The sequence below is a fragment of the Peromyscus maniculatus genome, chromosome 17 (genome assembly GCF_049852395.1).
Source record: "Peromyscus maniculatus bairdii isolate BWxNUB_F1_BW_parent chromosome 17, HU_Pman_BW_mat_3.1, whole genome shotgun sequence".
Taxonomy (NCBI): Eukaryota; Metazoa; Chordata; class Mammalia; order Rodentia; family Cricetidae; genus Peromyscus; species Peromyscus maniculatus.
The window spans coordinates 1,001,677-1,073,765 of NC_134868.1; the positions used below are offsets into that span (position 1 = coordinate 1,001,677).

The window sequence follows — 72,089 nt, forward strand, 5'->3', positions numbered from 1 at the left end:
AGTTTCTCTGGTCCCACCAGGACCCTGCAGTCCCATAGCCCGCTTATAAAATAATCACTCAGAAGCTTATATTAATCACTTAGAAGCTTATATTAATTATAACTACTCTGCCATTTGCTCAGGATTATTACTGACTAGCTCTTACACTCAAATTAACTCTTAATTCCTATCTATATTTAGCCACGTGGCTTGATACCTTTTCTCAGTTCTGCCTTCTCATCTTGCTTCCTCTGTGTCTGGCTGGCAAATCCTGACTCAACCTTCCCCCAGAATTCTCCTTGTCTGCTTATCCTGCCTATACTTCCTGCCTGGCTACTGGCCAATCAGCATTTTATTTATCAACCAATCAGAGTAACATACATTCACAGCATACAGAAAAATATCCCATAGCAGGAACCTCAGATTCTTCTAGCCTTTCTTTTACCAGTTGTCCACCAATGTGAGGATAAGTCAAAGCCTTTGTTTTATGTACTCTGGCTTCCTTTGAAGCCTTGAGGAAATCTTCCTCCACATTGATCCTCCTTTTTGTAGACCAGACAGTATTTCAAATTTATTGAGTGGGGTCAGTAGGGTCTCAATAGCCTCCATTAACAAGACAATAAGTGATCAATGGCCTTAGTCCCCAGGGACCTCATTGACCTTGTAGGGAAAGGGGAGAAATATTCTCCCTTTTAGTCCTTTTAACCATATTAGAACAGCCTCCAAAAATTATTATGAAATACCAGAAGATCAGTTTTATACCAGCTTGGTTCTTTTAATTACTGTATACTATTTCAGTAGCCACATATAACTCAATAAACTTTTAGCCAGTCCTTGGAATAGTTGATATCTGACCTTACCAACTTTAATACAATATATGATCTCTAAATCTCATCTTTTATGTACCTTAAACAAGTTATTCAGACCTTCATGACTTGGCAAAGCTTTCCAGTCTTTTTTATTCTGGAGCCACCCAGTCATTATCATCTTCATATATCCAAGTCCTTTCCTAAGGCCATTTCCATGTTTACATTCTTCTATCTTGTTCTTTTATGTACTGGTTCCTTTTTATAATACCAGGAGACATAGGAACATTAACAAATATATTTATGATCTGTTGTGAGAATTTTCTCCCCTGTGGAGGGGGACGAAGCAATGTCTATACCATCCCTATAAGCCCCAATGACAATACAAAATACAATTTCACAAAAGTCCACCCTTGGGGGAACCAATGAGTTTATTGAGCTTACTTACTGAACATGATTAAGGAGATACTTACAGGAGTTTGGATACTGTGGTGGTTTGAATCAAAATGGTCCCTAAAGTCCCATAGGGAGTGACACTCTTAGGAAGTGTGGCCTTGTTTGAGGAAAAGTGTCATAGTCACTTTCTGCTGCCTGTTGATCTGGATGTAGTACTCTGAATTCTTTCCTCAGCACTCATCTGCCTGCATACCATCATGCTTCCTGCCATGATGATAATGGACTAAACCCTTTGAAAATGTAAGCCAGCTCCAATGAAATGTTTTCCTTTATATGAGTTGCCATAGTCATGGTGTCTCTTCACAGAAATAGAAACTCTAATTAAGACAGATATCCAAAAGCAGCAACACATGAATGTCTTCATTCAGTATGTACAATAGCTTTCCTACACCTGTATATGTGGATCTCAACTTCTCCCTATTCTTCCAATGCCTATATACTCTACCATTACATTACATTTCTCATTGTACATAGATAACTTTCTGATAGATGCAAACACAGAATCCACCTCCTCCCAAGTCTGTCCCAGGCTATGTGCTGTAGCTCCTCCCCAAACCACAAGGTCACATGTCATTAGGGCTGAATTGCATACAGTTGCCTGGGAAAGAAGCTGTATATTCAGAAGGAGGGGATTGCTCCTTCCATGATGAACTATCAACAGTCAGCCAACCTGGGGGTGGTCATCCTTTGTAAGCAGACACAGCTGAACATCAGAAGGTGCAATTGTTTGTCTTAAGACATTGCTGAGCAACAAGAATTAAATAAAAGAAATCTGAATAGAAACTGCATATAAAATAATGTAATATTTTACACATTTCCTAGTACAATCTGTTAAACTAAACTTTAGAGAAAACACAAGACAGTCTTCATAGAATACATGCCTTTGGTTGTTAATGGGTGTATTTTGGCAATATAAGGAAACAGCAAATACATAACAAAACATTATCAACTTGATGTGTACAGCATCTAATACAAAACAACTAAGAAATCCCTCTTTAAACTATGATGCTCCCGCTTACTATAGCGAGATCTTTATACAGAGCATTCTCTCTATCCTCTCCATGGATGAGCATCCCATTACCTGCTTTTATTACAGACATGTGAACAATAACAATATACATAAAAGGTGAAAAAATTTACATTCTAGCATCCTTATCTCTAACAGGCCTAGTTAACACACTAGTTATCTTTGGGATATTTTAGAAGTAGCCATCCCTTAGCTAAATTCTACTTTGTGTAACTTGCTATCTCCTAAGCACTGGTAAGTCCTTTGTATCACCAGTTCTACTTTTCTACATCACAGCTAGTCGTGGAGTGTTACCCAGTACATGAGATGCCCTCCACAAAATTAACTCCAACTGAATCTCCTAAATGTCAAACTGGAAGTGCAGAGCTTCTAGAAGATACTTGAAACTAGGCCTTTATGAATTTGGCAACCTGTCTAGGCCTTGAGAGTTTTCTCTAAGGCCCTGATGTAAAGAGAACAGAGCTCTTTGTCTAAAACCAGGAATATGCTTCGGAGAGCTGGTCATGTTCTGGGGTCAGGGCTTTTGGGAAGGTTTGCTTCAGATCCTGAGAACTCAAGTCTTTCCCCACATGGGGCTGTGGTTATCAGTCCCAATGCCACTGTGGATTTTGTTTATCATGTTCTTGAGACACCCTGCTTTCTTTTTGAGCATCATTGATTAGCCTCCTGAATTTGTGTGTTTCCTTTTAAAACTGTACCCTTTGGTTTACATTAACAAGAGACTTGCTGTTGAATTTGGTGCAAATCTCCAGCCCATGTGAGATTGGTCTGTGCTGAGAGTGGAAGCCAGGGCTGGGAACCACTATGCCTTGTTCCTTCAGCTCACCCTATCCAGTCAGTCAGGCTTCACTAGCCAATCAGAGCCTCCAGCAGACCGATGGGCGGGTTCTTCCGATAGCAAGGCTTCTTGCTCCGCTCCTCTGCTGAGGAAGTAGGAAGTTGTCTCTAGTGTTGTACCTTGTGCTCCATTGTGGGGAGAGCGTGAGTGAGCTCGGCAGCTACACCATGGTGAGCAAGGGACTGTTGTGTCTTGACTGGGTGGAGCAGCCTGATACGGTGATAGGGGGGCCATTGTCCCCAGACTGGGTGGAGCAGCCAGCCATGGGGAGCGAGTGTCTACTTGCAGTCCCCAGGCCGGAGGAGTGGCCGGCCGTGGTGAATGAGGGGCTGCTGTCCCCAGACTGGGTGGAGTGGCTGGATGAGCCTCGGGAGCTGGTGTAATGGGTCCTCCCCCAGCTGGGTGGGAGCCAGTGGCCAGACGCGGAGTTTGGCGTGTTCCTGCCTGGTGCTGCGTGCCCTGCGTGATCATGCGTGGTCCTGCGTGGTCCTTGCAACTCCCTGGGCTGGTGGGGCAGCCTCTGAATAACTTCTCTCCATGGGCTAAGTATGCACAGAGCATTGGAACGGGACTGTGCTTAGAAATATCGTGTTGACATCACTGTAAAATGTTGGTGCCTGTAGTGCTTGTATTGTCTTTATGGAAGACAGATTTGCCAAACTCAGGGAGCCCTAGTCTCTCTAGTATCTTACTCTAGTATCTTATCATCCATGTTTAACATTTAACATTTATGCTAGGATCCATCTAGAGTTAATTTTGTGGACCTTGTAAATGGTATCTCCTTTGTAAAGTAGCACTCCACTGCTAAACTGTGATACAGAAGAGTAGAATTAATGGTAATAGAATTGATGGCATAAGAATTTACCAAATCATATGAGACATTAAGTCACATAAAGCAGAATTTAGCTAAGGAAAAGCTCCCTCCCAAATACCCCAAAGATAAGTAGTATGCTAACCATGCCTGTTAGAAATTAAGTAGCATGGTAAGATGTAAATGTTTGTTCACCAGGATTAATCAGCCATTAAACTCCATTCTCATAACAAAGGAGGTAACCCTGATTTACAACCAGGCAAAATGCCCAACTCTCATCAAAGAACAGGCCTCTAACTTGCTGCTCAAGGGTTTATTTATTTTTTTACAGGGTCACAACCAACATTAAGTCCTGGTGTGCCATAAAGGTATATTAATTCTAGAACAGCTGCATCTCCAGCCTTTTTCAAAAGTGGTTTTAAGTTAAGGTCTCCCATGTTGATTGAGGTGGACTTGAACCATGTCTGTAGCCTCACAGGGAATTGCCCTTGCTGTCCTCCTGACTAACCACCCTAAATCCTTGGATTACAGGTCTGTAGCACCACAGAACTCTAAGTTACCCATTCAAGTCACATAGTGGACTATCCTTTGCAGCAACAAGAAAAGGATTTGTATGTGGAGTATGGCTTCTCCCTTCAGATCAGAAGAGGAGGGACAGTGTACTGTGTACGCTGCAGGGGGAAACAGACTAGATAACAGCTAGATCACAGAATGAAGTTTAAGGCAGTGAGCTGCAGCGGTCTCCATCATAAAGAAGGACCTGGTGGGGCAGCATGAGTGATTGTGTAATTTCCCAGCATGTATTAATTCCTTCCATGTGAATGAAGGCAGACAGAATTTGGGGGTATAAAATTTAGGGAGCATAGCTTGAACTACTGAGTATTCAGTTTTCAGTTAGGAAACTCTCTTATGCAGTTTTGTGCAGCCCTGTATGACACAGATAAGCAGTTAAGTCAGCTCAAAGGTTTGAGACACAGGCAGTTGGCTGTAACTCTGTGTGTCAGCTCACAGCACTCAGTGACTAACATTTTACATGGGACAAAGTCATAAAGTCTCTTTTTAATGGCATTCTCTGTAGCAGGGAAGTGTCTACTCCATTTCAAAGTCAATATAGCTAAGTGTTCTTCCAATTATTTTTATTATTTTAAAAAGTTAATTATTGGTATCATTTTTAAATTTTCATTTTTTAAATTAATTACTGCTCTAATCTCTATTTGTTTCTATTTTCCAATGTTTCCTGGTCACTAGGAGTTTCATTCCATTATTTTCTTAAGTGCTATTTATTTAGTTATTTATTTATTAGTTTGTTTATTTAGATTAGTTTAGAGCAGTGGTTCTCAACCTGAGGTGGTGAAGGCATCCTTTTGGGGGATCAAATGACCCTGTCACAGAAGTCACCTAAGACCACTAGAAAACACAGATATTTATATTACAATTCAAAACAGTAGCAAAATTACAGTTATGAAGTAGCAGTGGAAATAATTTTAGAGTTGGGGTGGTCACCACTGTTATGGTATATTATGTGGGAGGAACCCCAAGGGTATCCCGCGTGTGCTGGCATGCAGGGCAGATGCAGCATTGGGCTGGTGGATGACCCCACTCCATGTGGGCATGGCAGCAGGATGGCAGGTGGACATTCACAACTCAGATGCTACATCTGCGTGTTAATGGTTTATTATAATAGGGATACAAAAAGAAGATAGGAAAGAGGAAGAGAAGAGAGAAAAGAGGGGGTTGAGGGGTGCATACCTCATGGGACTGGAGGGAGAGAGAAAGGGGTAGAGTTTTTCCTTAAGAAGAGGCTTCTACATCAGGACACAGGGTGGCACCAAGGGGCAGGTCAGACTATTAACAAGCACAACATGAGGAACTGTATTAAAGGTTCACACCATTAGGAAGGTTGAGAACCACTGGTTTAGATCAATGTCTCCTGTTACTCAGGCTTGCCTCACACTATGCAGTTGAGAATTGCTTGAATATTTAGTCCTGCCTCTGCTGCCCAGTGCTGGGAAGACAGTCCTGCTACTCATTCTAGGCTGGGCTTTGACTGGTTTGTAAGAAGGAAAAATGGACCAGTTAATGAGTGTCCTCCACCCTCTCTGGCTTTTATTGGGAACTTAAAAATGAAGAGAGACCTGTGTCAGAATTCCATTCACTGACCAACTGTAAAGCAGGTGTAGTCACAGCACAGAAAGGGATGGGCAGGAAGGAGGATTTCCTGCTACGACAGTAGTTGTCATTAGCAGTAAGTAGTGAGGCAATCAATCTCAGATGTTCCATAAATGTTCTGACTGGCCATTTCTCAGTTTCACAGACCAGACAATCAAGAATCTGGATAAAGAACTGAACTTTGGTGAAACCAAATTACTGTAGTTACACTACTTCAACCAAAATAAAAGAACTGGATAAAATGGTGTGGCTTTTCCTAACACATTATTATTTTCAAAGTTTAAGATGTTCGGCCTGAGAGAAATGGCATGAGTAGTACTTGGTGCTCTAATACAAACCCCTAGTCTCTGGATCACATGGCCATAAAGCCTGTTTCTACTTTTTAACATATTTTTTTGGGTTATATTTATATCATTCCCACTATCTCTTTCCTGCCTTCAAGCCCTCCCATAGACCCTTTTGTTTATGCCCAGATAAAGGGGACCCCCAAAAGACCACCATGGAGACCAAATCCCATATGTAAAATCGAAGAGCCTTTATTTCAATCTCAGATCTTGGACTCTCTGTCTGACACAGTGGTGAGAGCAGAGAGCCCTGAGCCCAGGCAGGGTGGAGTTTTTATCATTGCAGAGGTTGGGGTGAGGGAATTTCCAGGGTTCAGGACCCTGATTGGCTGACATGTGTTTAGGGGTCTAGGGAAGGTTTGGAACGTCATATTTCCCCTTAGAGGCAAGCCCTGCCTGCGTGGGGTCAGCTCATGGCTTCTCCTGGATCCTGGTATTGCCTGCCAGTAAGCCTGTCACAGAGGCTGTGTCTGGGCCTCTAAGCCTGTCATGGCAGTTGTGTGGTCAAGCTGTTTGGGGCTCCCCCACACCTTTATTGTCTTCTAATCCATGGCCTCTTTTGGCTTTAACAACAGTTACTGTTTGAATGTGACCTGTGTTTGGCTGCAGGATTGGCAACAGTGAAGCAAAGAGTTGGCTGCCCTGGACATTGAGTGTGTAATGGCATGTGCACACAAAGGAGAGGAACAGGAAGTGCTCTGAGAGAATGAAAGATTCTACTAAAGTACAAATTTCTTAGACTAGAGCCTTGTCTGACCCTAGAGTGGAAGGGCAGAGCTGGGAAGGCCTGTGTTTTCTGAGTCATTCAATCTTTCCTCACCCAGTAGGGTAACTGCTAAAGTCCTGAAGCCCAGCTGGGTGGTCCTAGCTAACGAGGGACTCTGGGAAGGCATTGGAATCAGGAGCACCAGTGGGAGGTAGCTTGCAGGTTCTTTCTAGGATTCTCCTCTAGTTCTGCTATAGGGAGCTCTAATGAAGACCATAAGCCATGCCATGGTGAGTTTGGGGCCACTGTCTCCGGATCAGGAAGAGCAAGTTGGCTGAGCTGTCAGAGGCCTAACTATTGGGACTGGGATGGACCATCAGTCAGACTGTGGTTCTGTTCGTCCATGTGATGACTTGAGCCTTGGCCCTTGACTTCTGAGCCTCCCTGAGGGTGGATTTCCTGGGGAGAGGGAGGTTCTGCCACCCTGGCATAGGAGGCTGTGGTGCCTGTAATATCACCGTCCAGTGTGCACACACAGGCATTGCTTTTGCTATGCAGTGGAAAGACAGATTGGAAAACTGAAGGTCTGGTTTCTAGAAGTTTTGAACATTGCCCTCCACATTCAGGTTTGTCTTATAAATGTTACAGATAGTTTAGAAACTGGTAGAAAGGAGGTGATGGGGATCATCCTTCAGCAATACATGATTAGAATACTTTTAACTTTCTGCTACTGCCAGCCACCATGGTGTGATTCAGGGAAGTTCAGTTCCAGGAGACAAAAGGAGTTTCTGAGTTCTGGAGGTGTCTCAGTTTTTCATGTTTTTGGGCGTGTAAACAGAGCAGATGCCACATCTTGTGCCATAGTCTGTGTGGCAAGAAGCAGACATTAAATTATTCTTCTACATTGTTTTGTGATTGAACATCATTGGGGCTGGTTTTGCCTGAAACCATAAGGGAGCCTGAGGCACTGTAGAGCCCTAGTAGGCTTTGGAGGAAATCACCTCCATTTGAAGAGAGAGCTCTAGAGCATGGAACCCCTCTGGAAGAAATATCAGTAGCTTATCTTTCTCTGGAAGAAAGATCAGAAAGTTAACAGTTTGAGGGTTAGTTTTAGTTAATTTTGTGGGAGTTGTAAAGTCTGTTTATTTAATTTCTATACACATAGAATCTTAGGTAGCTGGGTAACGTAGGTCAAGGTCACACACAGTTTTCCTGCCTGTTTCCTTTAATCTTTTTTTTTTAATGACACTGGTGTTTTGTCTGCCTGTATATCTGTGTGAGGGTGTCAGATCCCTGGAACTGTAGTTACAGACAGTTGTGAGCTGCCATGTGGGTGCTGGGAATTGAACCTGGGTCCTCTAGAAGAACAGCCAATGCTCTTAACCACTTTGCCATCTCTCCAGCCCCTCCTTTGATCTTTTAATTAAAAGTTGGCTATATTTTCATGATTTTGCTCTTGGATTTTTCTCTCCATCCCCTTTATTCTTTCGCAAACATTGTACATATTCTTGATTACTGTAACTTTTGTGGTAAATATATAAAAGTCACATTGTGTCCATGTGTGTACTGTTTTTTTCACATTCCCATTGAGCATTCTGAATGTTTCCACTTGGCATGTTTTTGTAATGAGCTTTGTTGTGATAAATTGTTGCCCATTGTCTTTGGATTGTATTCAGTTTATGGTGCAAATTGACCATATACAACATCTTAATATTGATACATCATGGTCCCAAGAATCTTTTATATACTTTATTCATTTAGGTTTCGTTGTTGTTAATCCGTGAAAAACTTTTAGATTATTGGATAAAAAGTTTTATGGGGCTTGGTAGGTCACTCAGCACAAATTCTTCTTGGGGATGACCTGAGTTCAAATCCCAGCACCCAAATTAGGAGCCTCATAACCACCTGCTTCTCCAGGTCCAGGCGATCTGATATCCTCTTTTCTGGTGTGTCACCTGTACACACATGGAAGATATTCTCTCAGATATACAAACATGTGCATCAAAATGAGGATTAATTTGTTTTCAAAAGTACTTGGACTTATAAAACAGAGCAAAACAAGTTGCTTTAGGTATATAATACAAGTCAAACAATGTTTCATTAAAAGTCTGTTATCTTGCATTTGGTTTGGAAAAGTTTTGCTTTCCTCGCTCTGATGCAGACTTACATCTAATCTTCCATCATAGGAAAGTGATCCTAACTTTTGTGAGCAAGAAGGTAGATATGCATAGTTAATATAACAAAAGTTATATTTTATTATGCTGATGGTCATCACACAAGGTTCACACTCTAAATTCCTAACTGTGCTCCTAAGCCTATTTCCCCAAGGCTGCACATATATATGATATATTTTATCTGAAGTTCAGGTTCAGTCTCTAACAGAAGTCTCTGATTCGAGGGTCAGGATGCTAAGGGAGATGTTCTAGCAGCAAGACTGATCAAGGTGATGTCTCTCCACATGTCAAGAGCAGAGCATCGCTCTTGGTCTCTGCTTATATACTGTCCAGTGGATGTCATGGGGTTCCAGGACTGTGTCTGGTTATCTGGAGTGAGTGATATCACAAGGTTCTGGTTATCAGGTACACTTGGGTGTAATCAGGTTCCCGACTAAGCTGTTTTTACATGTCTAAAAGACTTTTTTTAATTTTTACTATGCTCATTACACTCCATCCGTTGGTCCTTGAGGCATAAACAATGCCAATGCAGACCACATATAAGAATTATTAACAATTTCATAGCAATTTGCAAATTTGGGCCACAACAGAAAAAGGAAAAAGCATACAACATATACTCTAATTACTAATAGACAAACAAATGCAGGAAAATAAATCTCAGGGACTATAACATACAATTATTAAGCAAAATGGTTGAAACAATATAAATCACAGGATATTGTTGTGATCCCCCTGGCATATATATATTTTCCCAAATTTATATTTTCTCAGGTTTAATATACCCCAAGTTGAAAACACATTTAGAAATAAAAGAAAATGCAGTCACTTTCAAATAAAAATGTTGTAAAAGGGGCATAGTAAGGTTGGAGCTATAGGACTCTGAGCTAAGCCAATCATTGTAGAACATCACTAACCTGATCAGTGTCAAATAGGAGAATGTGGTTCATGGCCATAGGAGAAGTTTTCTTCTTTTATTGATGAAAAGAGCAACTAAGAATCCAGTACTCTTTATAATTAGCTTCCAGTGATATTTCTCAGTTGTTTGTATGTTAACATTATGAAGAACAAATGATGAATATAAAGCATTAGGAAGTCTGGTGAGTCTCCGGAGCCATCCATCTCTGGTCTATGACCAATGTATACAGACCCGGTCTTTTGGTAAAAATGGCAGTGACATGTGGGGCTGAACCAAAAATCTGGAATACAATATTCTTGGCCTGAGTATCATCATGGAGACAAATTTCCTGAAGAAGTTTCTTTAATTACGACTTGTACAAGTGTGTCTGTCAGAATCATATATAGGTGGTTTGTTCCTTCTGGTGTAATAGTTTCCGGAGCACGTTGTCATAGTTCCTTCTAAAATGAAGTTTATTAAACAAGGCCAAAATAATCATAAGGAATTGTATGCCAAAAGGGCAACATGATGTATACAAAAAGCCAAAAGCTCTCCTTTATCCAGTGGAGTAAGTTCTATGTGGGGAAGCAAGTATACTCAAATCTAAATATCCTACCATTCACATCAAATAAATAGCAATTTTTAAACTTGGTAACTTTATGGGTATAGGCAACAGTGTCTGCTTTGAGTAGAGCTGATAAACGTAGGACTCTGTCTGTCCCACTATCCCTAGTAATCTTATAACCATTGACTGTAATTGTGGCATGTTAAAGGAAGAACAGTGGAAATGCTGTTAATGGCTTCCTAGCCTTTCTTAGCAAGTCATCAGGTTCAGGTTCATTATTATATAGGGTACCTGAGTCAAAAACATGTCTCTGTTCCAGGGTTAGGCTGGAGATCTTAGACGTGCTTACCTGTCCTGAGAAAGGAGCTGTAACTTAGAACTTTTGACTGGACATGAGCCTAGTGGTGCTTTAATTGCTTACATTTTTTTTACTTTCATTCATAAGTGAACTCATAAGTACTTGTTGGCTGTTGTTTCCTTTTCATGTGCATCCTTGTTGATTAGTTCCATTTGCAAGCAGTTTGTTAGTCATTTTCCTCACTTAGTCATTTGCTAAATTATGCTTCACTTTGTAACTCACTTCCACCATGTATATGCCTTCTCCAGGAATAAAACAGATACCAAAATCCATTCTTTCATAGTCCTTTACAACAAGAATGAGACATACCATAAAATAATCTTTTTTTATTCAGAATTTGGTTTTTAGTATAGAACTTGCTAGAATGGCTCTTTATATTATAGACCAGGCTAGCCCAAACTCACTGAGACTCACCTGATTATTATAAAATCACTTTTTATTCTAGGACTCAGTATACTCAGTATATCTTTGAAGTTTAGTGTGCATGTGTATGAAATATATGCTTTTTTTTTTTTTGGTCTTTCTTTGTCTTTTTTTTTTTTTTTGTCTTTTTCTTTGTCTTTCTTTGAGACAGGCCCCACTGCCTCAGCCTCCTGAGTTATGAGATTAAAGGAATGATCCACAGTTTCTGAATCTGTTTTTGTTTTCATTGTGTTCAAAAACAAAACTAAGTCTTAAGAGGATCCTTACAATTTTAAAAACTTAAACAAGAAACTTAAGAATGGTACAAATAGTATAGGAGAGAAGGCTGTGGTGTCTTTGTAGGGATTCCATGAAACTGTTCACAGAACTTCAGTCTTAGAATATCCATTCCTATCCTCAGAATTAATGTGAAGAGGTATATTTAGATAATGTGGTAGAGGACATTTTTTTAATGTTGAGCAGTATCTCAATTGCATATTTACTAGTTCCTAAATTTGTGGTACTTTAGTAAATTACATATTTCTTTACTTCAAATTAGAAAATGTTTTTAGTAGATAGGAAAACTGCTTGTTTTAGAGAATAAGTATTGCTTCTAAGGATTTTTAAGTTTCTAGCTATATGATGTTTTTTATTCCATCAGTTCTGGAAATGTGTTCTCATGTTCTAATATATTCACTGGATATGTTGAGAATGCCTCATCAGAAAATCTGAAATCCTGTCAAAATGTTGAAAAGCCTTATGAATGGTACAAGCTTAGCTGGTCAAGTCTAAAGAGACACCCCAGCATCAAAGGTATTGGAAACTTTTTTGTAACACACTAACATTTTGGAGCATTACTCAGTATTGCTCACTGGAAATAATTTAAGTTTTCTAGATACAATTTAATAATGCTTGCATCATTTTATAATAGTATTCAGTGTGGCCTTATGCTCATTGGGATACATTTAAACAGGGTTTAGAAAACTGCTGAGATACACTTGACCCTAATGTTGACATTGAAAAGTAACATAAATAGTATCCCTATTATTACAAGTTTACAATGAAGGAAATAAAATGGGAGACTATTGATAGGTGAGTCTGGAATTTCTCTCTTTGCTGATAAGTTCTAAACTCAGAAATGAGACAAACTGAAAACTTATTTGGTAGTGTTTAATAATAATGGATAAATTAGTTTAAAACTCTTATAATACGTTCGTTAAACTTTCCTCAGCAGTTAGTTTTTACCTAACTAATTTGTAATGTCAAATTTAGGACTGTGAACATTATACTACAGTATACATGTATAGCTGCTGGCCAGGTTATTACTTGGTAGTGTTTTCTATTTAAACAGGTGTCTCAACTTTAAATCATACCAAAAGTTTCTCTGGGAAGAAGCCACCTTCCCTCTTCTTAGGATGAAGCTTCTTTATTATGTTTTTAATAATTGAGGTTGAAAATTTGGTACAGAATTTAATATATTAATATTTGTATTTCAATAATTTGATTAACTAATAAGTACTTTTGGTCTAGTGCAAAGAGAAATATTTTTCTTTCTTTAAAAATAACCTAGCTTTAAAACAACACCGACAGCAAATAGCCAAACTAGAAACACATGAACTATGAACCAATAGCTGAGGAGCCCCCAACTGGATCAGGCCCTCTGGATGAGTGAGACAGTCGATTGGCTTGAACTGTTTGGGAGGCACCCAGGCAGTGGAACCGGGACCTGTCCTTAGTGCAAGAGCTGGCTGTTTGGAACCTGGGGCCTATGCAGGGACACTTGGCTCAGCCTGGGAGGAGGGGACTGGATCTGCCTGGAATAAATCTACCAGGTTGAGCTGAATCCCCAGGGGAGTCCTTGCCCTGGAGGAGATGGGAATTGGGGGGTTGGCTGGGGGAAGAAGACGGGGTGGGGCGGGAGGAGAGAGGACAGGGGAATCCGTGGCTGATATGTAAAATTAAATCAAATTATAAAAGAAAAAAAAAAAAAACACCGGGCAGTGGTGGCTCACGCCTTTAATCCCAGCACTCGGGAGGCAGAGCCAGGCGGATCTCTGTGAGTTCGAGGCCAGCCTGGGCTACCAAGTGAGTCCCAGGAAAGGCGCAAAGCTACACAGAGAAACCCTGTCTCGAAAAATCAAAAAGAAAAAAAAACACTGACAGAATTACATTCGTTAAATCTTTTCAGGTGAGTTTAAAAAAAACACAGCAAATATTTTGTGATCAACAGAATGAGGTTTAAATATAAGGAGTCTGATTTTATTTTCAATTTTCGTTTTTGTTGACACAGGGTTTCATTGGAGTAGCCTTATCCAGTCTTGATCTTCCTGCCTCAGCATCCCTAGTTACTTTTTTAAAAATTGTATTCATATATTTGTGTATAGGGGACGTGTGGAGGTCAGAAGTTTTCTCTCTCCAATCATGTGGTGCTTGGAGATCAAACTCTGGTCTGGCTTGGTAGCAAGCCTCTCTACCCAGCTTTTTCACCAACTGCTCAGTAATGCTTTTATTTTTTTATCTTTTTGAAATAGTGCACCATGCTGTGGATTCCTGATCCTCCTGCCTACACTTTTGAAGTGCTGGAGTATATCCACAATCTGAATTTTTAATGTTTCAACTCTGGTACTTTTCCTTAATTTTAGAAAACACCTAGGCATGCACATGGTCTAAGCATGTGTGCTTATAAATTTTGATATTTGAACAATAATAACAAGACATTTGTCTTATAGCTTTTTGTCAAGCCATTATTTTTACATTTCTGGTTTTTTTGTTTTTGTTTTTGTTTTTGTTTTTCGTGAAATAGCTGTTGAGTATAATTTTATTGAATTTCTATTTTATAATACAAACATTTGGATGGTCCACTTTGACTGTTGGACCACTTCAGTCTCCTGTCCACATTTAAAGTCAGTCTTAAACTAATTTCTGTTTAGCTAGATTAAAAATAGTGTAATGTACTTAGGGCTTCTGCTCAATGAATTACAGAAATTCTGGTAATAGCTTTGCTGTTTAAGTCTCCCATCTGCCTAAGTGGCTAGACTTGCAGTTTCCTTTTCTATGATATTTTGTTTGTATTCTGACAAGTAAAGCTTACCTGGAGATCAGAGGGTGGAGCTAGCCACTAGTTAACCATAGAGGCCAGGCAGTAGTGGCACATACCTTTAATCCCAGCACTTGGAAGGAGGAATCAGGAAGATCAGGAATTCAAGGCCACCCTGAGCTACACAAGCTTGAACCAGTCTAAAAGAAATAGAGCCAGGGAGTTGTGGTACATACCTTTAATCCTAGCACATGGGAGGCTTATGCTTTTTATCCCAACATTTGGGAGTCTCACGATTTTTTGATCCCAGACTTAGGAGGCTCATGCCTTTAATCCCAATACTAGGGAGGTGGAGACAGGAATATAAGGCAGGTGGAGATAGGATGGCCTCCTATTCGGTCTGAGATTTCATAGAGGTAAGAAGTCTCTCTGGTGGCTGGCTCTCTGCTTCTCTGATCTTTCAGCTTTCACCCTCAATATCTAACTCTGGGTTTTTATTGTTAAGACCAATAAGGATCACACTTCAGTCTCCTGTCCATATTTAAATTGTTCAAAGTGTAACCTGGTGCATGAACCTAAAAGAAACTTAAGGATGACAGCATATGTGGAATGCAAAATCTGTCCTAGGCTAGCTCCATTGTGAGTAGCATTAGCTATTGATGGGTGCATGCTATCATTAAAGAGATTTTTCTTTATGAATCTCTTAACTGTGTGAGGTGATTTCTCCCTGGGAAGGCATATTAATTGTAGAACAGCTGCACCTCTAGCCTCTTAGAAAAATGCTTCTGAGACAAGCTCTCATGTTGATTCAGGTGGTATTAATTACAGTCAGTTGCTCTCCAGGGAAATAACTTTGTTGTCATCTATATTACACCCCCAAAATTCTTAAATACTGTACCACCTCAGAGTTTTAAGATTATGCATTTGAGTAATGTATCTATTACAATAGTAACTATCTATTTCAGTCACAGGAAAAGAATTTACATATGGAGCATTGCTTCTGCCTTCAGACCAGAATAGAAGGAATAGTTTAGTGTGTACACCACGGGGAAAACAGGGTAGACAATCAGCTGCTGGAGTCACCATTATGAAAAAGGACCTGATTGTGGCAGGGTCATTGATTTTGTAATATCCCGGCATGTATTACTTCATGTCATGTGAATGAATGCAGACCAGATTGGTGGATATTCAATATGAGAAGATAGCTTGAGCCAATGAATATTGAATTTCCAATAGCAGAACTTTCCTATGTATATATGTTCAATCATACTTGACAAAGTTAAGTTAGCTCAGTGGTTTGAGATACAGGCCATTGATTGTAACTCTGTGTGTCAGGCTATGGATCTCAGAAGCCAACATGCACATATGGGCAATATCATATCAGTCTCTTATTAATGATATTCTCTCTACTATGGAATTTTTCAAATTCAATATAGCTAAGTTTTTTAATCTTAAAAATGAATTATTTTTAAAGTGAATTATTTTTAAAAGTGAATTATTGGTTATAATTTTTAAATTTTAAAATTCATTTTCCTTGAACACATTACTTCTCTAATCTCTGTTTCTGTTCTCCAATGTTTTTTGGTCATTAAGGATTTCATTCCTTGTTTTCTCAAGTGCTATTGATTTATTCATTTCTGTTTAGAGCATTGCCTCTTCTAGGCCAAGCTTGTCTTAAACAATGTAATTGAGAATTGCTTTGAACACCTAAACCTGCCTCTGCTGTCCAGTGCTAGGAAGACAGTCCTGCAACTCCTTCAAAGTTGGGCATTGACTGATCATTGAGAAGGAAAAATTGACCCGTTAATGAGTGTCTTCCAATACATCTGGCTTTTATTATGGATTTCCAAATGAAGAGGGACCTGTGCATGAATTAAGTTTATTGACCAACTTTGAAGCTGGTATTGTTACAGTGCAGGAAGGGAGGAGCAGGAAAGAGGGTGAGAGGTTTTCTACTTTGACAATAGTTGCAATCTGCAATGGGGAATTGAGTAATCAATTTTAGATGCTCCATAATTCTCCTGACTGGCCATTTCTTGGGATCCATAGACCAGAGCAATCAAGAATCAGAATAAAGAACTGAACTTATCTTAAAACCAAATTACTATAGTTACTCTAGTTCAACCAAAATAGAAGATATGGGTAAAATGCTGTGACCCTGCTTAACAAGACTGTTATTTTCCTGGTTTAAGATGTAGAGCCTGAGAGAAAGATATAAGTAATCCTTTGTGTGCTCTCATTATATATTCCTAGTGATGAGCATGTGGCCATAAAGCCTGTTTCAACTTTTAAAAATTATTTTTTCAAATATAACGACGTGGTATCCACAGTCTCTTTGCTACCTCCAAGCCTTACTGTGACCCCTCATTCTTTTCTAATTCATGGCCTGTTTTTGCTTTAACAACAGTTGCATGGTAACAGCAGTTATTGCTTGAGTGTGACCTATGTTTGGCTGCTGGGCTTAACCAGCTATGAAACCAAGGGCTGGCTGAACTGCACCTTTAGTGCAATAGAAGGGGCATACGAGGGCCTCTGCGTCTCGGAAGAGTAACAGGAAGTGCTTTGAGAGACTGGCAGAATTTCTACTAAAATACAAATTTCCTAGACCAGGGCCCTTTCTACCCCTAGGGCAGAAGGGAAGACCTGAGAGATCACTGCTCACTCAGTAGGGGAGCTGCTAATGTCCTGAGGCCCAGCTGGGTTGCCCTAGCTAATGAGGCATTCTAGAAAGATTTAGCAATCAGGAATACCAGTGGGAGTTAGCTTTCAGGTTCTTCCCAGGAATCTCTGCTTCTGCTATAGGTAGCTGTGAGGGAGACCACAAGCCATGTCATGGTGAGTGTGGGGCCACTGTCCCCGGACAAGGAAAAACAAGTCTGCTAAACTGTCAGAGGTGCTGGGGCTGGGATGAACCACGAGCCATCATGTGGTTCTGTTGATTGATACATGCAGTGACCAACCGGTGCAGTGGCCCTTGGCCTCTGAACTTCCCTGTTGTATAGATTCCCTTGTGAGGAAGAGGTTCTGCTGGCTATACATATAGAATCTTAGGTAGTTGGGTAACATTGGTTAAGATCACACTTTTCCTGGCTGAATTTCTTTGGTCTTATGATTAAAAGTTGACTGTAGCTGGGTGGTGATGGCGCATGCCTTTAATCCCAGCACTCAGGAGGCAGAGCCAGGCAGATCTCTGTGAGTTCGAAGCCAGCCTGGTCTACAGAGCGAGATCCAGGACAGGCACCAAAACTACACAGAGAAACACTGTCTCAAAAAAAAAAAAAAAAGATTGACTGTATTTTACTGCTTTTTTTCTTGGCTTTTTCTCTCCATCCCTTTATTCTTTCACAAATATTATGCACATTGTTGATTGTTGTAGCTTTGTGGTAAGTATAGAAGTCACATTGTATTCATATGTGAACTGTTTTTTCACAACCCCATTGAGCATTCTGAGTGTTTCTACTTTGTAGCTTTGTAATCAGCTTTCCTGTTATAAATTGTTGGAAATTTCCTTTGATTGTATTTAATTCATGCTGCAAGTTTAACCATTCACAACATCTTAATATTCTTGCATCATGTTCCCAAGGACCACTTATTTACTTCTTTATTTAGGTTATGTTGTTGTTGTTAATCTGCAAAAGACATTTAGTTTATTGGATATAAATATTATGGTACTGAGCATGCTGCTCAGTGCAAATTCTTCTTGGGGATGATCTGAGTTCAGATTCCTACACCCAAATTAGGGGGCTTATAACCACCTGCTTCTCCAAATCAAGAGGATCCGACAACCTCTTCTCTGGTGTGTCACCTGCACAAAGGGAAGAATTTTTCTCTCACACACAAACATACACAAAACAATGGGGATAAGCTTGTTTTCAAAATTTCTTGTGATTTATAAAACAATAAGAACAAAACAAGTTGCTTTAGGTATATACTAGAAACTATACACTGTTTCTTTAAAAATCTGTCACCTTCCTTTTGATTTTGAAAGTTTTCATTTCCTCACTCTAATACAGACTTACATCCAATCATTAATCATAGTAAACAAAATGGTTTTCAAGTGATACTAACAAACATCCTTTTCTTTATTATGAGAAAATGAGATCCTTTTGTAGTCAAATCTATTTTCTATAATGTTAAATAGAAACAGAAAGCTTCAAGGGAAACGCTCCATTTGAACAGCCCTCCCTGAACAACCAATTTTCCATTATTAGCAAAGGAGATAGCTAGAATGCACAGGGTGAGTGTTGGCCAGTGATTTCTTGGATTTGGATTTTAAGTAGAATCTTGTAGTTCTTGTTTAAAGGACCTTGATATATTTGTAGGTATGTCTTTGTGTTTCATTTTGTCAGTGGTTGTAGAGAAAATGGACCAGCTAAAGAAACCCACCCTGACCCTGGAACTCAGAACCAGTAAAAGAAACACAGCCTAAATCTGGGACACCAGCCAGTGAAAGAACACTTTATCCCAAAACCCAAAACCCAAGAAACATGCCTTGACTCTGAAACTAGTGCCAAAGAAACACACTTCTTCCCTAGAATCAGAACCAGTGAAAGAAATATGTTCTGACCTTAGAAAAGCTAAGAAAGGCCAGTGCAAGAAACAGTTTGGCTCTGAAATCAGGGCCATCTTTGCCCCTGACCAATGAAACTAACCAATCCCTGAACAGAAAATCTCCCTGGAGAAACTCTGCCCATAAGAAACCCTGTGTAACCACCCTGCCTGTTCAGTTGTTGGCTGTTCTTCTCCACCCTGGTAGAGGCAGCCACTGTCCTAGACTCCTCCTTCCCAAATAAATATCTTAAAAGAGTCTTAGGTATGAAGATCTTCATTCGATGGCACAGGGAAGAAGAACCTTGCTAAGATGTCCCTTAGGGGACTGAGCAGAAAAAAAACCATGCAGAGAAGTTCCCTTAGGGACTTCTGCAAGGCAGAGCTGAACAAAAGAACCTTATTTCTTAGGGGACTGGGCAAGGGGGAGCAGAAAAAGTAACAACTTTTCAATGGAGGAGATTGCTGCTTTTCTGCAGGGGTTTCCCCTTTACCAGAGTGAAGCCAAAGAAGCAATATCTTGCTTGGTCCAGAGAAGGAGCAGAGCTCTGCTGGGAAGCCCCCTTAAGTGGGGTCTGAGCAAAACTCGGCTGTAGTGGCTCTCCAGGAGAGGAGCAGGATTGCTATATCCTGTGGGGAGACCATCCCCCACTGTACCACAACTCAGATTACAGCCTGACTCCCCAGACAGTAAGGATACCTTTTCCTCCAGAGCTGAGCTGTCCCATTGCAGCTCCAGCCACCACAGCTGTCCTAGCAGTTCAAGATACAGCCTGACTCCCCAGGCAGTCAGGATACCTTACTGCCACCCCGCCCCCAGAGTTGTAATACTCTCTTACAGTGGTGCCACTTGATAGGTTTTTCACCCCATAAGCCTTTCCACCGATGCAGCAATCCAAATCAGACCAAATTAGGAAAAGCCCCAGTTTAATGGGTAAAGCATTCCCAGGTGATTCTCTGGCCCCACAGAGACCACAAAACTGCGTGTCTGTTTTCTGGGCTGCAGCTTATATACCCTCTGGGAGTGGTCTTGAGCCTCTCTGTGGGAGGAGCTGTGTTTGGCAGGCTTTAAAGGGGCAGGTTTGGGGAGAGAGATGGGGGAGGGGAGTGGAAGTGGATCTTCCACCAGAACATTCCAGACTCTTTGGGTATATGGATGCCAGTGTGCCAAGAGTTGAGGTGGAGCTCCCACCCAAACACCACTTATTTTGTTGATTTTACTAATTATCGTCTAATAATTTTGTTGTTTCTGTAGATAATGGTAGACCTTCACCATTTTTTGTATTCAGAAAATTTACTATATTTTGCTATGATTCCTTGAGTTTTTGTTGGTTTGGAAACTTTCTATGGAGATAGCTTTATTTTCTTGATCTTAGAACCTTGCCTCTCCTCGTTTCTTGGCATATCTTTGTTTTCTAGTTGTTGTTATCTTAATGTTTGGCTTGTTGCTGCTTAAATGATTGATATAGTTAATACTTTGGTTTGGGATTTTTTAAACCTTCTCATATATTATTGTCTGTTTGTATTAATTGGCTCCACCAGTCAACAAGATGCAGCCTAGAATCATCTGAGCTAACATCAGTTGAATGCATGCCCCCATCAGAATGGCTGGTTGCTGTCTGTTAGAAATTGTGTTGATTGATGATTGACATGGGAAGGTTATTCCATTGAGGTTTCCATACCCTAAGCAAGTAGGTCTGAGATGGATAAGAGAGCTAGCTGAGAATGAAACAAGTGACCAAACAAGAGAGAAAGCCAGTAAACAATGTTTCCCTATGGTTTTTGCCTTCAGCCATGACCTTGAGTTCCTATCCTAAAGTGGGTTGTGATCTGTCACTATCAGCCAAATAAACCTGTTCATTACCTGAAATGCTTTTGATTAGAGAATTTAATCACAATCAGAAACAAGCAAGTTAGAACAAAAAGTGGTACACCAAAAGTGATTTTTCTTGCTGCAAAGTATCTGGGAATGTTGATTTTTGGAGGAATGTTAAAGATATCAGGACTCTAGATGGCAAAAAAATCATAGAAAGCTTCACACAGAACTTAATTAGCTGTGTGGTGACATATTGTGCACCCCAATAAAGCTTATCTGGGAAACAGAGGACAGAGCCAGCCACTAGATTAGACATAGAAGCCAGACAGTGGTGCACACACCCTTAATCCTATCGCTCCACACAGAGACAAAGATCCATCTGGACTCCGTGAGTTCAAGGCCACACTGGGAACAGAGCCAGGCATGGTGGCACACACCTTTAATCCCAACACTTGAGATCTCATGCCTTTGCTTGGGAAGCACACACACCTTTAATCCCAGGAAGTAAGATGACAGAGCAGAAAAAGGTATATAAGGTGTGAGAAAACAGGAACTTACTCTCTTTTTTTGGTTTTGCGAGAAAAGATTTCTTCGTGTAGTTTTGGTGCCTGTCCTGGATCTCACTCTGTAGACCAGGCTGGCCTTGAATTTACAGAGATCCACCTGCCTCTGCTCCCCCATCCCCCCCAGTGCTGGGATTAAAGGCGTGCACCACCACTGTCTGGCCAAACTCACTCTCTTTAGACTGAGGGTTTCATAGAGGTAAGAACTACTGGCTGGCTTGTTCTGTTTCTCTGATCTTTCAGCTTTCACCCTAATATCTGTCTCTGGGTTTTTTTGTTTGTTTGTTTTTTATTGTTAATAAGACCATTAAGACCATTTAGCAATTTGTGTTACTTAATCAGCTATTCTTGTAGGACTTGGAATATGGGAGTGTGTAGGTAGAGTTTTCTGTCCCACCAGCCTGTTCCCAAATAACCACACTGAGCCTTATTATTAATTATAAATGTTCAGCTGATAGCTTAGGTTTGTTACTAACTAGCTCTTACAACTTAACCCATATTTCTCATCTATGCTCTACCATGTGGTAGTACACCCTTCTCCCCCACCCCAACAGCATGTTCATTGCCTGCTTCCTCTGTGTCTGGCTGGTAACTCAGCCCTCTGTCTTCCTTTCACTCTTGTTTGTCTGCAAGTCCTGCCTAACTTTTATCTGGCTATTGGACATTAAGCCCTTTATTAAACTGATGAGAGTGACAAATCTTCACAGTGTACAAAAGGATTATTCCATGGCATTTTCCTCTTTTTGTCTAATTAAAAAGGAAGGTTTAACTTTAACAGAGTAAAACTATATATAACAAAACAGTTATCAAGTAAGAATTGCAGTTACAATATCCAGTCCATTTGTATTTGGCAAATTTAGAGAAAATACTCTATTATCTATCTTATCTTTGTGAGTTTAAAATTGTATACTTAATTTACTTTTTATCATAGCTAAGGAAAATTATAAGTTTAGCTATTTAGTCTTTAACTCCATCAAAGACCCCAGAAGGATGTAATATTACCTAATGACAGGAATATCTGGCTGCCTAGACAGTCACCCGAAGTTCCTCTTCAACATTGGGGCATCTGTCTTTGGCCTATAGGCCTACTATATCTGACAGACATTTCTGAGAAGCAGGTAATTTTGAAGGACTGTCCTACCTTGTCTTGGCAAAGTTTGGCAGCTGCTTTCTTTTGAGTCCTCCTAGTCCAGTTTGGACAGTATACTGCCAGCAATTGAGGCAAAGACAGTTTTTTGCTCAGTGACTAGCTTTCGCCATAAAGAAAGCAAATTCCATATGGAGTTTCCTCAATACTAGTCTTCTTTGAAGTGCTGCCAGAAGCGGATATGTCTCACTGTCAAGAAAAGCCCTATGTTATTAAAACATTTTAAATGCCGTATTCTTTGAAGTGTTTGAAGACCATATCTATCTAATTATATCTGTTTAACCTTGAAAATATACATGGCTACAAGTTTGATTATTATAGATGACTAACTACTAACCTGTATTTCTTAATTACACATTACATCTGTAAATGAGTTGCATAAAGCACAATACCTCAAACAAGAGTAGAAACATACATACACTATAACAAAGATAACTTTAAATTTGTATCAATAAACTAAAATCCATACCAATGAAAGACATTTTGAGATTAATGGTTGTTTTTTTGGATTAAAGTAGATAAGTAGATTCAACAATCTAACTTTTTCTATCATTCTTATATCCCCTCCCTTTTTTTTTTTTTTTTTTTTTTTTTTTTTTTTTTTTTGGAAAGAGATCTTTGAATCTAACTCTTTTGTTTAACTTTTTTCTTGACCATGACCAATAGCAACTTGTAACTACCACCACCACCACCCCAATGGGGGGTGCTGACATCTTTGGGGAACCTTGAAAAAAATCTGGATAATGGTTAAGTCTTGGCTGGAGTAGTCTGTGAGGCTGGATGATCTCAACCAGCAGCCTTGAATCTGTTCTGGATGCAGAACTTTGAGAAAATTGCAACAGAGGTGTTTTCAGTTGTTGGATCACCTGGTCCACCCCCCTTTTATTGGTGTCTGGTCCCCTTGCTCTGGAAATACATAAACTTGTAAAGCTAACATACATATCTGCATTAATACAAGTATAGACTGTGCATTGTATACAAGTCAGCTAAAGATTTTTTTGTTTTATGTTTGAGCAGGTAAAATATACATCATGTGGCTTGTAGTTTTTGTAGGTTTATTTTTTATGTTTGTAGCCAGGATTTTCAGGGGATCTTCCTCAATCAGATCTGAACATCTCCAACCTTGAATGAATCTACAACCTTTCGTTTTCTATGGGAAAAAAAAGCATAACCTCTTCCTCAAAACAGCACATCTTTTGACTTCCATTTTGAAGTCAAGACATTTTTAAGCCAGGTAGTGGTGGTGCATGCCTTTAATCCCAGCACTCGGGAGGCAGAGGCAGGCGCATTTCTGTGAGTTCGAGGCCAGCCTGGACTACAGAATAAGTTCCAGGAAAGGTGCAAAGCTACACAGAGAAACCCTGTCTCAGAAGACCAAAAACAAAAAACAAAAAACAAAAGACATTTTTTAAATGTTGAGGTTGGTTTAGTCCAGCAGCCTCCATAATCCAGTGTGTCTTGTCAGCTATCACTTGTTTATCAGCAATCAAAAAATTTAAAGACAACACAGGATCCAGACTGTCCATGTATTTTTCCATCTTTATGTGGCTTTTTTCTTTTATATTACTTTACTCCTGTTTTAAGGACTTTGTTATTTTTAAGCCATCCTTTTTTCTATGACTGTCTATACACTTTTCCTTCTCAAGCTTATGTACATTTTTTTTTTTGTGATATATATTTTTTATTTTACAATACCATTCAGTTCTACATATCAGCCATGGGTTCCCCTATTCTCCCCCCTCCCACGCCCTCCCCTTACCCCCAGCCCACCCTCCATTCCCACCTCCTCCAGGACAAGTCCTCCCCCGAGGACTGTGATCGACTTGGTAAACTCAGTCCAGGGAGGTCCAGTCCCTTCCTCTCAGACTGAGCCAAGTGTCCCTGCATAAGTTCCTGGTTTCAAACAGCCAACTCATGGAATGAGCACAGGACTTGGTCCCACTGCCTAGATGCCTCCCAAACTGATCAAGCCAATCAACTGTCTCACCTATTCAGAGGGCCTGATCCAGCTGGGAGCCCCTCAGTCTTTGGTTCATAGTTCATGTGTTTCCATTCATTTGGCTATTTTTTTTTCAATAATTGAGTAAAACTGAAATTTATTATATGCCACAGTCGTCCTAGGGACCTCCATGCTATATATATAGCCTCTATGGTTCTATGGGTTGTGGTCTGATTGTTCATTTTATATCTAGAATCCACCAATGAGTGAGTACATACCATAACTGTCTTTCTGGGTTTGGGTTACCTCACTCAGGATGATTTTTTCTAGTTCCATCCATTTGCCTGCAAATTTCATGCTTTCATTGTTTTTCTCTGCTGAGTAGTACTCCATTGTGTATATGTACCACATTTTTTTCATCCATTCTTCCGTTGATGGGCATCTAGGTTGTTTCCAGGTTCTGGCTATTACAAATAGTGCTGCTATGAACATAGCTGAGCATGTATCTTTATGGTATGTATCAGCATTCTTTGGGTATATGCCCAAGAGTGGGATGGCTGGGTCTTGAGGTAGTTTGATTCCTAATTTTCTGAGAAACCGCCATACTGATTTCCATAGTGGTTGTACAAGTTTACATTCCCACCAACAGTGGAGGAGTGTTCCCTTTGCTCCACATCCTCTCCAACATTGGTTGTCATTGGTGTTTTTGATCTTAGCCATTCTAACAGGTGTAAGGTGGTATCTCAGAGTCGTTTTGATTTGCATTTCTCTGATGATTAAGGATGTTGAGCATTTCTTTAAATGTCTTTCAGCCATTTGTAGTTCTTGTTTTGTGAATTCTCTGTTTAGCTCTTTAGCCCATTTTTTAATTGGACTGTTCAGAGCTTTGATGTCTAGTTTCTTGAGTTCTTTATATATTGTGGAGATCAATCCTCTGTCAGATGTGGGGTTGGTGAAGATCTTTTCCCAATCTGTTGGCTGTCTTTTTGTCTTATTGACTGTGTCTTTTGCCCTGCAAAAGCTTCTCAGTTTTGAGAGGTCCCATTTATTAATGGTTGTGCTCAGGGTCTGTGCTGTCGGTGTTTTATTTAGGAAATGGTCTCCAGTGCCAATGCGTTCAAGAGTGCTTCCTATCTTCTTTTCTATTAAGTTTAGTGTAACTGGATTTATGTTTAGGTCTTTGATCCACTTGGACTTGAGTTTTGTGCATGGTGACAGATATGGATCTATTTGTAATCTTTTACATATTGACATCCAGTTATGCCAGCACCATTTGTTGAAGATACTTTCTTTGTTCCATTGTATAGTTTTGGCTCCTTTGTCAAAAACCAGGTGTTTATATGTGCATGGATTAATGTCAGGGTCTTCAATTCGATTCCATTGGTCCGTATGTCGGTTTTTATACCAGTACCAAGCTGTTTTTATTACTATAGCTCTATAGTAGAGTTTGAGGTCCGGGATGGTGATGCCTCCAAGGGTTGCTTTATCGTATAGGATTCTTTTAGCTATCCTGGGTCTTTTGTTTTTCCATATAAAGTTGAGTATTTTTCTTTCCAAGTCTGTGAAGAATTGTGTTGGGATTTTGATGGGGATTGCATTGAATCTGTAGATTGCTTTTGGTAAGATTGCCATTTTTACTATGTTAATCCTACCTATCCATGAGCATGGGAGATCCTTCCATTTTCTGATATCTTCTTCAATTTCTTTCTTTAGAGATTTAAAGTTCTTATCAAAAAGGTCTTTCACTTGTTTAGTTAGTGTTATCCCAAGGTATTTTATATTATTTGTGGCTATTGTGAAGGGTGATGTTTCTCTGACTTCTTTCTCAGCCCTTTTATCATTTGTGTATAGGAGGGCTACTGATTTTTTTGAGTTGATCTTGTATCCTGCCACTTTACTGAAGGAGTTTATCAGCTGTAGAAGTTCCCTGGTAGAGTTTTTGGGGTCACTTATGTATACTATCATATCATCTGCAAATAGTGAAAGTTTGACTTCTTCCTTGCCAATTTGTATCCCTTTGATCTCCTTTTGTTGTCTTATTGCTCTAGCTAGAACTTCTAGTACTATATTGAATAAATATGGGGAGAGTGGACAGCCTTGTCTTGTTCCTGAATTTAGTGGTATCGCTTTGAGTTTCTCTCCATTTAATTTGATGTTTGCTGTTGGCTTGCTATAAATTGCTTTTATTATGTTTAGAAATGTTCCTTGTATTCCTATTCTTTCTAAGACCTTTATCATGAAGGGGTGTAGGATTTTGTCAAAGGCTTTTTCAGCATCTAAGGAGATGATCATGTGGTTTTTTTCTTTCAGTTTGTTTATATGGTGTATTACATTGACTGATTTCCGTATGTTGAACCATCCTTGCATCCCTGGGATGAATCCTACTTGGTCGTGATGGATGATTGTTTTGATGTATTCTTGGATTCAGTTTGCCAATATTTTGTTGAGTATTTTTGCATCAATGTTCATGAGGGAGATTGGTCTGTAGTTCTCTTTCTTTGTTGCATCTTTGTGTGGTTTGGGTATCAGGGTAATTGTAGCCTCATAAAAAGAGTTTGGTAGTGTTCCTTCTGTTTCTATTGTGTGGAACACTTTGAAGAGGATTGGTATTAGTTCTTCTTTGAAAGTCAGGTAGAATTCTGCACTGAAACCATCTGGTCCTGGGCTTCTTTTAGTTGGGAGACTTTTGATGACTGTTTCTATTTCTTTAGGGGTTATTGGTCTATTTAAATGGTTTATCTGGTCTTGATTTAATTTTGGTATTTGGTATTTATCCAGAAAATTGTCCATTTCTTCCTGGTTTTCCATTTTTGTGGAGTACAGGTTTTTGAAGTATGATCTGATGATTCTCTGGATTTCCTCATTGTCTGTTGTTATGTCTCCCTTTTCATTTCTGATTTTGTGAATTTGGGTGTTCTCTCTTTGCCTTTTGGTTAATTTGGCTAGTGGTTTGTCTATCTTGTTGATTTTTTCAAAGAACCAACTCTTTGTTTCATTGATTTTTTGTATTGTTCTCTTGTTTTCTATTTCGTTGATTTCAGCCCTCAATTTGATTATTTCCTGGCGTCTATTTCTCCTGGGTGAGTTTGTTTCTTTTTGTTCTAGAGCTTTCAGTTGTGCTGTTAATTCATTGGTATGGGATTGCTCCATCTTCTTTATGTGTGCATTTAGAGCTATGAATTTTCCTCTTAGCACTGCTTTCATAGTGTCCCATAAGTTTGGGTATGTTGTACTTTCATTTTCATTGAATTCTAGGAACTCTTTAATTTCTGTCTTTATTTCTTCCTTGACCCATTGATGTTTCAGGTGGGTATTATTCAGTTTCCATGAGTTTGTGGGTTTTCTATAATTTTTGTTGTTATTGAGTTCTAACTTTAAGGCTTGGTGGTCTGATAAAATACAGGAGGTTATTCCAATTTTTTTGTATCTGTTGAGATTTGTTTTGTGTCCAAGCATGTGGTCAATTTTTGAGAAGGTTCCATGGGGTGCTGAGAAGAAGGTATATTCTTTTGTGTTAGGATGGAATATTCTGTAGATATCTATTAGGTCCATTTGAGTCATAACATCTGTTAGGTCCTTTATTTCTTTGTTAAGTTTCAGTCTGGTAGATCTATCTTTTGGTGAGAGTGGTGTGTTAAAATCTCCCACTACTAATGTGTGGGGTTTGATGTGCGTTTTAAACTTTAGTAGTGTTTCTTTTATGAATGTGGGTGCTTTTGTATTTGGAGCATAAATGTTTAGAATCGAGACTTCATCTTGGTGGATTTTTCCTGTGATGAATATGTAATGTCCATCCTGGTCTCTTTTGATTGATTTTAGTTTGAAGTCTATTTTATTAGATATTAGGATAGCTACACCAGCTTGTTTCTTAGGTCCATTTGCTTGGAAAACCTTTTCCCATCCCTTTACTCGGAGGTAGTGTCTGTCTTTGGAGTTAAGGTGTGTTTCTTGTATGCAGCATATGGATGGGTCCTGTTTTCTAATCCATTCTGTTAGCCTGTTTCTTTTTATAGGTGAGTTGAGACCATTGATATTGATGGATATTAATGACCAGTGATTGTTAATTCCTGTTATTTTTTTGGTTGTGTTGTGTTGTCCTTCTGTGGTGTATGTTGGTGTAGGATTATCTATTGCTTGATTTTTCATGGATGTGTTTAGCTTCTTTGGGTTGAATTTTCCCTTCTAGTGCTTTCTGTAGGGCTGGGTTTGTGGACAGGTATTGATTAAATCTGGTTTTATCCTGGAATATTTTGTTTACTCCGCCTATGGTGATTAAGAGTTTTGCTGGGTATAATAGTCTGGGTTGGCATCCATGGTCTCTTAGTGTCTGCATGAGGTTTGTCCATGATCTTCTATCTTTCATAGTCTCTATTGAGTAGTCTGGTGTTATTCTGATGGGTTTGCCTTTATATGTTACTTGGTCCTTTTCCTTTGCAGCTCTTAATATTTTTTCTTTATTCTGTGTGTTTAGTGTTTTGATTATTATGTGGCGAGGGGACTTTTTTTTTTGGATCCAGCCTATTCGGTGTTCTGTAAGCTTCTTGTATCTTCATAGGTATTTCTTTCTTTAGGTTAGGAAAGTTTTCTTGTATGATTTTGTTGAATATATTTTCTGTGCCTTTGAGTTGGTATTCTTCTCCTTCTTCTATCCCTATTATTCTTAGGTTTGGTCTTTTCATGGTGTCCCAAATTTCCTGGACGTTTTGTGTTAGGACTTTTTTGTCTTTATTGTTTTCTTTGACTGACGAATCTATTTTCTCTATCGTGTCTTCAGTGTCAGAGATTCTCTGTTCCATCTCTTGCAATCGGTTGGTTATGCTTGTTTCTGTAGTTCCTGTTCGTTTTGTCAGGATTTCTATTTCCAGCATTCCCTCAGCATGTGTTTTCTTTATTGTCTCAAATTCATTTTTCAGATCTTGGAATGTTTCTTTCATCTGTTTAATTGCTTTTTCTTGGCTTTCTTTGATTTCTTCCCATTTTTTGTTCGTTTTTTCTTCCATTTCTTTAAGGGAGTTTTTTATTTCCTCTTTAATGGAGTTTTTCATTTCCTCTTTAAGGGAAGTTTTTATTTCCTCTTTAAGGGAGTTTTTTATTTCCTCTTTAAGGAAAGTTTTTATTTCCTCTTTAAGGTAGTTTTTCAATTCCTCTTTAAGGAAAGTTTTTATTTCCTCATTGAGGGAATGTTTTATTTCTTCTTTAAGGGCCTCTATCATCTTCTTAATGTCATTTTTAGGGTTGATTTCTTCTGTTTCTTCTGTCATGGTATGTTTAGGTCTTGCAGGTGTAGAATCACTAGGTTCTGATGTTGCCATATAGGTCTTTATGTTGTTGCCTGTATTTTTGCACTGGCGTCTACTCATCTCTTCCTCTGTGAGGTGCAGGTGGTGTCTGTGTCTGAGAGTGCCTCTCTTGTTCTAATTTTTAGTCTTGGTTTAGTAGGGGTTCTTGGTTAAATTGGTGCTTTTGGGCTATTTCTTCAGGGGCAGCTGATTTCGATCGGTGAATTATATACTTATGATTCTGGTGATCTGGTTTGGTGTCTGGGTAGCGCCTTCTTCTGTGTTCTCAGGTCACTTTTTGTTCATTTGTCAACTCCTCAGCTGATCTTGTTTCTTCAGACTTTAAACTGTAGGCATCTGAATCCTCTCCCAGATGGGTTTCAGCTGAGCAGGGTAGTCTCACCAATACCTCCAAGTTGTTGGGTTTCACAGGATCAGCAGCTGGGCCCTGGGTTGTCCTCAGACGGAGTGTTCAGATTCGTTCTGGTTCTGACCCATGGAGATAGCTTCTTCCCCAGATGTTGGGGTTAGGGGCGTCCCTGTTCCAAGCTGTGTCTGCTTGTCTCCGTCCCTGGGCCTGTTTACCTCTGCGGTCCGCCGCCGGGCCTGTATGTCCCTGTCAGCTGCCGCTGGGTCTGTCTGCCTCTGGGGGCCGCCACCGGGCCTGAATGTCCCTGTCGGCCGCTGCACGTCTACCTCAGCGGGCTGCCGCTGGGCCCGTCTTCCTCCACAGGCCGCCGCCACAGGCCTACCTGCGTCTGCTTGTCTTCGCCGCCGGCCCGTTTACCTCAGCGGGCCGCCACTGGGCCCGTCTACTTCTGTGGGCCACCGCTGGGCCTGAATGTCTCTGCCGGCTGCCGCTGGGTCTGAATATCCCTGTTGGCTGCCGCCGCTGGGCCCGTCTACCTCCACCGGCCCCCGCCGCAGGCCTACCTGCGTCTGCTTGTCTCTGCCGCCGGGCCTGTCTACCTCTGTGGGCCGCCGCTGGGACTGAATGTCTCTGCCGGCTGCCTCCGGGCCTGAATATCCCTGTAGGCTGTCGCCGCTGGGCCCGTCTACCTCAGCGGGCTGCTGCTGGGCCCGTCTACCTCCGCGGGCCGCCGCCGCAGGCCTACCTGCGTCTGCTTGTCTCTGCCGCCGGGCCTGACTACCTCTGTGGGCCGCCGCTGGGCCTGAATGTCTCTGCCGGCTGCTGCCGGGCCTGAATGTCCCTGTCGCCCGCTGCCGCCGGGCCCGTTTTGCTTATGTACATTTTTAAACACACTGTAACCTATTTAGAAGTTTCTTTGTCTGGATCTGTCTTTATTGAGCATCTGTAGTGTTCTCTGATCTCATGAGATGAATCTTAAGCTGGAGCTAGTACATAGCAGCTGGCAGCTGGCTTCATCCCACAGGTAGCTGCTGGGAGGTGCATCTCTATGCTCTGGCTGGCATGAGACTGTGAGACTAGCAAGCCACATTTGGCTTTATTTTTGTGTCTGGAAACTTTTAAAGCTTTCTCAGGTTTTATGTGGAAATTTGTGCCCCTCGTTGGAATGCCATTTGTGTTGGAAGACATTGCTGGCTAGTCGGGGTCACAGCCTCCCCCATGGCCTGGCAGCTTATCTCATTAGGGCAGCAACATGGAGCTCCCTCCCTCATGCTCTCTACCTAGCCTTATCTGAAGAATGTCCCTGAACCTGGAGGACTGACCTTATCTAAAAGCTGTCTCTAAACCAGATGCCTGATTCATCTTTAGTTTGACTCTGTGTGTGTGTGTGTGTGTTTTATTAAGAAAATTTTTATTCATTTTACATACCAATCACAGATTTCCCTCTTCTCTCCTCCAGCTCCTACACACACACACACACACACACACACTTTAGCTTGACTCTTGGCACAGATTCTTGCTAAGGAGACTTGCACTAGGAGCTCTGCTGTAGGACCCTATGTCACATACTAAGCCTTGTGATAGGACCATGCCACTTAATGAAAATTAGGCTTTGTCCAAAGGCTCTACAGTCCTATCCCTTATAGACTGGAAAAAAAATTGAACTGATTCAACAAAATCTGTCTCCTGGAGGGATGTGTCTGTTTGTGCTCATGGGCCATGCAAAAAGTGTTCTGTTATCCCTTTGTTGTTTATTATGTGGCACCAGTGTTATTCCTTAAGTGGCACTGTTTACTATGCAAGAAAAGCCATGAGGTACAACAAAACCTACTGTAAGAGTTTATTAGGGAAAGGAAACAGAAGGGGGTGCTTAGGCCTATGGAAATGGTCATGCAAGGAGAAGGGGGAGGGGTATGTGTGGTTTGCTTTTATGGGTTCCCCCACACATGCACATGTGGGCTTGTGTAGCTACACCATGCATGCACATAGATTACCTCATCATGCTGTGTGCAAATTATGTGATTGCACAGTGCATGGATTACATAGGATATAAGGCCCTGGGATGACTAAGCCTCTTGCTTGGCTATTGGATACCACATGTGTGGTCATGTAGCTGAGGGAGTGGCCAGGACTTCCAGCACCCTTTTGCCTCTTTCCCCTCTTGACCTGGTGGCCATCAGGCTGAGAGGGAAAGTGGACCCTCACAGATGGCACCTGAGAACAGCAATTTCTGGAAGTGCAAGAATTGGTGAGCACCCCTTCCCTGATGGTATTGGCTTCTTTAGCTTGGCTGTCCCAACTTGAGGACCAGCAATCTCCTTCTCTTCTTTCTCTTCTTTGTACCTCCTTTGTAGATCTGGATTAAGGTCAGTCAGCAACTGAAGTCTTTTGGTCAGGGCAACTCTCTGAAATTGGCTAAAGGTCTTCTACCTGATTTCTGGACCTTGACAGTCCAACTGGGCATGAACAAAGACCTTTATTTTTTCTCTCTTGTACAAAAACCTGGTAATGCAGCAGCCAGTTAAATGCCACTAGGGCAGCTGCCAACCTCTCAGATCTGCAGACAGGCTTAAGCTTCTTAGAACGTCTCAACCTCCTGGGCTAAATTGCCTCAGGAATGTTGAATGCCTCTGATAGCATTTCCTCTCTTTTCTATAATGGGAAATTCTTCACATAAAAATGCACAGGAGTACAGCCTGTCTTGGCTGACATGCGAGGGAGCACAGAACAGAGCCTATCTCTTGGAAGCCCTGCTGTTCAAGCAGGGGCTGAACAGAGACTCCTGAGTCACCATGCCTTGTGATCTGGGCGGAGCAGAGTCCATGTTCCGCGTGAACAGGGCAAATGGAGCCCCCTGTCCAGGCTGCCATGTATGGGCAGCCTGCTCGTGGGGCCGATCTAAAGCCCTGCTAGGGTGCAGGCTGGGTCCCTGTCACTGCTCTTTCTCTCCCTAAACTACATAAATTTCCTGTCCATACGTTTGTTACAAAGTATAAGTCAGATGGAGAGGTTCCTGCCCCTACAACATCTGCAGCTGCAGATTCCTTCTGCCCTGCAAGAAGGAGTGGCCTCTACCCCTCCCCAACTCCCTGCCTCAAAAACAAAAACTATGCTCTCCCGCCACCACAGCACAGCCTGTACCAGGGTTGGGAGCCCCTAGCCACACTGAACTCGTGTCCCAACTGCAGCTTGTAGACAGCCTACTTGAGGGGTGGTGGCTTTTTGTCTCACTGTAAGTGCAGCTGGAGACTCACATGAGCCACTGCTTGGGCCATCACAGAGTAAGCGCACTCACCCCATGCTTGGTAGCTCCAATGGCAGCAGGTGATGGATGGATGCGGGTGATGGATGGACGAGGTCAGGGATGAGGTCCGTGGGAGACTGCTCCCCCCCACCCCATGACTAGGATGGCCTTATGGGAAAAGGGGCTGGGGGAGATAGTGCCAAAATGTGCCAAACCACCTTGCACCCTCTTGGTAGCACAACCTGCTTAATACCAGGCCTGCTGAAATCTCCCACAATCCACTGCACTGCCTCCCTCCCAGGAAAACCTCACCTTTCCTTCCCAAGCCAGCAGCCAATGGGTGTAGGATACTTCCACCATGCTGCCTTTTACCATCTCCCAAAAACTACAATCCTGACTAAAGACCCACTAAAATTCCTTTTTTCTATATCTTAAAATTATTAACTTTTCTCTTTTATTTCAAAATCTATAGGATGCCTGCCCACCAGGCAAAATTAAAAATCTATGTAATTCACAAAGAAATATCCCTCTCATGGGAAGTTTTTGTCTATTTCTCAAGAAAGCTGTGTTGTTAACAGTTTGTTCATCAGTTTGTGCATTCTGGTGTGTCCATAAATATCATTTAAATATATCATAAAAACAAAGATGGGTTAAATATCTTTTATTGTCTTTGCAAGTCACCATGTGGCTACTCCTTATTTGTGGGACCTCAGAATATATCTGAGCCCTCTGGCCACTAGATTCAGGTTAACAAAAGCTTACATATCCTTTCGGTATGGATAACATTAAGGATTATTTTTTTGATGCTCTATTTTATTAAAAAGCTGTTTCTAGATTTGGGATCTGGCTCTCCCCTTCCCTAAATTCAAGCATGTTTAAAAACCTCTTTATGTCCTTTATCAGGCTGAACCTTCTGACACAGACACTAAAAATGAAACATCAAAAAAATTTATATAAACATTCTACACCGCCAAATTTATAAGTTCATTTTATTGGATTTAGTTTAAAAAAATCTATAAATCTATAAAAGGATGTAAAGTTTAAACCTTAAGTTGTGAAGATCTAAACAAATGTCTTAAGGTCTGAGAAGGTATATTAAGGTATATAAATACAAGCTGTAAATGTCTGAAAATGTAAAAGCTTAAATTATGATAAAAAATGACTTAAGTATTTAAATACAAGTAATTAATTGGAAGTTATTAAGTTATATAAATACAAATTGTAAAGGTCTGAGGACATCAAGACCTGGATTGTGAGGATCTAAAAAAGATGTTTTGGAGATACTTGGATGGATACAATTTATAAAGATATAAAAATGGCTTAAGGTATATAAAAAATGTTTCAGATTTCTTCCCTTTGCTATAGTATTATGATATTAAGACTTTAAAAGCTCAAAGTTTTAGCATTAACCAATAGAGTTATTGGTTAATAACAAGCTATTAATCTAGCTCTAAAAATACAGACTACTTATTGTTTAGTCACAAGTTCAAGAGTTTAAGTTTCCATGGGGTGGGAGGGGGGAGGGGGGAGGGGGGGTAGCAGCGGTGGCGGCGCATGCCTTTAATCCCAGCACTTTAGAGGCAGAAGCAGGTGGATCTCTGTGAGTTCGAAGCCAGCCTGGTCTACAGAGCAAGTTCCAGGATAGGCTACAAAGCTGCACAGAGAAACCCTGTCTCAAACCCCCCCACAAAAAAATCAACACAAAAGTGTAAGTTTCCTTTAGTTATCCTCTAAATATAGACTTAAAGGTACTTCTCATTGGACTAAAAACATCTCTGTTCAATCAGTAACTGATTCTCTGGACATAGAAAAAATGTTCATGCCTTTTATCCCAAAGCCATAGCCTTTGCTATGACACCAAGATATAAATCTGTTCCAGCTGTTTTACAGACACCAGTAACTGCCTTTTCTATAATGTGGATTTCAGTATAATGATAATGCTAATATATCTAAAACTTTCATCTCCTTTGGTAAAAACTAAAATTCATATGAGCTTCCAGGAATCAAAACCATAAGGCTTGCATCTGTCAACAAATCAAACAAAGAGGGTTCCAAATGTAAAATTTCTCTTTTTCTGCCCAGCCTGTATCTTAACAGAGTTCCACCTGGCTGACAATCACCATCTCCCCCCCCCCCCAACAAAAAAACCAAACCAAACCAAACAAAAAAACCTGTAAATTACAAGCTACTGAGCTCTGGACTTACTAAATGCTAATATAAACCAGTCCCGCTGATATAAGTGCTCCCTCCCCATCACCTGGAACAGCCAATCAGATGCTTCTTACAAACAAGCCTTTGCTTAAGCCTCTCAGCCTTCCTGGGCCCTGACTACATATGCCCTAGCTCACCTGGAAGCAGCTATGGAAGGCATCATCCCTGCTACCATAACAGCGGCTAGATAGGTAAGTTAAACAAACAACTCACAAACACCAATGGCTAATGAGACCAGGTAATTTCCTGGAATTCTGGGAGCTGTAGTTCTTAAAAGATAACACCTACCCAAGTACCAGGTAACTTCCTAGGACTTTGGGAATTATACTTCTTAACATATAATAACAAAGCCTTATAAAAAGGTATGATTACATATGGGTTTTGTCCATATAAGCCCCAACAATGTATATCAAAGCCATACAACTAAAAGGTTTCCAGATGATGGCTCTGACAAGATTCCATCTTGGTCAATATTTAAAATTTTAATAAAAGCTAATTTTAACTTTACCTCCTGTCCCATATATATATATATATATATATATATATATGTATGTATGTATGTTTCAAATCTGGGACAAGAGGCTGAGATGCCTATTTAACACATCAAAGCTAGACCTGCTGCCAGGTTCTCCCAGTGCCCCCCAGTCCTTACCTATTACAGGGTATGGCTCACATACCCTGTCCTAAATTTAAAAATTAAAAGAAAAACTAATAAAGGTCAACTTAAAAACAAAAATGACCATCTACACCTCTAGCAATACAATTAGCAAAGACAATGGCCACCCTAAAAATATTCTATATCTACAGAAAATTTAAACACCCTCCCATCTTGGTATGATGGATGGCCTTACCCCATGAATGGAATATGGAAGAGACCTGACCTCCTCATAGCAGGAAGAGGTTTCTTTGCTTGTGGTTTTTTTTTGTTTTGTTTTGTTTTGTTTTTTGGTTTTGTTTTGTTTTTTTTTCTACAGAAAGGACCAACCGAGGCCTATTTGGATCCCAGCCAGAAATGTCCAGCAACGCACCCCCAACCAAAAAGATGGCTCATCTCTCACTGTCTGGTCAGGGACAGAGAAGATGGAAGAAACTCCACCCCTTGAAGAACAACAAAATCTCCTGAAGGGACATCGATGACCTGGTGGCCACTGCCCAAGCCATATGCCCTCCCACCTCCTCTGCTATTTTAATGGCAGTCTTTATTATATCATAGGGCTGTCCTGCCACCATTTAACCCCCTAATTCTCAACCCAACAGTCACCACTGGCATGTTTCCTTCGAGGAAACCTATTAGGACAAAAAAACAATGAGATTGGATCCATGGACTGTCCCAACCAAGGATGCCATCCCTATTTCAACACCTAAATAACCATCTCACTATTATTGTACTTGACTCCTGGAATGAAAGATAAAGAACAGTAGTCATAGGAAAACAGTTATGTTAAATATCTCTCTGCTGATGTTCATATTTCTCAACAGCTATTGCAGACCTCCCAGTCCATGCTAACCCATAGAAAAATTCTTAAAGAGGAGATACAGCTAAGAAGAAATTCTCAGTCCACCCTAGCTACAGTATGTTCAATATGTTGTTAACTTTCTCCCATTCACCACCTACCTTAATGCCTCTAACTGCTTATTTTATATATCGAGCAATAGACCTCTGCTGGCAGCTGTACTGGTTAGTACCCCTCTCCTTTACCCTAGGACCAGTGTCTCACTAACATCACTCTTTCCAGACTGACATTTAAGATAACCTCCTGCACAGACACCCCCTGCCAGGGTTTACACTATTGTATGATTATTCCACAGGTCTGCCCATATGAAGAGAAAGAAGCAACACTGCTGCTAATCAAAGACAAAAGATATTCCTTCCTTTACTGATAGCAATAAGACTTGCCATCTTGTCATCTCCTTTGGATCTTCCAGGGCTACAGCTGCCATCGTCCAGACACATCATCTGTCTGGAGACTTCAGATACAGACTTGATCAAACAATGACATCTACAACTGAGAGCCTTGAGTCACTTGAAAAACAGATGAAGTCTCTTGCCAGGGTTGTGCTCCAAAACAAAAGCGCATTAGACCTCCTAAGTGCTGAACACGGGAAAACTTGCTTGGTATTAGGGAAAGAATATTGCTTTTATGTAAACAAATCAGATGTTGTTAAACTAATGTCAACACTCTCAAAAAACGATACAAAGACCTACTCTCAAAATCCCAGTCTGTATAACAAATTAGCCGGTTCCATAAATGCTATTTTCTTGGCTCCTACACTTTATTGGTACTCTGATTATGCTGTTTTATTTTGATGTTTGCCCCCACCTTATTCAGTTCGTCCAGTGACAGGTCACCACCATTGCTTAATTACCAGCAGTCAGGCAATGGTTCACTGCCAGGCCCTGGAACCTTCTGACACAGGCCACAGGTTCCTCAGGGATTAAAATGACACCTCTCTATTAAAAAAATAAAATAAGAGATGTGGGAAGACATTGTCTCAGAGACAGAGGTCTCAGCCTCCCCATGGCCTGGCAGCTTATCTGAGTAGCTCAGCAGCATAGAGTTCCTTGCCTCCAGCAAAGCTTCCTACTCTACCTGCCCTTATCTGGAGAATGTTCTAGGTCCTGGAAGACTGACCTTATCTAAAAGCTGTCTCTAGACCAGATGCCTGATTTGTCTTTACCTTGACCCTTGGCACAGATCCTTGCTAAGAAGACTTGCTCTAGGAGCTCTGTTATAGGACCTTACTGTCACATACTAAGCCTTGTGATAGGAGCATGCCTATATATTCCTTATAGTCTGGAAGAAAATTGAGCTGATTCACTGAAATCTGTCTCCCAGAAGGCTGTTTCCATTTTTGCTCATGGGCTGTGTACAAAGCTTTCTGTCACTCCTACCTCTTTCCCCTTTCAGCCTGGTAGCCAACAGGGTGAGAGGGAAAGAGGATTCCATAATTTGTAAGTGGAGTTTTCTGTCCCACCAACCCACTCCCAAATAACCACACAGAGATTTAGTAATTATAAATGCTTGGCAGATAGCTTAGGCTTGTTACTAACCAGCTCTTACAACTTAAATTAACCCATAATTTTTATCTGTACTCTACCATGTGGCAATACCTTTTTTCAGCACGGCAAGTTCATCTGCTTCCTCTGTATCTAGCTGGTGACTCTGGCCTCTTTCTTCCCCATGTTCTTTTTTGTCTGCAAGTCCTACCTAACCTCTACCTGCCTGACTGTTAGACATTTAAACTTTTTTTTTTTTTTTTTTTTTTTTTTTTTTGGTTTTTCGAGACAGGGTTTCTCTGTGTAGCTTTGTGCCGTTCCTGGAGCTCACTTGGTAGCCCAGGCTGGCCTCGAACTCACAGAGATCCACCTGGCTCTGCCTCCCGAGTGCTGGGATTAAAGGCGTGCGCCACCAACGCCCGGCTCATTTAAACTTTTATTAAGCCAATCTGAGTGCCAAGTCTTCACAGTGTACAAAAGGATTATTCCACAACAGAAGTGTTGCAAGTAATGCAGAAAATAGGTTTTCAGTGGGAAATAGACTGCATGAAAAATTTAGCTAGAGGTCATTTACATAATATTTTGGCCCCAACTTGTTCTTATTGAGTAACATGGATTTAACAACTAATGGGCTGATTTCTTAGAAATAGTATTAATTCTGTTGGATGATTATTACTGATGATTCATTCACGTCTATAGTGAAAAAGAAACAAGTGGGACAGAAAAGATGAAATATGTTTTTTAATGTGTTAGTTTATTTTCTCAAAACTGTTTCAGTATCAATACAATCATCATTCCTTTTGTCATAGTAGGCCTATAGAGATTAAATACAATAAATAAATTTGAGGACAGAATAATTGGGCCTTTGTTCAATGTTTACTGAGAAAAATGTGTTACTAAGATTTGCAATATAGCTTGCTCCTTAACTGACTCCTTGGCAAAGATATTTCCAATATAAAATATTTCTCTGCAAGTGTTATTTATAAACACATAAACTTGAAGAGCCTACAGAAGAAATTAAGGAGGAAAATCAGCCTCATATTTGACACAAATTTCTTTTGAGGAGTTCCTTAGCAAAATTTCTGGATTTGAATTTGACATATTAAGCAATGTTCTGACGGAGACAATGGAGAATACTATACTTAAAAGTGGATCACTTACCAGAGATGTTAGCAAATTCCATAGTTTTTACTTGATAAAACAAAAGTTCACCCTCTCCAGAGGATTCAAACTGCTAAATTTTTTCTATAATTAAGAAAACATCCAGGCAGTGGTGGCACATGACTTTAATCCCAGCACTTGGGAAGCAGAGCCAGGTGGATCTCTGTGAGTTCAAGAATTTGAAGCCAGCCTGGTCTACAGAGCAAGATCCAGGACAGGCACCAAAACTACACAGAGAAACTCTGTCTCACAAAACCGGGGAAAAAAAAAGAAAGAAAGAAAGAAAGAAACCTTCCACTTATTCTAATTGCAATTGAAGAATAAGCAAGATTTCCACTGAGTAGTTGCCATTTCAAGTCACACATCACTGCCATCCTCACACCTACTGCCTTTTTTATAGTTAAATCTACCCAGTACAACATATTAAAACGGGGGGGGGGGGAGGGAAAGTTTGATTAATAAGAGAAAATATACACAAAAGATACAAATTCCCAGAAAACATAGCAATACCAAATAGTCTTAAATTATCCTAATCACTTACTGAAAATTGTAGGTAGATGAATTTCTAAAGGGTCTTATTACATAAAAAACATGGGAGCCAGATATTGGGGTGAATGCTGAAAGATCAAAGAAGCAGATAGCTAACCTCACCTTGCCAACTTCTCAGCCAATCCTGTTTCCACGAATCCTCAGACTGGAAGCCTCTGAGTCTTCACCCAAATGGATCTCAGCTGACTGCTACTAAAAGCTTAAAGAGACCTCTAGTTCCTGGTCCTCATGCCTTATATACCTTTCTGCTTCCAGCCATCACTTCCTGGAATTAAAGGCGTGTGTCTTTCCCAAGCAAGACATGAGATCTCAAGTGCTGGGATTAAAGGTGTGTGTCACCATGCCTGGCTTCTATGTCTATCTAGTGGCTGTTCTGTTCTCTGATCCCAGATAAGTTTATTGGGGTGCACAATATATCAACCACATTTCTCCCTTTTTTGTTTAAAATTTTTAAGTTATAACTAATATAAGAAAAAGTATATACAATAAGTATATACAATATATACAGTCAAGAATTATATTGACAATGTATAGTCCATTAACATTTGACAGATTAACAATGACCAGTCCATTAACATTTGACAAATTCAGCCAAAAAATTTCATTACTTATCCTATTTAAAACAAGTGGTTCCTTTAAAAAAAAAATAGATTCAATAATCTATCTTTTTATCTTACCATATCCATATTTCTTTTTTCTTTTCTGAGTAGATTCAAAAGTCTACCTTTTATCATTTATTTATTTTTTTCATTTTTCTTTATTAAGAAATTATCTTCTCACTCTACATACCACACACAAATCCCATCTCCCTCCTCCCACCCCCCAGCCCTCCTAACCCACCCCACATCTCCACATCCCCCAAATCAAGATCTCCCATGGGGAATCAGCAGAGCCCAGCACACTGAGCCTCGGCAGGTCCAAGCCCCTCTCCACTGCACCAAGGTTGCATAAGGCATCACACCACAGGCACCAGGCTCCCAAAAGTCTGCCCATGCATCATGGATGGATCCCCATTCCCCTGTCCGGGTTCCCCCCAAACAGTTCGAGCCAAACAACCATCTTCCATATCCAGTCCCATGGGGGCTCCACAGCCACTAGTCCACAGTTCATGTGCTTCCACCAGTGTGGCCAGTCATCTCTGCAGAAATATCTGTTTTGTAGAGAAAAACAGCCCTAGGTAGTTTTAGATGGCAGTCCTGTGGTGAAACAGAGGTAGAAAATTTCAAGGTATTTAACATTGAAGAGAAGGTCCTTGCTTTGCATTGGAAGCATAAGAAGGAACCCCAAGGGTAGGACTCCATCCATCTAAACCTTCAATTTATGGTAGGAATAGGCAAAGTGACTCCTAGTCACAGGAAGCAACTTCACATAGAACCTACTGCAATTCTGGTCCAAGCATGGCAAGGTCATCACAACTTAGAAGGCAAATTTGGGGACTTATCAGTGTTGTACAGGTTTTGGAAACAAGAAAAATGCAAAATTTAAAGGTCATGGATTCTTACTCTATGGTTTCAGTTCAGCACTGTTGCACTCATCTTTGATGGCACAGCCATATCTGAATGGAATGGCAGAAGTCATAAAGCCAGCACAGCTACTTGACAAAGATCTAGCAAAGCTGAGCCACAAGATGGCCACTGTGCCACCTTTGGTTTTCATCTTTATCTGTTGCATACTTGGGAGACTTTTAATATTTGTACAATTTGGGAATATTGGATTGATGGAAAATTTCTTATGAATCATTTATGCCTTCTCCCAGGAGTATTGCTTCTAGGTTTTCCCAGGAAAGTCCTGAGCATACTACCCTTCCCACATTTAGGGAGATATCCTTATCACTTGAAGGTCTTCTTTATGCCTTGCAGGTTGTGACACACATAAAGAAGCCAGAGGTCTCTTTAAGAGGCTATGAGATATTCTTTAAACATCTGTCCCTGTACTTACACAAGAACAAGATATTGAAAAGAAAGTAAACTTCAAAAGGTCAACAAGACTTGGTGGGTTAGAGGAGTTGGCCACAGTTCAGATTGCAAGCCTCTTTTCACTATACACTCAGACAACTATGTGGCATATACAGCAACAAAGTAAGATAAGCTAAAGTTACCTCTGCCTTACACAGAGACTTATATTGATGAGCAAAGAATGGAATGGATAGATGGGATAGATGATAAAAGAATGAGATTTCAGGACGTTCCTTTCTTAGAAAAGTTAGCACATGCAGGGTCACTGTGATGACATATGACCAAAGAACAACAGAATGCCCGGATTAGACATATAAACAAATTCTGTAACTATATAAAATTTAAACATTGTATTATGCCAGAATTTGAATAGTAATTTCAGTTGTTTTGGCCTGAGGAATTTTCTTGGGCACTCTGACAATTAAGAATTAATAATACACTACTCGGGACATGGCAGTATGCCCAGGCTGGCTTGAAGATTTTGTTTTGGCCTAGCAACCTTGAAGCAACTAGTGCTACCAGCCTGAGAACAGGCTATCATATTCCTTTAGATTCTTATTGGGTTATGGGTTAATGAGTAAAAATGAAAACTTTAATCAATGATGTCAAAACTTAAGGGAAAATGATTGGAAATGTTAATTCTGTTCTATCATAGTTTATTAAAGATGACTAAAAGATAAGCAAGAGGAAGGGAAACACATGCCCAAAAAAACAAAAATATTATCTATGATTTGGAACAACATGAACTTATCCCTACTACTACATTCTGTATAAATAAAGAAGCATTCTGGCTGCTAGTCAGACTGCAAGATTCTGACCACCATGGCCTTCTTCCCTTGCCAATTCCTTACATCCTCTGCTGGGACCTGTTCAAGTTTGACAGAGTCAGAAATCCATTAAGAAGACTGCAATAGTTCATTGTATGATTCTCGGAAGATGAAGCCTGTGCTGTATTTTGAAACTATAGGATGTTGAGATACCCAAGCTATGAGACATCTGCCATGGAAAACTGCATACAGGGAGTGAAAGTAGCAAAGGAGAGACATGTATGAAAATTTGCAGGGTTAGAGATATCTAAGACTTTTAAGAATAAAGCCCCATGTGTCTGAGACACAGCTACAGAATTTGGTGTTTGCCCTGCTAAGTCTTGGTTCAATCTCCCCTCACTGTGTCCACATTCCTCTTTTTGTATTGTTTATTTTTCTCTCCTACAATACATCCTGACTACAGTCTCCTCTCCTTCCACTTCTGTAGCTGAAGTTTTCTCCAGTCCTGCTCAGCCCCACAGAACCCACAACCACTTATAAAATAATCACTCAGAAGCTTCTATTAACTAAACTGCTCGGCCATTAGCTCAGGCCTACCACTAACTAGCTCTTACACTTAAACTTAATCCATTTCTGTTATTTTATATATCGCCACATGTTCCATGGCTTTACCTGTTGCCTTTACATGCTGCTCCCTGGGCGGCAGGCTGGTGTCTCCTGACTCAGCCTTCCTGTTCCCAGAATTCTCTTCTCTGCTTGTCCCGACTATACTTCCTGCCCGGCTACTGGCCAATCAGCATTTTATTTATACAGAATGATATCCACAGCACACTTCAGTCTCCTCCTTGCTCCCAGATCCACTCCTCTCTTTCCCTTCAGAATACGGCAAATATCCCAGGGATATCAACCAAGCATGGCATAACAAGTTACAATAAGAATAGGCACAAACCCAATATCAAGCTTGGACTAGGCAACCCACTAGGAGGAAAAGGATCCCAACAGCAGATAAAAGAGTCGGAGACACCCCTTTCCACTTTTAGGAGTCCCACAAAAACACCATGCTACACAAACATAATGTATATGCAGAGGACCTAGCAAAGACCCTTGCAGGCTCTATGGTTGTTGCTTTAATCTCTGTGAGCCTCCATGAGCCCTGCTTAGTTGATTTTGTGGGCTTTGTTTTCTGGGTGTCCTTTAAATTGGAAAAAAAAAATTTCGAGACAGGGTTTCTCTGTGTAGCTTTGCACCTTTCCTGGAACTCACTTGGTAGCCCAGGCTGGCCTTGAACTCACAAAAATCCACCTGGCTCTGCCTCCTGATTGCTGGGATTAAAGGCATGCACCACCACCACCCGGCTTAAATTGGAAAAAATTTTAATTGACTTTTTGAAAATATTTTCTAGGCCTTTGACTTGGGAATTCTTTCCTTCTGTTCCTATTATTCTTAGTTTTTTTTCCCCCTATCTTTCCATACACTTCCAGGAAGTGTGCACCGCACTTAAGTTTCCACATTCCTTGCTAAAAGCTCCACTATTTCAGTCATCTATCCCTGTATTCTCACCCTCTATCTCTTCCATATTCACCTAGTACTTCCTGTTCCCATCCCCAACCGCCTCCCATGCACCCACAAAAGCTATTCCATTTCTACTTCCCAAGGAGAGCCATGTATCTCTTCTAGAGCCATCCTTGTTACTTAGCCTTTCTGCATCTTTGGATTGTACTATGGTGAATCTTTACTGAACAGCTAATATCCACTTATAAGTTAGTACATGCCATGTTTATCTATGTGCTTCTGGGTTCCCTCACTCAAGATAATAAAGAACTCAAGAAACTAGATAACAAACCAAATAATCCAATCAAAATGGAGTACACATCTAAACAGAATTCTCAATATAGGAATCTAAAATGAGTGAAAAACACTTAAAGAAATGTTCAATATCCTTAGCCATCAGGGAAATGCAAATGAAAACTATTTTGAGATTTCATCTTACACCTGTCAGAATGGTTAAGATCAGTAACACAAGTGACAACTAATGCTGGCAAGGATGTGGAGCAACTGGAGCTATTGAAACTGCCTGGCCATTAGCTCAGGCTCCTACTGACTAGCTCTTACACTTAAACTCAGCCCATTTCTATTAATCTATATGTTGCCATGTGTTCTGTGGCTTTACCTGTTGCCTTTACATGCTGCTCCCTGGGCGGAGTTCATTGTTCATTGTTAATTGTTCACTGCTGTTGCAGGTACAAACTTGTAGAGCTAATGTGGAAATCAATATGTAGTCCTCAGATATTTGGGAGTCAATCTACCTTAAAATCCAGCTATACCACCACTCTTGGGCATATACACAAAAGATGCACCTCCATCCTACCACAAGGGCAGTTGCTCAACTATGTTCATAGCAGCTTTGTTGGTAATAGGCATGAAATAGTATGTCTGTGAGAGATTGTGTTGATTGACAATTGATGTGGGAAGGCTTCTCCACTAAAGGTGGCAATATCTCTAAGAAAGTGGGCCTGGGCTGGATAAGATAACTATATGAGCATGAGACAGTGACTAGGCAAGAGAGAAAGCCAGGAAACTATGTTTGCCCATGGGTTTTATCTTCAGTTATTGGCTTGAGTTTCTATCCTACACTCCCAAAATGATGGAGTGTGTTTTGATATGATCAGCCAAGTAAACCCATTCATTCCCTGAAATGCTTTTAGTTAGAGGATTGAAGGACAGCAACATAAAGGCAAGTTAGAACAAAAAATGGAACACTAAAAGTGATTTTGCTGCTAAGTAGAACCTGGGAATGTTGTCTTTTGGAGGAGTGTGGAAGATATCAGAAAATTAGGTGGCAAAAGCCATGGAAAGTTGTACATAGAACTTAATTGACTTTTTTTGTAGGATCAGGAAGATGAGAATGTTGAGAGTCATGGCAAGACAGTGGAGGTTGAGGTCATAGGGTTTCAGTCAGAAATAGATTCCAAAAAAATTAAGCTAGAGGTCATTTGTGTGATATTTTGGCTCAAAAGTCATTTTATTCTGCTTATGACCTGGCAATTTAATAAGGTAGAATTAAAAAATAATGGGCTAATTTCTTAAATGGAGTATCAAAAATCTGTTGGATGGTTACTACTGATGACTCATTCAGGTCTACAGTGGAAAAAAATTGAGTGGGGCAGAAATAAATGAAAATGAGAAGGTAGTTTCAGATGGCAGTCAAGTGCTGAAACAGGCAGGAATCTTCAAGGACTTTATCACCACTATATAGAAGGCCCTTGCTCTGGAATCAAAGCTTCACAAGGTGCCCTAAGGGTAAGACTCTATCTACCCAAACCTTCAGTTTACAGAAGGAGTAAGCAAAGTGATTCCTAGTCCCAGGAGCAACTCAATGTAAAATCTGCTGCACCTGTCATCCAAGTGTGTTAGTGTCTATCACAATTAAGAAGTCAGACTTTGCAGAATCACCCATGATGTGCCGGTCCTGGAAATAAGAATCTAAATTTTAGGTCATGAATTTTTAGTCTGCGGTTTCATTTCAGCATTGTTGCAGGCATCTGTGTTTAGCAGAGTCCAAATGAAGAAACTGAGAGTTCATTGCATGAAGCTGTGAGGATGAAGCCTGGGGTGCATTTTGAGACCACAAGATGTTGAGATACCTAAGCTATGATACATCTGCCATGGAGAGCTAGGTGCATATAGGGAGTAGATGTAACCAAAGAGAGAGATGTATGAGAAGTTTCAGGGATAGGGCTATCTAAGTGCTGTGGGATGTTCTGTATGTTAAATGTGTTGCTCTGATTGGTTAATAAATAAAACACTGATTGGCCAGTAGCCAGGCAGGAAGTATAGGTGGGACAAGCAGAGAAGAAAATTCTGGGAACAGGAAGGCTGAGGCAGGGAGACGCTGTGAGCCGCCACCATGACAGGCAGATGTTAAGATACTGGTAAGCCACAAGTCATGTGGCAACTTATAGATTAATAGAAATGGGTTAATTTAAGATATAAGAACAGTTAGGAAGAAGCCTGCCACGGCCATACAGTTTGTAAGCAATATAAGTCTCTGTGTGTTTACTTGGTTGGGTCTGAGCAGCTGTGGGACTGGCGGGTGAGAGAGATTTGTTCTGACTGTGGGCCAGGCAGGAAAACTCTAGCTACAAATGGCACTCAGTGGGTTGGCAAGAGTTTTCACCTAAAACTTAAGAAAAAAGATTCCAAAGCAGAGGTAAACAGTTTCCTAGTTATCTCTCTCAAGTTAATGGCAGCCTGCAGGTTTGAGCTACTGGTGGGTTCCTGGCATTTGCGCTTGACCTACAGTATGGTGGGAATGAGGTGTCTACAAGTAGCACATTACACTGCTGTGTGATGGATTTAGCCTTTGCTAGTATTAAAAAAAAGGTTTCTGGGCTACATGTGGCTTAGTTAAAAGCATAGACCCACGATGGCTCCCAGAGCTGGTGGTAAACTGTACCACCGCCATATTGGGAAGCTGAGGTGGGCAGAGCCAGCAGCCACAGTGGCTGTTTCAGTCTTAGAATGCTGCATTAAAGCAGTAGATTCACAATAAGACAGATTCAGATGGAACAAAACTTTAAATACTTTACAATGTGTGTATAAATGTACGTAGGCTTGAAAGAGTTATAAAAACAGTTATATAAACAAGTAGTTTTTAAAAATAAGTCTTTAAAGAGACGGTAAAAGTAGTATAAAAATAGGCTACATAAAGATGGATATTACACATAGAGTCTGGATTGTGTTGTCTTTGGGATTTTTAACTTCAGAAAAAATTGATTGTAAAAGCTGTTGAGTTAAGCCAATATGTATATTTTAAAGATACCTTGACTTCAAAATTTGGATGTAAGGATATGTTGCTTTGGAAAAGAGGCTCTGCTTTTGTTTCCACAGAAAGCAAGAGGCTATAGATTTGTTCCAGATTAAGATAGATCAGGTTTGACCAGCCAAGACCCCCTGAAAGGTCTCCGATGACACCATGGCCAACAACCAGATGATCCAACAACCAGAATGGTTTCAAGGCAACTGGCTCAGACAATACACCCTCACGGACTACTCCATAATCCTAAATTTTTCTTTGTGTCCCCATAAGATACAGTGGCCCCCTCCAGCAGGAAGTAGTAAGAGAAGCTATGCCCAAATTCCCAAATATACCAAGCTGGCTTTAGAGATGGAATTGGCTCACTCCTTCTCTAAACACAGGCATATTGCTAAAAGAAAAGATTAAGAGATTCTTGTGTCCCAAATCAGAAGAGCCCTCTGGTGTGGTACAGAGAAAAACCAATATTTTTATTTAAAAAGGTTGATTTAAATACAATCTCTTTCTAAAGAAGAAAGGGGATATGTTGTAGATATAATAGGATGAAAGGGTAAATTAATGAACCTACTTTTAAAGAGCAACTTGTTTAAAATGTTTTACATTGGTATAGATTTTAGTTTATTGATACAAACTTAAGTTAATTTTGTTATACTGGGTGTATATTTTTACTATTTTTAAGGTGTTATGGTTGTACAGCTCATTTAAAATTGTCATGGATAATTAGAAAATAGATTAATAATTAGTCATCTATGATAATCATACTCATAGCCATGTTAGTTAAGTCTTCTAGGAATACATAGATATATTCCAGGTAGATACGTAATCTTCAAACACTTCAAAGATCTACAGACTATGGCATTTAAAACATTTTTAAAACTTTAGACTTTCTGGACAGTAAGACATGTCTGCTCCTGGCAGCATTGGATTTACTTTAGAGAGGAGGATGGGCATCAAAGACACTCCATATGGAGTTTATCTTCACCTTGGCAAAAATAGCATTTGGGCAAGAAACTGTTCTTGCCTGGACTGCTTGATCAACTGGACATGCAGGACCCATGGAAAGGTGACCACTGAACGTTGCTTGGCAAAATGGTCCTTTAGGTTCCTGCTTCACAGAGGAAACTGCCAGACATTCTACAGGACACAGAAAAAAATGACTGAGAGACTCTAGCCCTGTGGCCTGATGACAGATACCCCAACTTTACAAGAGAACTTTGGATGACTGTCCAGGCTGCCAGCTGTCTCTGTCTACCCTGCAAGACTCCTGAAAGTTGCTTGCATCCTTCTCCCATTTCTTGGGTAGTATTATATCCTTCTGAGGTCTTTGATGTAGTTAAAGCTAGATACAATTTTCCTTAGTTATGATAAAAGATAAGTTAGATATGAAACCTTAGACTCACAAATATAAGATAGATAGGATATCTTCTTTAATTTTGCCAAATAGAGTAGTTATTATAAATAGACTAGTTATTATAACTGTAATTCTTACTTGATAATTGTTTTGTTATCTGTAATTTTACCATGTAAAAGTTAAAACCTTCCTTTAAAAAAAAAGAAAAGGGTAAGTGCTGTGGGATGTTCTGTGTGGCAAATGTGTTAATAAATAAAACACTGACTGGCCAGTAGCCAGACAGGAAGTATAGGTGGGACTAACAAAGAAGAGAATTGAGGGAACAGGAAGGGAAGGGGGAGAGACTGCCTACAGCTGCCGCCAGGACAAAGAAGATGTAAGGTACCAGTAAGCCAGGAGCCACGTGGCAAAGTATAGATTAATAAAAATGGGCTGAATATAAGAGTAAGCGCTAGACAATGATAGGCCTGAGCTAATGGCCAAGGAGTTTAAATTATATAAGTGTCTGTATGTTTCTTTTATAAGTGGGCTAAGGGACTGCCGGGGGTGAGCAGGACCTGAAGAGAAAATTCTACCTACATTCCCATTCATTTCTTTTGGAATACAAATAGGTATTCTGCACTCCCCATTCTGTGTGTATGTTGGAGAGATGTAACTTGTTTTCTTTTTTTGTTTGTTTTTTTTTTTGGTTTTGTTTTTGTTTGTTTGTTTGTTTGTTTTTCAAGACAGGGTTTCTCTGTGTTGCTTTGTGCCTCTTTCCTGGAACTCACATTGCAGACCAGGCTGGCCTCGAACTCACAAAAATCCACCTGCCTCTGCCTCTTGAATGCTGGAATTAAAGGCCTGTGCCACCACCACCCAGCATAACTTGTTTCCTAATTTTACTAGATGTCACAATCAAGAGATGGTCTTGAATGTCAGAAGAGATTTTAGACATTTGAACAATGTAAAGGCTGTTGCAGAGTATGAGGAGCATTGAAATGACTAAATGCATTTTTTTCATGGATGATCATTAGCCTGTAGTGACCTTAATCAGAATGTATTTGAAGAAATGAAAAACCTCCCAGATAGGATGATATATTTGATCATGTGTCTCTCCTTGGTGGCTTTCTTTGGGTTGCTTGTGAAACCTTTAGTAGAGCAGCCTTTCTGGATGAAATTCCTCATTGGGGATGGGTATGAGTGTCTATAGCCTCAGCCCATTTGCTGTTCTTTGTGTGTACTGTGTTGTGGTTGAGACTAATCAGCCAGCTTCCTTCTTGTGCTGTCATTCCTTCACCACCATTATAGACTCTATTTCTAAATCACAGAAGATACAGTAGAAGCAATTTCTATTCAGTGCTAGGCCAGTTTGCTAGCCTGCTGTTTAATTTGTTTGTTTATTTGTTTTTGAAGACAAGATTTGCCTTGTAGCCCCTGTTTGTCCTGAGAGTAGTTCTGTACACCAGGTTATCCCCAAACTCAGAGATCCCCCTGCCTCTGGCTCCCAAGTTCTGGGATTAAAGTTGGGCCAAGATTACTGGTTTGTTTTGTTTTTATATTATTGAGTGATGGGCCTGGAACATAGGTTTGTATACATGTCAAGGATATGCTATTGTGTTGAGCTTCACCCACATCTTGAATTTTTAAACTTGGCAGAGGGTATCATTCTCTTTCCCAAGATGGCAGTATTCATGACATTAATACTGCCTGCGCCATCTGAGTCACTGATTCCAGGTGTGTGACATTCTTTTTACCTACTGTGCTTATTTTGAATTCATTTGAATGAACATGAGTCTTTTACCTGTATGCATGGATGTGCACCACATGGGTACCTGATCCTCACAGTGGTAAAAAGCCAGTATCAGAAACCCTAAACTTGGAATAATGGATAGTTGTGACCCCCATGTAAGTACTGGCAGTTGAGCCCACCTATATGCAAGACCAGGAAGAGTTCTTTAGTACCGAGCCATTTCTCCTGCCCTTCTTGATTGTTTATGATCAACATCTATACGGCTGATGTTTTCATCTGTCCATCTGTAACTGTTGCAACATGGAGTGCCTTTTAGTAGGATCTTATTGATTTTACATTTTAAACTGAGACACTTCAGGTTTCTGGAAGATTAATATAAAACTGAAATGAATGCATACCTCTTTGTAGGAACTTCAGTAAAAACTTCTGAGTTCTTTCTATCTTTTTTGTTTAATTGATTTTTGCACAGGAGACAGGGTCTTAATATATACTTTTGACTGTCCTGGAACTGATTGCATACTATAGGCTGGCATTCAGTTTTGAAGCAGATATACCTCCCTCTGCCTTCTGAGTGCTGGGATTAAAGGCACTTGCCAATACACCCAGCTTTCAAATCTTATTTTTCTTTTTTGTAGTTAGTAATTGTTCATACAATTTTTCTGATGTGTACTCTGTACTGTTGCTCTGTTAACTTGTCTATGTTTGTTAATAGGCATGTTTCTTGCAAAGTGATATCCCATTCAAACAGTGCAGAAATGACAGAAGTTCTTGTGGGCTGCAAGAATATATCATAGATTCAGCTGTGTATTAAAGTTGAACTTTGACCAGCCAAGGGTTTGTCAAAAGGCAAACCCATTTATTATGAATATTTGATGTTACCCAGCCTTTAATATTCCAGCTGTCTTCTGCTATGAAATCCTTGCTTGTCCAGACCAAATGGTAAACAATTCAGCTTCCCAGACCTGCTGTACCTACTAAGTTACTAAATGCCCTGCTGAGCTTAGGAGACAAGCTGGCAAGAGGCACATAGCTTTGTTTCCTGTGCTAATGAAGCTTAGACCATCCCCTCACCTTGAGGAGGCCTAGTGATTCTCCAGAGCATTTTGACTGATAACAAGAGAGGTTTTTACATATCAAGGTGAGAGATAAAACAATATTCCTGAGGAGGCAGGGAACCACATGCCCAGGGAAAGAAAAGGCAGGCATTTTCTGTAGACAAGGACAGAACAGCATGGTGAGAGAGAAGAGAGGACGACAGGGGTTCCATAGAGGGTAAGCAGATCTCGAGTGGAGTTTTCAGAGTGCCAGGAGTAGAGAATAGCAGAGATGGAGAAAGAGGATACAGAGAACGAAGATGAGGCTGAAAGCATAGGAGTTAGTCGTTAGCTGGACTATGAGCTAGGGAGCTGGACAGAACTGCAGTTTTGGAGACAGGATTTCATCCCAGAGAAATAAAGTGGACGGATATAGAGTTTGTTATATCTAGAGTTATTCCTGCCTTGAATGCCTGGTGGAACTATAGCTGAATTGATGTAATTTTGTCTTAAGAGGAATGAAGTTAACAGACATAAGAACATAGTGTAGGTAGATTTTTCCCCCTGATATCCCATGCTGGACATAGCAAAGCCCCCTTGGACCCTGGGGAATCAATAAGAAGTGAACCTCCTATTTGGTTTCCTTCTAAAGTGACTTGGTGACTACATTTTAATGTCTGTATCATGGAGTAAGTGTGCATAGCACCAGAATTATATGTCTATGTCTATATTGTCAAAGAAGTATACATTTACAATACTTTCAGTATCATGTTCTCTGTTGTACATATGTATGGGATATTTTAGAATGCAGTGACCTATGAAGATGTGCATGTCAACTTCACTCGGGAAGAGTGGACATTGCTGGATTCTTCCCAGAAGAGTCTGTACAAAGATGTGATGCTGGAGACCTACAGGAACCTCACTATTATAGGTAAGACTGAATTTTCCTTCGTGTTTTAAAATAGAGAGACAACTGTTCTTTGGTTATTAATACTCTTCTGTAATTTGATTGAGAAAGAGGAAGAATGTGGTTAGTAAATCAGGCATGGTTCTAAGGTTCACTGAAGATAGTAACTTAAATTTTGCATAATTTTCAATAATATATATTTTCTGTTAATCTATTTTAGGATACAGTTGGGAAGACCATAATATTGAAGAACATTATCAAAGTTCTAGAAGACATGAAAGGTAATTTTCATGTGAAAGCTGATATAAATGTGCCTCTGAAGAAATTGTAATGTGTGCTGGAAGTTTTAAAGAAAAGCAGCAGTTTAAATAAGCACAGCTTAATGTGCATTGATGAATATTAAGTTCTCACAAAACTGTATACTTCAATTATCATGAAGTGAATTTCATTTTCAAGGCATTCTTTAAAGAAAGAAGACAGGGAAACAATGTCTTAACAGATATCACCATTTGAATCATATCCTCATTAGAACTATGCTGTAGACCTGCCAATCCATTTATTTTCATACTGCTCATATTACAAAATGTATACACATTAAAGAGGTGATAATTAGTGTCCAAAACCCTCTAATAAGCAAATAGTCCATAGTAAAGCTACTGTTACTGTTATACTTGTGACTTTGCTAAGTTTAGTGAAAGAGGGAGTTAGAGTCAAACGTCAAGGGGCAGTTGTTGTGGAGAAACCTCAATCCCTATTCCACATGTCTATGAGGAGCAAAAAGTAAAAGTATGTGAATTCAATGGGAAAACCTTTTGTTTGTTATTCTTCCCTTAGTAGATATATCATTTGTCACTCTGGATATAAGTCATATGAGCATAGGGATATGGAAAGATATAACGTCCTTCTTTCTCAGAACAATTAGAAGGTATGTAGTAGTCCCCATATTGAGTAAACTTGTTAAATTTGATTCAAGTACATAAGTAATTGGCTTTCAAGTTTCATTGTTAATACATTAACAAACTCACATTGCTAAAAGCCTTATGAGTACTAGGAACATGTGAATACTTCTCTTTGTCCTAGTTCACTTAACAAATATAGTATGACTCACAATATAGGAAAATTTATGAATGGAATAGTCATGGTAAATCTCTGAGTTCTTCCAGTTCTCTTCAAGTGTGTGAAAATTTTCATATAGGAAAAAGATTCTATAAATGTGAACCATGTAATAAAGGTTTTTATCATACAGGTATCTTCAAAGATACAAAACAACCCTTAATGAAGGGGAACAACATGAGTGTAAATAAAGTGACAAAAGCTTAAGGTCTTTCCTCTTTACAATTAGACCAATTGTGATTTTACAATTAATTGTAAAATTGACTCATTCAGATATAAAGATTCAAAGGGGTAATGAATGTGGTAAAGCTTTTACATGTGCCAATTATCCTTCCTTGCAGGCATGAAAGAAGTCATACACAAGAGAAACCTTCTGAATATAGTCATTGTGTTGAAGCTTTTGCATATCATAGTCATCTTCCAAGGCATGGAAGAACACATACTGGAGAAAAACCCTGTGAATGTAATCAATGTGGTAAAGCCTTTGCACACAAGAGTAGTCTCCAAGTCCATAAAAGAACTCATACTGGAGAGAAACCCTATGAATGTAATCAGTGTGGTAAAGCCTTTGCATGTGACAGTAATCTCCGAGTACATAAAAGAATACATACTGGAGAGAAACCCTATGAATGTGATGAATGTGGTAAAGCCTTTGCACGTCTTAGTAATCTACAAATACATAACAGAACACATACTGGAGAGAAACCTTATAAATGTAATCAATGTGGTAAAGCCTTTGCACGTCTTAGTCATCTTGAAATCCATAAAAGAACACATACTGGAGAGAAACCCTATGAATGTAATCAATGTGGTAAAACATTTACTCGTCCCAGTAGTGTCCAAATGCATAAAAGAACACATACTGGAGAGAAACCCTATGAATGCAATCAGTGCGGTAAAGCCTTTGCTTGCCACAGTAGTCTCCGAATACATAAAAGAACACATACTGGAGAGAAACCCTATGAATGCAATCAGTGTGGTAAAGCCTTTACACATCATAGTCATCTTCAAGTGCATAAAAGAACACATACTGGAGAGAAACCTTATGAATGTAATCAATGTGGTAAAGCCTTTAAGCATCACAATCATCTTCAAATGCATAAAAGAACACATACTGGAGAAAAACCCTATGAATGTAATCAATGTGGTAAAGCCTTTGCATATCACAGTAGTCTTCGAATACATAGACAAACACACACTGGAGAGAAATCCTATGAATGTAATCACTGTGGTAATGCCTTTGCACATCTTAGTACTCTTCAAAGGCATGAAAGAACACATACTGGAGAGAAACCTTATGAATGTAATCAATGTGGTAAAGCCTTTGCACGTCATAGTCATCTTCAAAGTCATGAAAGAATACATACTGGAGAGAAACCCTATGAATGTAATCAATGTGGTAAAGCCTTTGTATGTCATAGTCATCTTCAAAGGCATAGAAGAACACATACTGGAGAGAAACCCTATGAATGCAATCAGTGTGATAAAACCTTTGCATGTATCAGTAGTCTTCGAAATCATGAAAAAAAATCATACTGCAGAGAAACTCTATAAAAGTAGTCAGTGTGGTAAAGTTTTGCACTTTATATATGAATAAAACTTTGTGTGCAATCAATCTGTTAAAGACTTTGCATATTACAGTAGCCTTGGAGTGCCTAAAAAACTAATACTGAAGAACTCCTTATTATAAAGTATTTAGTAAGATGTTACCCAAAACACTTACATTCAGTTGCACAAGAGTATTTATTCTGGAGAAGAAAAATTGACAGTGTCAACAATCTGTTCAAGCATTATGATATCTGTCTTTGTTTTGTTTGTACCTACAAACTCATGTGAACAAAAGCCCTTTGAATTTAAACAGTAAGGCAACCCTTTTAGATTTCATACTTCTTCAATTACATGAAATAACTAATTCAGATGTAAAACTTTATGGGTGTGTATTAGTGCCTTTTCTGTATTTGTAATATAATGTCTATGTCAACTTATAAATGAGTTTAATTTGGCCCTTGGGTCGAGAGGTATACAGAATATCCATGAAAGTGGCATGGCAACAAGTGTCAGACATGGCAGCTAAAGCAAGAGGCTAAGAACTCACATCCCTAATCTGCAGCATGAAGCAGAGTGGAAACTAGAAATGATGTATGGATATAAATTCTCAGAGCACTACCCCCAGTGACATATTTCCTCTAGCAGTGCAATATTTCCTAAATCTTCCTAAATGATACCACCAACTGAGAAGGATTGATTTCTCTGACTTCAAGACTACACACTTCCTTTCTGTTATATGAACCAACTCATGATAAAGAAAAGTCTGCAAGTAAGCCTTTAGATGCCTCAACACCTGTCTTATAGAAATGAATGCTTAAGAGACAACCTTTCATGAGTGAAAACTTGTTTGTTTAAAGGTTTGTTTTCATTTTAATTGCATGATATCAGTGTGTATTTATATGTACATGTGTATGCTGGTTCCCAAGAAGGTTAGACCCTTGGATCATCTTATAGCAGGAATTACAGAAAGTTGTCAAAGTTGGTCCTGGAAATGAAGTTTTCTTAACTGCTCAGCCATATATCTAGTCCTATAAATATTTTAAAACCTATTTACATCATTTTGAAGCCAGGAAATAGGGAAGAACTCATACAAGAGAAAATCCCTATTCATGTAAATGATTTGGTAAAGACTTTAGCCATCACAGTTGTCTTTAGGTCCAAGAAAAAAATCTTGTTTCATTTCATTTTCATCATATCCTTGAAGGAAGTAAATTACTTACCATATTCAATCAAGACTGATAGTGGTGATCAATGCATTGTGGTTTCTATTTTGAAACATTTGATGTAGATACTAAAGTGTGTTATATGTATGGTAATTTCATTTAATGACATTTATTTTTTGGTCCTTGTATTCCTCGTGTGACTTTTGTTATTCTTCTATTGTGCTTTTACTTAGTGATAGGTAGTTTTCTGCTGCAGTGTATAGAATGGAATGCCCATCATGTAAGTAATCATTGTTTATTTAAATATCAGGCAGTATGTGACCATATTGTCAAGGAAAGGATGTCTGTGAAATGGTGGTGGGTTATTGTTCCTGGTTTTGTGTTTCATATTTTCACAAATTCCCTTGAAATTTTGTTGTTTGTTATTCAGTGTTCCTTGGATGTCAGTAATTATTCAGGAATATATTTGAACTCATGATCCTCATGTCTTAGCCTTCTGAGTACAAGTCCAAGGGTAGGTGATGTAGTCTCATTATTTGCTGTTTTGTCAATGCAATTTAACATTGTTAATGTTAAAATGTTTATAGAAGAGAATAAAAGAAACATTAAATAACTCATGTATATTCAGAGCAGTATTTTTATTTATCTGGTAGAGATGTAATAAAGTGAAATAATCAGCAATCAACTGTGTATCTCATGACATAATTCTGCCTCTCATAAATTATATATATATAACATTCCATACTTCTTTCTGTCCCCATTAGTTAACCATTTCACATTTCATCTTGAAGTACTTCCTTCTAAGAGAATTGTCTAGAGATGTCATATAATGTAATGGCACTAAGATTTATTTTGTAACAAACATTTATGGTATGTGTGTAATGTGATTATGAATTTGTAGGCCATGACAGATATGTGGAGACAAGAAGACAGCCTTGTGAGATCTACTTTTGGTCCTCTTTATATGGTGATGAAGGTCAGGTTTCCAGCCTTGCATATCACAGACATTTTGCACTGAGTTTTCTCACTGGTGCTCAAATAACATTAGTAGAAATATTACATCAATAAACTGTTGTCTTCTTTTCAGATTGTAATTTCATACAAGGATAGAGGAACACAGGACAATTCAAAAAATAAATCCCCTTTGCATATTAAAATAATTTATACTACCATTCATATTTTTAAATTTGTTTATTCTGAGGACTAAATATTTGTTTATAACACTTTCTCAGAATCTCAATTGAATGCCAAGGAATTGCCTTAGCCAGTAAAGCTGGTTGCTGCTAAACCTGATGACCTGGGTTCTAGCTCTGGGTGACCCATATTACTCCTACAAATTTTTCTCTTTTTTCTACACTTGGGCTGTGGCATATGTACACTCCTACATCAGCATATCTATAAATAAATTTTAAACATAAATAAATGTCATAGAGGTCACTTGCTGCCAAATGACTCCTTGGATTTCATCACTAAAACTTACATAGGGGAAATAGATCATAGACACATGTAAGTTGTTTTCTTAGTGCTACATATACATCATGGCATAGGTGTATACACACAAATACAGTTCAAATATTTTTAAATGGATGAAATTAACAAAGCAAAGAAAATAACTCAATTATTGAGAACATATGAAATGATTTGCCAGTTTAAATTATTATAGAAAGAATTTCAAGAAGTATTACCTTTCATCAAAGTAATGATGCTTTCTTTTTAAATCTTATTTTATCTTTTCATTCTCTGATTCAATGACAGATTGTTTAAGAAACATATTAGCTGGACTTAGAGGTGCATGCCTGTAATCTCAGAACTTGGGAGACTGTGTTGGGTCAATCCCTGTGAGTTTGAGGCCAGCTTGGTCCGCATAGTGATTTCCAGAGCAGCCATTGCTATGTGGACATATCTTGTTTCAAAAAAACTCCAAAAATAAAATGCATATCTCAAATTATGGAACTTTTCCTAATATAATCTGGCTGGACTCTGACTTGTTTTGACAAAACCTTTTTGTTATCTTTACTCACATGAAGAGAACTATGATAACAATGAAAATAAAGAGCAATATAGAGAGTCCATTCACAGAGGGCCAGAAATCCATTGACAACCATCTAGAAGAGACTCAGCAGTTTCAAGTCATAAGAGACAGAAGGAGTGGTGGGACATCTTCATCTTCTGCATTATAATGACATTTTTGGGACCTGGAAAGTTGGATAAGTAGTACTGTGCTCCTGGATACCCATGTTTGGTTCCTAGCACCCACATCAGATTGGTTAGAACTACCTGTATTTCTAGGTCCTGGAGATCTGGTACATTTTTCTGGCCTAGGGCATCAAATGTGGAAGTGGTGAAAAGACAGATATATATGTGATTACATATTGTGAAAAAGGTTTTCTTCATGTGTATGCTATTTTAAGAAAGAATGAATTTTAAATTAGGTCTATAAGTTTTGCCAGTGAATGTATCAAGTGCATTCCAGGCACCAGTAGAGACCAGAAGACAGTGTCTGATCTCTTGTGACTGGAGGTACAGATAGTTATGAGCTGTCTTGTAGTTGCTGGATATCAAAGTCAAGCCCAGTGGGTGAGTGGCCAGTCTTCTTAGGTGCTGAGCCTTCTATTCAGCCCCATGAACATGTAATAAGGTGTGAATGGCTGATATAATTTTATCTATACTTCAGCTCTGATGACCCAGAAGAAATATAAGATTGATAGTATCAGAAACTAACTTACAGTTGGTAGTTAAAGGAGATTTTTCCAAGCCCAAATCTCCACAAAATGAGGGGAAAGTACAAAAAATAATCAGGAGAGAAGCTGACAGTAGAAGTCTTTAAAAGGTGGCTGACCATTTAGCCAAAGCCACAAGACTTGGTTTATCTCCAACATGGTAAATAGGCAGTGATGGGGCCCACAGGGGCACATTTCAGGTGTACCCCTGCTTGAGTTTATACCTCCTTTAAGGAGAGAAAAGGAACTTGCAGGCATGAAGACTGACTTGCCTGAATGGGATCATATTCTGCTTCACTGATGCCTGCAAAGCCTTCAGTTGGCAGCTCTGAATGGTGGTGACTCCAGATGACATCCAGGTTGTCAGGAGATCCTGAGATTTAAACAGAAGTTACTCGCAGGCTGAGGCAATCAGGCATTTACAAAGACCTAGGGGGGTTGGAGTAATTAATAGGGAGAGGGCTTTGGGTGTGAAAACCGAGGATCAAGTGCCATAGAGCAGTGCTTGAGGTGTACCTAAGCTGGCATGCACTGTACTCTGTATCCCCTCACTTGTGGTGGGTCAGCCCACTCCAGGTCTTCTACTCTGGTTTTTTTTTTTTTTTTTTTTTTGTTTGTTTTGTTTTGTTTTTTGTTTTTTCGTTTTTTTTGTTTTTGGCAACTCATGTAGCTGTCAGTGACAATACCCTACAGCCTCTACTTTGCAATCCCCACTGGGATCTTAAAGCTCCTGATCTCCACCCCACCAATCCCTGGTACCTGCCTTTGGCTAACAACTAGTGAAACAGTAGACACCATGAAATTCCAATTTCCCTGGGAATTTCATTGTGGGAAAAGACTGACTCCTCAAGATGAAATGTCTCTACTGAAGAAACATTTACTCCTTATCTGATCACCTTGCAAGAGATAAAGAACCTAAGGATGAGGGAGGATTTTAAAGATGGGGGAAATTTTCACCATATGGCTTAGTTATATTACTTTTTGTCCACATCTCTTACTTTTTATCTAAACCTGTTCATCACCTTATATCTTTGTCACTGTTCCAAATTAGTCACACTGAAAAAATGTCATGTTTATAATTTTTATTAATAATTTGCCCTTTTTTCTTTTATAGTTTTCTCTTTTATTTTAAAGAATAGTCTCAGTATGAATCTGTGGCTGGCCTGGAACTCACTATGTAGCTTGGGGTCTTCAATAATGTCAGAAAGGTTTGCCTACCTTGTCTCCAGTGTACCTGAATTATAAGGTGAACGCATCACAAACAACTAAGTTGGTTTTCTGTTGTTGTTGTTGTTGTTGTTGTTGTTGTTGTTGTTGTTGTTTTGAGACAGGGTTTCTTTGCTTAGCCTTGGCTTTCCTGAAACTAACTCTGTAGACCAGATTGGCCTTGAATTTACAGAGAGCCATCTGTCTCTGTCTCTCCAGTGTACCATCACCTAGTGTAACTTGTTTTTTTTTAATTGGCTTAATAAAGGTGAGTGGCTGAGCCAGGCTGGTTAAGGTAGCCAGGACACAGGCTCTGGCCTAACTCCAATATTAGAAGAAGGCTCCCATCAAATGCAGCCCTCCTTCCTTAAAGTCCACTGTATTCTAACTGTGAGCAATATTGTTTTTATTTATCTTTGAATCTATTATAATTCATCAAAGGACTAGGGCAAAGTACTGTCATTATACTACAAATGGTGAAACTCAGGCACATAGAAATCAGTGGGTTTTGAATATACTTAAGTGTAACTGCTCATCTTCCTCATCCCATCATTGTAATGACTCACTAGATGAAGTTGAAGCCACCTAAATCAGGTATGGTGGCACATGCCTGTGACCATGATACTTAGTAAGTAGAGGTAGGGATTTCAGGATTTCAAAGTCATCCAAGATGAGGATGGTCAATGGGATAAGGTGGGAGGCACAAAGAACCTAGGGAGACTGTGTTTGGCTCAGGACAGTGTCCACAGTCTTCCCTGCAGCTCTAGAACTTCAGGGCATGGCACCGGCAAGTGTTAGCTGAGGTATTTATCACCCCAAGTTTTCTATTATTGATAATGTTTCCTGTCCAAGGCAGCCTAGGTCACTTTGGGGTCAGACTCATATGCTGTGGGATTTGTACACTGGTTTAATAAAACACTGATTGGTCAGTAGCCAGGCAAGAAGTATAGGCAGGAGAAGCACACAAGGAGAATTGTGGGAAGAGGAAGGCTGAGTCAGGAAACACCAACCCACCATCCAGGGAGTAGCATATAATGGCAAACAGGTAAAGCCATGGAACACATGGCAACCTATAGATTAACAGAAATGGACTGAGTTTAAGTGTAAGAGCTAGTCAGTAGGAAGCCTGAGCTAATGGCCAAGGAGTTTTAATTAATAAGCCTGTGTGTGTTTACTTGGGTCTGAGCAGCTGTGGGACTAGTGGGTAAGAGAGATTTGTCCTGACTGCAGGCCAGGAAGGACACAGGAAAACTTCAGCTACAAATGGCAACCAGATATGGAGCAAGAGTTTCCACCTAAAGCCTGAGAAAGCTTTAAATAAAAATCTAAAACAGAGCTAAAAACAGCTTCCTAGTATATCTCTCAGGCCAGCAACAGCCTGCAGGCTTGAACTACTCTATGGTGGGTTCACAGCATGGGGGCTTGACCTCCAGCATGGCAGATTCCCGCCTTAGTACACAGAGGTATCTCCAAGCTGCATAGTACAGGATTTAACTTTTGCTAGTACAAAAAAGAAGGAGGAGGAGAAGAAGGGGGAGGGATGGGGGAAGGAGGAGGAGGAGGAGGAGGAGGAGGAGGAGGAGGAGGAGGAGGAGGAGGAGAAGTTTTTGGGCTACATGCTGCTGGGAAGCATAGACCCACTGCCTCCCAGAATTGGCAGAAAGCATGGTTCCCCTAGAGCTGGTGTTAAACATAGTTCCACCATGTTGGGAAGCTGAGGTTGGTAGAGTCAGCAGCCAAGACTGCTGCTTTTTGTACTAACCATGCATTTTAAAGATTTAAATCTCTCCTTGTCAGAGAAATATTATAAATTCACAATAAAACAGATTCAGATGAGATAAACCCTAAACAGTTTATAGTGTGTGGAAAAATTGTATGTAGGCTTGGAAGAGAGAGGAAAATGAATATAAACTATTATATAAAGAAATAAAAAGTTTTAAAAAATAAAGTCTTTAAAGAGAAAGTAAAATTAATATAAAAAATAAGCCACATAAAGATGAATATCATACAGAGAGTCTGGATTGTATTGTCTTTGGGATTTTTAACTGCAGAGAGACATTTGATTGTAAAAGCTAATGAGTTAAATCAATATATATATTTAAAGGTATTTTGATTTCAAAATTTATGTCTAAGAATATGCTGCTTTGGAAAAGAGGTTCTGCTTTTGTTTCCACAAAAAATAAGAACCTGTTGATTGCTTCCAGGCTAATATTTCCAAGTTTGATGAGCCAAAACACCCTGACACCATGGCCCAGATGATCAAACATCCAGAACGGTTTCAAGGCAACTGGCTCAGACAGTGCACCCTCACAGACTATTCCAGTCAGGACTTGACCATAATTCTTAATTTTCTCAGGATCCCCATAAGATTGCCAGCACAATGCCTAGTACTGTGGATATCTATATGCTGTGAAATGTTGCTCTGATTGGCTAATAAATAAAGTGCTGATTGTCCAGTAGCCAGACAGGAAGTATATGTGGAATAATCAGAGAAAAGACTTCTGGGAGTGGAAGGCTGAGCCAGGAGACACTGCCAGCCACTGCCACCATGAGAAGTAAGATGTAAAGTACTGGTAAGCCACAAGCCACATGGTAACTTATAGACTAATAGAAATGGGTTAATTGAAGATATAAGAACTAGATAGAAAGAAGCCTGAGCCATTAGGCCAAACAGTTTAAATAATATAAGCATCTGTGTGTTTATTTGAATATGAGTAGCTGTGGGCCCAGGCAGGACTGGAGATAACTCCAACTACAAATAGTGCCAGAATGTGGGGCAAGATTTTCCACCTAAAACCTGAGAAGAAGATTCTAAAATGGAACTAAAAACAGCTTCCTAATTGTCTCTCTCAAATTAGCTGCAGCCTGCGGGCTTGAGCTACTCTATGGCAGGTTCCTGGTGTGTGTGCTTGACCTACAGCATGGCGAGAATGAGGCATCGCCAAGCTGCACAGAGCACTGCATAATGGATTTAGCGTTTACTAGTACAAAAAAAGTTTTCTGGGCTATACACTGTTTTGATGGAAACATAGACCCACTGCTTCCCAGAGTCAGTGGGAGCATGGTTCCAGAGCTGGCTGTAAACATAGTTCTGCCATGTTGGGAAGATGATATGGGCAGAAAATGCTGCAGTTTAAAGCAATAGATTCACAATAAGATAGATTCAGATGGGATAAACCTCTAAACGGTTTACAACATATGTAAAAATGTATGTAGGCTTAGAATAGAGAGGAAAAGGAATATAGACAGTTATATAAAGAAATAGTTTTAAAAAATAAAGTCTTTAAAGAGGAAGTAAAAGTAATATAAAATAAGCCATGTAAAGATAAATATCACACAGAGAATCTGGATTGTGTTTTCTTTGGGATTTTTTGACTGCAAAAAGACATTTGATTGTAAAGACTGCTCAGTTAAACCAATATGCATATTTTAAAGGTATCTTGACTTCAAAATTTGGATCTAAGAATATGTTGCTTTGGAAAGGAGGCTCTGCTTTTTGTTTCCACAAAAAGAAAGAGGTTATGGATTTGTTTCAGATTAAAATATCAGGTTTGACCAACCAAGATCCCCTAAAGGTCATCAGTGACAACATGGCTCAGATGATCCAACATCCAGAACAATTTCAAGGCAACTGGCTCAGATGATACAGCCTCATGGACTATACCATAATCCTAAAATTTTCTTTATGTCCCCATAAGAATAAAGCACCCTCATCCAGCAGGAAGTAGTATGAGAAGCTATATCCAAATTCCAAATATACCAAGCTGGCTTTGGAGATGGAATTGGCTCACTCCTTCTTTAAACCCAAGCATATTCCTAAAACAAAAGGTTGAGAGATTCTTGTGTCCCATACCAAAAGAGCCCTCTGGTGTGGGACAAAAAAAACCCAATATTTTTATTTAAAACAGGTTGATGATGAATACAATCTCTTTCTTTAAAAAAAGATGTAGATATGATAAGATAAATAGTAACAACTTGTTTAAAATATTTTACATTGCTATAGATTTTAGTTTATTGATACAAGTTTAAACTTAATTTTGTTATACTGTATATCTACTATCATTTGGGGATTATGTTTATGTATGGTGATATTTTATTTGTACTGAAATGTGATTTTATTTGTCTGTTAATAAATAAAGTTGCCTGGGGGTCAGAGCTAATAGTAAGCCATAGTGGAGCTGGGTGTTCGTGGTGCATGCCTTTAATCCCAGCACTTAGTAGGCAGAGCTAGGAAGATCTCTGTGTGTTCAAGGATACAGCCAGCATTGGAGACACACGCCTTTAATCTCAATACCAACCATAGAAGACCTGGAGGTCTGCAGACAGGCAGTGATGAGGCAGTCATGTGGTTGGGTTTACAACCAATGAGAAGGCAGAACAGAAAGTCTATATAAAGACAAAAACACAGGAAGTAGGTCTCTTGGCTGAAGAGGCTAGCTGCAGCATTTATGTAACTCATTTAGATTGTAATGGATAATTAAAAAATACAGATTAACAATTCATCTTCTATGATAGTCAAACTTGTAGTCATGTTAGTTAAGTTTTCTAGGTATACATAGATATATTTCAGATAAATAGGTAATCTTCAAACACTTCAAAGACCTACAGAATATGGCATTTAAAATGTTTTAAAAATTTAGTCTTTCTGGACAGTGAGACATGTCTGCTCCTGGCAGCACTGGATTTACTTCAGAGAGGAGGATGGGCATAGAAGACACTCCATATGGAGTTTATCTTCTTCTTGGCAAAAATAGCCATTTGGGCAAGAAACTGTTCTTGCCTGGACTGCTTGATCAACTGGACATACAGGACCCATAAGAAGGTGACCAGTAAACTTTGCTTGGAAAAATGGTCCTTCAGGTTCCTGCTTTGCAGAGAAAACTGCCAAACATTCTACAGAACACACACACACAAAAAAAAATAATAACTAAAAAACTCTAGGCCTGTGGGCTAAAGACAGATGCCCCAACTTTACAAAGAAACATTAGGTGACTGTCCAGGCTGCCAGCTGTCTCTGCCTACTCTTATAAGACTCCCAAAAGTTGCTTACATCCTTCTCCCATTTCTCAGGTAACATTATATCCTTTTGAGGTCTTTAGTGTAGTTATAATTTTCTTTAGTTATGATAAAAGATAAGTTAGATATAAAACCTTAAACTCACAAATATAAGATAGATAGGATATCTTCTTTAATTTTGCCAAATACAAATAGACTGGTTATTATAAATAAACTAGATATTGTAACTGTAATTCTTGCTTGATAATTGTTTTGTTATCTGTAATTTTACTATATAAAAGTTAAAACCTTCCTTTTAAAAAAAAGGAAAAGTACTGAAAGATGTTCTGTATGTTAAATGTGTTGCTCTGATAGGTTAATAAATAAAACACTGATTGGCCAGTAGCGAAACAAAAAGTAAGGGCAGGACAAAAAATATTTCTAAAAAATAAAAGGCTAAAGCAAAAAGATGTTAAGCCACCACCATAAAAAGATGTTAAGATACTGGTAAGCCATGAGCCACATGAAAACTTATAAATTATTAAAAATGGGTTAATTTAAAATATAAAAACTAAATAACAAAAAGCCTGCTGTGGCCATACAGTTTGTAAACAGTGTAAGTCTCTGTGTGTTTATTCTGTTGGGTCTGAGTGACTGGGGGACTGGCAGGTGAGAGAGATTTGTCCTGGCCATGGGCCAGGCAGGACCAGGAAAACTCTAGCTACACTCATGCCTTTGCCACTAAGAGTATTTGGGAAGCACACACGCCTTTAATCCCAGCACTAAGAAGGAAGTGATGGCAGGTGGAGAAAGATATATAAGGTGTGAGGAGACAGGAACTGAAGGCTTTTTCAGCTGGACCCCTTTTCAGGCTGAGGAGTCCTAGAAGTAAGACATGGCAGTGGCTTGTTCTTTTGCCTCTCTGATCTTTCAGCAAATTTTATTAGGGTACACAATATATCACCATAAGGCCAGGCTGGGCTATATGCCATCTTCACCAAAACAATAAAAAAAAATCTAGTTTATTAAATCTAGCACATATGTACATAAATCTTCATTGATTACCTATCATACAAAAGTCAAACAATGTCTAAATTTATAACACTAGTGTTATAATTAGATCCTGGGGGGGGGGGAATCAAAACAATATTTAGAAAACCATAGCCAGGAGACCTGAGTAAAGAGGAGAAAAGATGAGTAGAAGGATCTGCTCTGGTAGAAATGTGTATTGCTGCATTCCTTGAAAGAAAATAAAAATGGACACATTTGCATATGGTGTGAATCTTTACCTCAACTGGTGAAGAGAAAACACACATGATCATATAGAAACAGAGATTAGAAATTACAATAAGAATGAAAAAAAATCTCCTAAAATTCCAGATACTCAGCTTATCTGATCCTGCCAAGGATCCACAAAACATCAGGGAAGAGATTATTCTGTAGGGGAAATAAACACTATATCATGAACTTAGAGCAAGAAAAAGATAAAATGAAGAAAAAAATCACATTCAAGGTAAAACTAGGATGTTGCTTAAAGAAATGCTGTCAGCTGCTAGTGTATGTGGAAAGTGAGCACAGGCCCTCCACCCAGGATGTGCACTATCTCCACCCTTCAACCAACATGACCACCAACATAAACACTTGCTGCACTGGGAGCTTCATGCATTGAGGATGGAAATCCTCACAGAAACAGGAGTGTTCCTGTGCTGGCTGTTCTTGGCTGTCAACTTGACTGACTACATCTGGAATTAACTAAAGCCCAAACAGTTAGACATTCCTCTGAGGGATTTTTCTTAATTGAATCATTTACAGTGGGAAAACCAACCTTTAATCTGGATCTTTTAAGGTGGGAAGGTCCACCTTTAATCTGGGTCACACCTCCTGGTGGCACCCTATATATAGGACATGGAAAGAAGCTTCATTCTTTTCCTGCTTGCCCTCACTCCTGCTAGTAAGTCCATTCCTTCACTGGCTTTAGAACCTACTTCTTCAGGATTCCAACATACTGAAGACCAGCTGAGATAGTCATCATCACAGACTGAACAACTATTAGATTCTTGGACTGTTGGCTAACAACCATTGTTGGATTACCTAGAACATAGCCTATGAGCCACTCTAATAAATCCCATAAAAAAGATAGATGATAGATAAATACATAGATAGATAGATAGATAGATAGATAGATAGATAGATAGATACATACATACATACATACATACATACATACATACATACATACATACATATATATATGACAGATACATAAATACATGATAGATGATAGATAGATAGATACATACATGCATACATGCATATATATATATATACATGATAGATACATAAATACATGATAGATGATAGATAGATAGATAGATAGATAGATAGATAGATAGATAGATAGAGATGATAGATGACAGATAGAAGATAGATGTTGCTGTATATTGCGACACGGTTGTGTGGGTTCACATGGATCCATGGAATAAAGACTCAGAGGCACCTTAAGAATGTCTTTAGCCTTTTGAAAGCTGCAGGGGTTCCAGCCTCAAAGGACTGAAGCCCCCTTCCCTTTGCCTAGGTCATATTTATTTACTCCATTTTACAGTTTGGATAGTTAATATCCGTATCTTCAAAGCAAACCAAAAGGAGCTCCCAGAGACCAAATGCCAGGTGCAAATTACTTGGTTTATCAGGTACCACGGTTTTCCAGGTTTCCTGGACCAAGTTTTATATAGGCCTTTGATCCTTAGGGGACTCTCTGACCCTTGACTTTCTAACAAGATTCACATAGTGTGATAAGGGTAACAAAAGGTAAGAGAAACAAAAGGTGTGGTTAAACAAAGGAAGGATTAGGGCTGGGGGCTGCTCTCTGGAGCCAGGCCAGCAGCACAGCAGGAATGCCACCACAGATGCCCCTTTTATATATATATATATCAACTATCTTGAAGGTTATGCAGCCTTACAGTAAATATAGCCTTCTTTCTATCTGTCTTATAATCTTACGCAAGTATACTAAAACACATTTTAAAACCAATAGAGTCACTATAGCTAATACAAGGACAACACCTGCTATGATAATGAATCTATTAAAGTGATTTGTAGGATTGAATGGGGCTATAGTATCTGCTAGATTTTCCATAATATTCATTCCTGTTGTATCAGGTAACCTTTTTACAAAAGTTTCTTTGATTTCTTCCTGTAAATCAAAAAACACTTAAGAAGCATTAGGGTGACCCAACAAATGCATTCTAACCTTTTCCCAATCATATTTGCTCTCATTAAATCTTAAGGGTGTGATACAATAACAAGAAACATTCCAATCACATTTTAATTTTATCTGCTCCTTTTAAAATCTCTAACTGATCACCTAACAATACAACAGCTTGCCTTAGTTCAGCTAACTCATTTACTATCTCATTATCAATTTTACTTTGTTCAGTCCAAAGTTCTTCTGAATGCCTATGCCAGTCTCTAATGAATTCAGCGGTTTGGATTTCTTTATGAAGCGCTACTCCAGCCGTCACTGCCGTAGCTGTCAATGCAATGATTCCCATAATAACTGCAACCACCAGTCCAACCATCAATGTGTTCTTTTTAATATTCTTTCAGCGAGCTTCTGTACCAGGATCATCACAGGAGAGTCTTGCCATGGCCTCGACAACTTCACCGGTATCCAGATTGCTGGCCTTGCTCTAGGAATATATAAACTTTCAAAAGGTCAAATTTTAAAACATGCTAGAATTAACACAGGTATGAAGGGTACACCATTCACAAGTGATGGTGTGATTATTTGGGTGCCATTGTACAGGTCCCTTTAATAGCAAATAAGGCGATGGTACACAAGCCATAAAAGGATGGCTTTAATTTAGTTTAAAAGATAGGGTGTACATATCATCCTTAATGTTTAATTTTCCTTCCCATGCCTTAAGAGGGTGGAAGGCACTAGCTAATTTCCACAAATTAGTCTGAATTGAATCACCAAATTGTAGGAGAGGACTTGCCATTCCAACTCCATGCCACCGAATAGGTTCATTAATAGAAGCATTGATTTCCACAGATCCATTTATATTATACCATTTTCATCTTAATTCTGAGTGAGAATATTTTCCTTGAGGGGAGCCATAAGGGCTCCAATTAATAACATCTCCTTGGGAGATATTAATTAGCACTCGAGGTTTTTCACTCTTACACTGTTGCCAATCTATCCAGTCAGATTCCTTGTTGGTAACCCTCATCTCACAGACCAGTAGATTTATGGAATTAGTAGCATTAAGCTCTTGTCCTTTAAATCCATATGCATGAAGCATATAAAACTTATTACAATAATCTCGGGTAGTATTGACTATTGATATCCATAACTGAGAGGTTATTTTTAGGCACTGAATTCCATTCCCCATGCAAATAGGAATTCCTTTTACTCCAACAGTGTAATTGTCAATCACTTTACCCTCCTCCATTGGCTGAGCAGGACCTCAGTTGTCATAAGGACCAGGTAGCCAAGAAGATTCATTAACCACTACAGGGATATTCTTGTCTCCCCAACTTACTGCTATGTTAATTGGAGGATTGGGGAAATAAGCCCAATAATTATGATCCATCCCTTTTACCTGTACCGTTACCACAGAAAGCATGGCAAGAAAGAAGTTTGCAGCATTCAGAGGCTTGTGAGTCCTGTGAAGTATCCTCTCTCCTTTGTCACACAAACTCTTCAGCTGTCCCCAGCGGGGAGGATTAGTTGTTTGTCTTAATGGTCTCCTGTGTCTCAACTTCGTCAGAGGCATTCCTGCATCTGCAGCATCTTGGAGATGTCTCTTGCTCATGGCGGATTTTTATCAATTTTGATGGGACCCACAATGTATTATCTCCTGTGGAAACATAAGCATAACCCCAGCCCCATCACAACACCTCCCCTTTTTGCCAACTAGAAGTCATGGCATCCTTGTAGGACACAGGCTGATTTAAATCAGCAGTTTTTACTGTGGTCCAATGTCTTTCTGCTGCTGTTGTCTCTGTATCATTAATATTTAGAAAATTTAAGGTTAATAAGGCATTATGTAATCTATCTCTGGGAGTCCTCATATTCCCCTTCTGTTTAGTAAGCATCTCCTTTAAAGTATGGTTAGCTCTCTCAATAATTGCTTGTCCTGTAGGATTGTATGGTATTCCTGTAACATGTTTTATGTTGTAACGTGCAAAAAAATTGTTTCATTTTACTGGAAACATAAACTGGGGCATTATCAGTCTTAATTTGTGCTGGTATGCCCATCACAGCCATTGCTTCTAATAAATGTGTAATTATAGAGTCTGCCTTTTCAGAACTTAAAGCAGATGCCCATTGGGATCCAGAATAAGCGTCAATAGTATGATGAACATATTTTAATTTCCCAAAATATACTAAATGAAATACATCCATTTGCCAGATCTCATTCTTTTCTGTACCTTTAGGATTGGTCCCTTCAGGTAAAGGGACTTGATTAAAGAAAGAACAAGCAGGACAATTTTTTATAATTTCCTTAGCTTGTTGCCAAATAATGCATTTTTTTTCTTTAAGCCTCTACTATTAACATGGTTTTTTATGAAATTCTGAAGCTTCCAACACAGATCCTATCAATAATTGATCGATTTCCTCATTTCCCTCTGCTAATGGCCCAGGCAATCCAGTATGGGATCGAATATGGGTAATATAAAGTGGGCAATCTCTTTCTCGGATAGTCTGTTGTAGTTGTATAAATAATAAAGTTAGTTCTGAATTATCTGGGATAAATTCAGCAGTCTCTATATGCAATACAACCCTTTTAGCATATTGAGAATCAGTAATTATGTTGAGAGGTTCCTTAAAGTCTAATAAAACTATCAGAATAGCATTTAGTTCAGATTTTTGAACTGAGTCATTTGGGCTTTGAATAATTTTACTGATGTACCCCTCTTTGTAACCAAACTTTCCTAGTTTATTTGCATCTGTACAGAATGCCCAGAGATAGGCACCCTTTTTATTATACAAGGGAGAATCCATTCAGTTCTTTTTATAAATTGAATACATTTACTTTTTGGATATTTGTTGCTAATTTCCCCTAGGAAATTACTACAAGCTCTTTGCCAGTCTTCATTAATCTCCCACAACTGCCTAATTTCTGTATTGGTATAGGGTACCACAATCTCAGCTGGGTCCCTACCTGACAATTGATGAAGTCTTAGTCTTCCTTTTATGATTAATTCAGAAATCTTTTCTATATAAGTTTTTAATTTCTTCTCTGTTTGTCAGCTAAGAAAATCCATTCTATAATATAATCCTCTCTGTGCATAATGATTCCAGTAGGGGAATAATTTGAAGGTAAAGTTACTAAAATACACCTCTTTGTAAGGTCTAATCTATCCACATAGGCATTTTGTAAT

At 39.5% G+C, this 72,089-nt stretch overlaps 1 protein-coding gene across 1 annotated transcript; it reads left to right on the top strand.

The window, feature by feature from the left end:
• The first annotated feature begins 3,156 nt into the window (after positions 1-3,156).
• On the top strand, positions 3,157-57,405 carry LOC107399799 (uncharacterized). Its single transcript, XM_076553019.1, is given in 5 exon segments — positions 3,157-3,276; positions 52,852-52,978; positions 53,175-53,179; positions 53,181-53,235; positions 54,409-57,405. Coding segments are annotated over 5 exon segments (1,446 nt in total). The 5' UTR covers positions 3,157-3,273; the 3' UTR covers positions 55,665-57,405.
• Positions 57,406-72,089: the final 14,684 nt, after the last annotated feature.